The following is a 72089-nucleotide window of genomic DNA, read 5'->3' on the forward strand; positions in this document are numbered from 1 at the left end:
ACAATCTAATAGTAATAGTATATCTCCATTGCCGGTACCCATAAATTTAGATGGGTCAGATGCCAGTTATGATGTTGTCAACATTGATAAGGACATTGGACAGGTGGCGGAGTCTTCAAAGGCGACATGCGAAAACACTGACCATCGTTCTCATCACGCCTCACGTGCCTCTGATAAGACATCAGAAGACGCTTCAAACTTCAAAGGAAACATATCAAAACTGCTGGGCTCCAAATTCATAATAATGTGCTTGCAGGCACATCAATAGCGTTGTTACCCTTCATGAAGCTCTATGAATCCTTGAATGATGCTGTTTGAGACCAAAGTTCTCTATTGGTTACGGCAAATAATAAGCTACTAGCGCTGGAAAAACATAACGAACATTTAGAACACAGACTTGACTACGAAGCAGTTGCTTTACGTCAATGGCAGTCGCGCTTGAACGAGTTAACCAAGCGTGAAGCGCATGATAAAGATGATCTTAGTGATGCAGTTCTTGAATGTATCAAGTGGATAAGACATAATGCACCTGCGCAACCATCTTGTTGCCCTAAGAGAAACACCTGTTCCTGCATTTCTGAGAAAACAGAACTGACAAATGGAGCCCATTTCAACTTATTAAGAAATGCAAATGTCCTCAAGGAGTTTCTGGTAGAAACGAAAATCTTGTGGTCCATGCATCAATTGCACCTGAAAGCGACGGCCCAATGAAGGCAACAAACGCTAAAAAAAAGCGACACATTGATGCGGCCTAGTGCCAGAGTCCGGTGCTGATCCAGCAATTGTTAAATTTGTGGCGGTCATGAATGAACAGCCCATCGTAGCAGACTCATCGCAGAAAAGCCCAATCGTGGTTGCCCAAGAGGAGGCTGGTTTAAAGATAGCAAGTATTCAACCAGTGGACAATATTGTTGCAATATCTAAAGTTTCATTTGGAATCTTTACAGGTGCAGCAACATCAAGTAATCCAGCCACATTAAATGCTGCTGTAGTGTGTGGGAAAAAACTCAAAATGGTGAAAAAGGCCAGGGCAGAGCCTCCGAACAAACGTGCACGTTCCAACGAAGCCAAGAAGTTCATCCGAAACTTGACAACGCCACCACGGCTTGAACCAGCCATCATAAGCAGACCAGATGTCGGGTTTTCTCATCCAAAACCGAAAATTACATCACAAACTGCTGTACACGCTCCCACAGAAAATCTTGCAAAGAGATTGCGAGACGTCGCCGAGATGTCTGATGATTTAAGTGTCCACTCTTCAATAGATCTGTGCAATCTTTCAACTTACTCTATAGAAGATGATGACGCTGTTCTGGCTTTTGAAGGTGTCGTTGAGACTATGAACGATAACCTCCAAGACAAATTCCCTAAGCCCTTCGTTAACAATTCTACAAACCAGAGCGGACAGCAAAACGCCAGAAGAAAAGACACAAAAATTGCAGCCTCGGCTCTAAACGGACGTGAAAACAATCCACAAAAGAAAACACGGCCAAAAATGGACAATATTGTGTTGAAGTTAAACCCGAAACAGACATCTGCCAAAAACACAACCTCATTCATCGTGGACTCGAGGTTGGTAAGTCTTTGCTCAGGTCCACAACCCGCGTATGTGGAAAGTTGAGGTAGAAAACATCTTGGAGGAAAAGAACGAGGTAAACCTGAGCCGTTCTAATGTTATGAATCTGCTGCACACAATATCGGCTCTTCGCAACATCAGATCTGATGATATAGCTGTAGTCGAATATAAATCAGAATCAAGATCCGATTGGGTAGTTTTACACATGAAATCCAAGGCCTTGATAAAACCATTAGTGGATGCCAAAGAAGAGTTATTGTTTTTCGGCTTCGATCTGATTTGGTTTGATGACTGCTCGACTGCTCAGTGTCCGGATGCGTTGAACCACCAGAATGTCTCCACCATTGAGCATAAAAGAGATGCTCTGTGGAAGCACCTAACACAAAATTCAAACGGTCCAGCTGATTTAAAATCGAATTCATCAGGGCTAAACGGTGTCCATGCAAATCTTTGGTTGCAAAGGAGTAAAAACTAGCTCACACCTGAGACAAGCCATTCAAACCAGTTGTTAACATCTTGTAATACAAGAGGCTTTACCCACTTGTTTTAAGAAGCCAGTCCATTGGAGATTACAAACTTGATAATCTGTCTGCAAGAAATATGGTTGCGTGAAACCCCAAGCTGTGATGGCTATTCAGTCCTTATAAATGCAGCAGGAAAGAATGTATTTGGTCGACCTTTTCCAGGATTAATCACGATGATCAAGAACTCTTGTGGTTGGGAGGTGTTAAGTTCAGCAAATCCAAACTTATTTGTTCAAATCTCAACTTTGCAAAGTATCAATCCTGGTTCTGACACTCAAAAACAACTCATGATCATAAATACATACTGGAATCCAGCAATGATCAGTGAAGCGGCTTATTTGACACCGATAACTGCACTCCTTCGAAGAACCATTCATATTGGTATGTGGAGACTTGAACTATTCCTGGTTTGATAATTCAATCGAACGGCCACCGGCCGACGACTTCAAAATTCCTGCCGAATGGGCAGACCGCAGCAAAAAATGGAAATATGAATTAGCTCTACGCCAATGTGTAATGCTAAATGGCCGTACAAAGGGAGATGTACCTGCCACTGACACCTGGCATTGTGGCGACTCAAAAAAGACACTAGATTATAAATGGGTATCAAAAAATTTACACTGCTTCATTACTGGACTAACAACGAGAAAGACGCTAAAAAGCGACCATGATGCTCTAGTGTTATATTGGGATTGGTCGCACACAAAAACTACCTTACGATTTGAAATATCTTTAAACATTAATAGTGGCATGAACATACTTCGGCTAAATGGTAAACAGATTAAGACACAGACTGCCGATTTTTCTCAGCAGGATTTGACGTTCACCCAATCTGAATATGTACCATTGCTTATGCAGTTCACAAATAGTCTGCACAAAAACAAGGTTGTAGCAGTCAACCATAAACATCAGAGCAGCTCTGAAGTACGGGAAGCAAAAAAACTGCTACAAAAAGACCTACGTATTATAAAGAAAAGCAAAGATGTTAATAAAAATGTCCTGTTGAAGAAGCGGCGTCTACACTACCCCAATTGGATCAGATCATTTAACTCAATTCGCGAGCAAAAACAAGCTGAAACGATGTTATGTCTGATCATCCAAAAAGATAGCAGAAACATATGGGAAATTATTAACACTGGCCATATAAAGCAAGTTTTCGCTCTATGAAATGGCGTAAATGCAGCAAACTGGGTGAAACATTTTACAGCTAATTGGAATGTTATCGAAACAACAAATGATATACAAAAAGCGCTACAAGCGTTAAAGAACTCAAGGGCCGCAGACCCCGATGGAATCTCAAACACAATGTTAAAAACCAATAAAGAAGAGTGGGCACCTTTTATTAAAATCTTATTCGAGAGGATAGCGTTTACAAAGGTAACAAAAGTAATTCCCGATTCATGGAAAAGTGCGGTGGTAGTGCCGGTGTACAAAAAAGTAAATTGTGAGGATCTGTCAAACTACAGCCCATTAGCGCTATTGGATACGATGGGCAAAAATGTTGCCACCTTTCTTCAAGAAAAGCTTAGAAGATTGGCAGAGGGTTCGAATTTAATGGACGTAAGGAAAACTGGCTTTACAAAAGGAGTCAGCGTGGAGCTAAACTTAATTCTTCTAAATTTGGCCAAACTCGACGCTTTAAAACATAGGAAATGGTTGTTCCTTGCATTTGTGGATTTAAAACAGGCATTTGACACCATCAACGGCAGCTCCTTTGGACCAAATTGAAAAAATTGAGCTGTCCTGAAGAACTGGTCCAACCATTGATGACCTTGTACTCAAACACCACGATACGTGTACGGCTGAACACTCAAGGCGAGCAAACTGAAGAAATAAAAACATTTAGAGGGGTGAAACAGGACTGCCCGTTGGCAGCCCTGTTGTTCAAACTCTTTATTCCTGATCTTCTGGCAGCTCTACATGAAGCAAAGTTCTTCCCTCCAAAGGTCAACGGTCAGCCCCTAAGTTGGGTCATCTATGCTGATGACGTGGTTTTACTTGATTCCACAGAAATTGGGCTCCAAAGACTATTGACAGCATTACAAAACTACTTGGACGCAAACTTTTTGACAATAAATGTGAAAAAATCTAAAATAATTGCCTTGGGCCCAAAAACTCGACAAAGTAAGAAATCCTTTAAGTGGAAGGTAAACAGCGAGGTAGTATTGCAGACAGATAGCATTCGCTACCTGGGCTTAATATTTAACATCTCAATATGAGAGTGGAGTTGGATGCACGATGTGTCGTCTCGAATGTGGTTGTTTGCGCTCCAAGGTGCCAAACTCCATAGAATGTACGGAAAGTTTACATTGTTGCCGATAAAAACATTCCATCTCCAAAAAGTGATCCCTGCCATATCCTTTGGAAGTGAAGCCGGCTGGAACATCGACACTGGTTTTTGGTGCCAACTTGAGGCGAAGTTTTGGCGTAAGGTGCTCAATCTTCCACAAAACATTCCGGTTGTTGCTCTTCGTTACAAACTCTGTCTGGTCTCCATGTATACCACAGTACTCTGGAAATCGATTTCTGCCTTGCGCAAAATGCGCTTGACCCCCGGAGCAAAGCCTTATTTGATTTTAAACGGAAAGAGCAAAGACTTATCTGCAACCCTTTTAAATAATTGGGGAAAAACACAGCTGTTGATATTAAGTGAGGCTGACGTGACCATGTCACAGGTTATACAAATGCCACAAATTGCTAAAAAAAAGCTCTGCAATGGAGCTGGATTCTGAACATTGAGAATCAAGGGAAGATCGCCACTGCAATTGATCTGGGCATGTCAATGAACAAAATGGACGAACTTCCGAAATATTTGTCCAAATTTCCTTCACGTTATCATCGTGATCAATTTATACGATTTCGTCTAAACCTCTATAGAACAAATGAGGTGCGGATGAGGCAAAAAAGACCCCAACACAAAGTCAAATTATTGTCGATTTTGTTTGAATGCTGTTGAATCCCTAAAGCACTTGGTGACTGAGTGCTCCAAGGTTGTGATATAACGTTCCTTACATCTAGGCCAGTTTGCACCGAAAAACGGCAATATGCCGGAATGGTTGAGTTATCTTTTGTCTGGAACAAACGTTCAATTAACCTGTGCAATTATTAACTATGGATATGATTACATCAAACGAATAACAGCCTTAATTGATAGATGGGTTGTTTTTATCCATTACTGTTGGCTTTGGGTGTCTTCATTTTCCTGTTATTTTTTTCTGAACTTGTACTCTGAATAGGGAATTGAAAGATGAAATAACTGAGCGTATTTGATTGAATCAGGTGATGACAAAAAAGTTTGTTTTCCTTTTCTAAACTATTGTCAATAAAAAACAAAAATAAATTAGCACATTGCAGCCAAAAAATAAGTCATCCCAGAGAGGAAGTGTCTTGTCTTGGAACAAAATCTGAAATTTGCTTGATTGTTTCCTTGTCTGCTTCTGAAAACAGAATGCAGTTTAAAAATTCTGATGGGTCGAGGGGAGGTCAATAACTATTTCTATTTGCTAATGTATTAACCTAACTGATTTCTCATTTTGGTTTTTATGCTGTCGTTTGCAGATTTTTCCTAACACCCTTCATGTATCGCTCACAAAATGTCTATCTTCATTTGAGTCATGGATGTCTTTCCATAACTTACAGTTACATCCTAATAAAACATCCTCAGCTATTATACCATAATGTAGTCTTTAAACAGCCGTTAGTTCTTCAGCACAGAACCCTGGCTTTGTTTTGTGCCTCCTCTGCTTCATATCACAATCATATCCCATCTGTAGCGTTTGTCTGTAAGTATCAATTGCCTAATATTCGTAAAATGCATCATTTGCTGGCCCTTTTCTAATACATTGCTGTTTGGATCACTGGCTCTTTCTCTGGTAAACTGCTATTGTCCTATCTCCTCCTGGCCTTCATAAATCGGATGGTTCTGCCCTCTCAGTCTATTCTGCACACTGCACTTCACATTCTATTGTCTTCAGGCCATTCTGCTCAAGTCTCGTCTTACTTTTCCTGGCTGCTTTGGTTTCCTATTAATCACACGTTGCCGCTTCATTTCTCATTCGTTGTTTTTAAATGTATTTATGGTCATGCACCGTCTTACCTTTCAGGTCCTATTCAATTATATAAACAATACAGACAGCTGTGTTCTTGTAATTGTTGTTTTGCTATTTGCCTATTGTCCACCCTGTGCGCTGTCTCGTTTTTGTCAGTCTCCTTGACTCGCACACTCTCCCGACAGTCCATCACAGCACCCAGCCACTATCCAGATCTCCATGGGTCGCTAGCAGGGACTAGACTTAACCTACCCCTACTTACCTTTGCTCTGGCTAAAATGCACACACGCATTCTAAAATCCTCTTATCAATTTCTCATACCTTGGACTTCCTCCTCAAAGGGCGTCCACAACGCTTTCCTTATAACATAACATTCCAATTAACTATGGAATGACTTACCTTTGGAGGTATGTTCCTGTACTCACCTATTGTGTAAAAAGCTTGCAAGAACATCTTCTGCGGTACATTTCCAAATGTGCTTTACATGTTAATTGCCAACATGTTTGCTGATTCATATGCAAGTGTAATTTGGCATACGTAAGTTATGTCGCTTTGGGGTACAAGTGTGCTATATAGCAAACTAAATAAGTAAATGCTTACATGAACTGGGCCGTTTGCCATGCAGAACCTTGCTTGTCCTTGTTATCATCTTTGGTATAGAGCAGCAAAGATTGCATCCTAAGAACAAGGACGCGGATGCCACAAACCACTGTGGAATCCAAAATGTTTCCTCTGGGTATCATTAAATCAACCTGGCTTTCCCTTAATCAGGCTGCTGCAACATGTGGCTCTCCAAATGTTTTTTTAATAAATCTCCCAACAGCCCTCGCTGGCATAGCGAATGGTGAAGGATCATGTGTGTTGTAATCCCAAACGTCTTTATAGGCACCCCTCATACACACACACACACGCACACACACGCACTTACACACACATCTGCAAAAGCACACAGAACACATGCGCACACACTTGCATCTGCAAAAGTACACAGAACACACTGGATACAAAGTGAGCCGAATCCCAGCCTTGCATGGGACTGCACATACTTGCCAACATGAGTCATTCCATTCAAGAGATGCCAGTTGAGTCCTTGTTTAAACTTTGCATTCTGGGTCTTGTTGTCCTGGGTTTCCCCATTACAAACTTAGAGCTCCATGTCCCACAATGCAGTGATAAAAGCAGGACTGGACTTACATCTCCCGAATGGAATGTGGAATTGTTGGTATATATGCTACAATACATTAGTACCTGGCGAGGGGGGGTATGGCGGCCTCCCAGCCAATGGGAAAGCTCAGAATGTGTGTGTTACCAGACGGTAATCCTCAGGGTTGGCAGCTGCCATATCTCCTCACCGGGTAATGAGGTAAGTCTTCCCCTCCCACAAACCCCATCCACAGAATCCTCGCACTGCCCTCCCATGCCCACTTACCCTCTTTTCTGTCCATTTCAAGAACAGACACGCTGGGAACACTTGTGTCCCCATCACGCGTCTGTTCCTGATCTGCGACAGGCCATCATGGAAAAGAAAAAAGGGTATACATGTAGTCCTTTCTCTCTTTTCCATGGCAGGCATTTTTTTTGTTTACTTTTTTTTATTGGCCGCCACGGAAAGGGAGAAGGGGCTACATGTAGTTCCTTCGCCTGTTTCCATGGTGGCCATTTTTTTATTTACTTTTTTCTATTTTTTTCAATGGTCGCCATGGAAAGTGACAATGGACTTCATTTCGTCATTTTCCCTTCCCTAGCAGCGATTTTTGTAACATTTCTTTTTCTGTTCCAAAGCGCTGGAGCGTTTTGGAACAGCAAAAAAATGCTTTTGGTACTGCGGTCTTATGGGCATAAGGGAAGTGGGGACCTCACCTCGCTTTGGGAATAGTCTGTTATCTCGTAAGGTTAGAGTGGGCAAGCACGGAACCGCTGACAAATGTATGTTTTCACTGAAACTTCTCTATTTAGCAGGAAGCAATAAACTGTCTAGGAAATGACAACCTCAGCAAGCCAATATGTATAGGTTTTCTTTCTATAAATTGCTCACATCACTACGACTATGGTTGTGGTTGAACTGTTTAAGCAAATAAACCTTTTGTTTGTATTTTACTTCACGTCTTATTTTATTTGCAGTTATGTGTTTTGGTCTTACAAATTGGCACCTGCGACATGGGGCCCTTTCAAGGATGAGCCATCGCTTTTTGATGATGAGTGAACAAGCGTTGGGACCACTGAGTATAGGTGACCACTGCAAAAAAAATAATTGCAGCAAAGTTTCTTGCAGCCGCTACTTATGATCCGTGTCGGCCTCTTCGCCCAGTGATTACCCCGACGAGGGTCCCAAACCGTAGCAGCGACTCTGTTTTGCTCTTTTGAAGACCACCAGTCACGGATTTCATTTGATGGGGGATATTTTATTTTGTTGGAATCAGTTGATTCTGCTTCGAGTTGGTTGTACAAAAATATTTTTCTAAATATTTTGCTAGGTGAGATACCGTTTTTGAGTAAGAAATCCCTGGCTTTAGTAAAATGTGCACTTGTTGGGCATCACTTGGTTAGGATATGGTCAGCCTGCCCGACCTGATGGTTCCCCCGCCTATGATACGCATATTAAGGGGCTGATTCATGGAATTATTTGCGCCGGAAAACGGGGATTTGTGCGCCATTCTGCCCGCAAATCCCTGTTTAACAAATGGGGATTTGAAGGCAGAATGGCGCACAAATCCCAGTTTTTCGGCGCAAATAATTCCATGAATCGGCCCCTAAATATGGGTTAGGAGCAGTTTTTTTTAACAGTCTTTCGCATCGTCAGACCAGACATGTACCTGATTTACAGCGGCCCGAAAATGGTTTATTTGAATTAGCAAGAATACAGCATTTGGAGTTAGTTTTATTACAGAAAAAGGCTATGCCTGCCGCTTGTTATGTGGTTCGGAATTGGTGCAAAGAGGGCACCCAAAGCAACAAAAGTAGGGAAAAGCAAGCTTGCAGACATATGACTCAAGAAGAAAAGGCTTTAGTACATGACCAAAAGAAACAGGAAGTGTGTATTAGGGAAGTAGACAGAATCTTTTAGTTGTTCATATGTGAAATATACCCATCCAAAGACTTGAATAAATCTGAAAAATTAATGGACGCCCTATTGAGTGAAAGACGAGAACCACCAACTACACCCCCTCCCTGTGTACCGCCATCACCACCCCGGCCAGTGACACCTGTCCCCGACACCAACTCTAGGCCTGATGCACCTTCCACACCAGAATCACCTAACCCAACAACACCGAAATCCCCTACTGCTTCTAATACTCTCTACTACAATATGTACATTCCCTCAGTAATCGGAGGACGGGGCTTGGCAGCACACTGACAAAGCGAGAGAAAGAGGTTTTAGAATCAACAGCACCAGACTACATACTTTAAGGGACTGAATTGGCTGTCTCCTGCTCCATGAGTGCCTGTAGTCCACAAAAACAAAAATATTTGTAAGGACAAATGGGAAAGATACTTGCCCAAGTTTGGAGTGAATTCACTTATACCATGGTACCCTGAAAGCCACAAGACTTGAACTATGCAGCATGCACCTGCGATACACTAGAGGAGGCCTGCCAGCATGAATCTGACCTGTTCTCTCACAAGCAGGATATGGATGAGTAACATCTAACAAGATTAGCTGCTTTAAGGGTATCTTGCCCCATAATGAATGCAATATATGTTCAAAAGAGTACCCTCCCGACCACTGTACAATCACAGAGGAAATGTGCGTCATCACTAAAGATGCGCTTAGATGGATTTCTAATGCCTCCCTCTCCCCCATCCATGACACTTGTATGCAATACTCCCAATCCATTCAGAAACAGGTATTACAGATAATGGCTGAATACCTGCAAGACGAACATCTTGAAATAAAATTGTGTTGTACAGCAGATATCATGAAAATATATAAGCGCGCCTTCGCCGATGACAATCCACCCACTCCCCTGTCTTTCGATTTAGCTTTACTCCTAAACAACCAATTTAAAAAAAAACACCATCCAGTTGCCCATGAGGGCAATTCACATACCACGTAAAGAAGAACCAGGCGAGAACGCGACCGAACCTGCAGTTATATTAATGTTAAAGGTATTTGTACCGCGCACATCACCAACGGAATTGGTCCCCAGGCACTCAGGTGGATCTGAAAAACAAGAAGGCAGGTGGGGTTAGGCAGGTGAAGAGGGAGTAGGAAAGTGAGAAAGGTCTGTTTGCAGCTTCAGTTCGGTTTTCACTGTGTGCTGAGCTTGGTTGTGAATATTGGATCAATGTGAGTCCTTGTGTGTTGTTGGTGAAACGCATGTGTTGTTTGTTGTTGCAGTGTGGTGAAGTGCGTGCGGTTTGCTGTTCGAGAAGGTGGTTTTGAAGATTATTGTGTGAGTTAAGTATGCAGAAATTTGAGCTTTTGGGTTAGTGGGGTATATGTCTCTTAGTCCTTGCAATTCTTGATCTATGTATTGGGTTGTCCTATAGAATAGGCATATTCTTCCTCTTTTTCTTTCCTGTCCGTCTAATTGTTAGGAGTGATGGCGTGGCAAGTTCCCAGCTGTGTCATTTTTGACCTTTGTGAACCAGGTTGAGGCGTGCATTTTCCTACACTCTGGTATTGGTGCTGTATTTTTACAGTCACATGCTCCCTTCCTATCTATTTTCTGTCGCTGATCCAATGTTGCCTGTGTTTACTTTGTAGGCCAAGGTGTTATTGACATATTATACTTACCCTTCCATCCCGATCTCTCCGTGATGGTCCTTTGTTATGATTCTAGCTTATCTATCTTTCAATTGTTAAGTTCATAAGCCGTAGATTTTTCTTCCCTTACCTCAGTTGTTGGGAGGTGCTTAGGGAGATATGGAGGATCGGTTTCCTCTCTCAGCATTGTTTCAGCTGTGTATGTGCGCCCATGGTAATTTTTTCTAGTTATGGGGTGAAGAGCCAAGATTTGAGGAGTTCTCTGAATAGGAGGTTATCTCTTGTGTTACATATGTTCTTTGGTAGCTCGTTCCAGGTTTTTGGGGCTAGGTGAGAGAAAAAGGATCCTCTGAATGTTCTTTTGTTGTATGGTTTTGGTTCCAAACAGATGTCGTTGCTGGATCTGAGTGGCCTTGTTGGGAGGTGTAAGTTTATGTTTTCTCTTAGGAACTCCGTGCCTTGGCCGTGGATTGCTCTGTGCGTTATGCACATTGATTTGAACTTGATTCATTGTTTATTGGTAGCCAGTGTAGCATTTTCAGCACAGGTTTGATGTGTTCTCTTCGAGGTCATTTTGCGTAGTCTACTCTGGACATGACGAGAGCGATGACACTGAGTGTTTTGTTAGCGAATGACAGGAATAGTAGGATCCTTTCTACTGCTCGCAAGAGAAAGAAGCATTTCTTGATTAGAGCGTTTACTTGTGGCTCTAGAGTAAGTTTGTTGTCCATCAGGCCTCCCAGGATTTTTACAATCGGCAATGGGGCTGGGGTTGTACCAAGTTCTGTTGGACAGGGGATGTGGTGATTGTCTCCTCCGTTTTTTGTGATGATCATTATTTCTGTTTTGCCTGGGTTGAGTTTGAAGTAGTTCGAATTCATCCAGTTGCAGATTTCAGAAAGGCAGCTTTCTTCTTGTGTATCTAGTATTTTGTACACTATTTGTGTTAATACTGAGGAGCGTTATCTTGAGAAATTTGTTTGCATCCAATTTTCCAGGCAGGAGATACATTCCCTTAAACAATCCATCCCTGATAATAGAAAGAACCCAGAGGCTTCTATAAGGAAGTGCAATCAACTTTGCTTTCTTCAATATTTACATTAAAACACATAGAATTGTTGTTTTCTGTTGTGTTACTCCCCATTGGTGTTTGGCAGTCAAGAAGGTTTTTTCAAAAGGAGAGCTCCAGGAAGGAGGGGAAGTAGCAAAAGATATGGGTGTCATCAACAAACAGATGGAACAAGTATCTGAATGAGATTTACAAGTAAGGTGCCGTATTTTTTTATATTTTGTATTTGTATTGAATTTTTATTGAGCTTCATGTCTACGTGCTTACAAAAGGACCATTATGGGACAGGTTAAGTCAAATAACAAAAAACAAACAAATAGATAAAAGATTGGATTTTGGACAAGATTTAAAGAGGCAAAGAAGATATAGAACGTAGAGAAAGAGGGAGAAGATTGTAGTACTTGGAAGCAGGTAATGAGAATGAGCGAAAATGAGAAGAGGCACAGGGAGGGAGAGGAACTGATTAAAGAAACAGAGATTGAGAATGAAGGGCCTTAGGAGGAGAGTGGAATTAAATCAAAGAAGAAAGCTAGGACGGTGATAGACCATGAATACATTTGCATACATGACAAAGAAAATTAAAATGAAGCAGGATTCAAAAGGTAACCAATGTAATGATACAAGGAAACAGAAATGGAATCACGAGGAGGAAGGCCACAAAGAACATGAACCAAGGAGTGATAGAGCGGAGCGGAGTGGAGTGGAGTGAGTTGATAGGCAGAAAGGCCGAGAAGAAGACAAGAGCAATAGAAGAGAGGTGAAAAGACTAAGTAGGAAATGAAAAGTAGAGCCGTCTCGAAGGTAAGAAACAGACGAGCCTTGCGGATATAAAAAAGATGAAAGCGTCAAGAACGAGAAGTAGCTGAAATATGAGAGAAAAATGAAAGAGCACGGTTGAAAATAACACCCAGATTATGAGCTGAAGGAGAACTAGAGATAAGAGAAGGGTAAACCGAAACGTAGGAAGGGGATGGTGGATAGTAGAATCAGGGAAGAAAAGAACCTCAGCCTTGAAACGATTGAGCTGCGCGTAGTGATTAGAGATCCAGGACTGGATGTAGAGCAAACAAGCAGCAAGAGACAATTGAATACAAGCAGAAAAGGGAGGAAAGGAAAGAATCTGGGAATCATCAGTCAATAAGTGATAGCAAACGCCAAAGGAAGAGATGAGAGAAGCCAAAGGGGTGGTGCAAAGAGAGAAAAGAAGAGGGCCCACGGCACAGCTTTGGGGGACTCCATAAGAAAGAGGATGAGTGAGCAATCCAAGACAGGGAAAATGTGATTAGTACAATAAGAGTGAAACCAGTCCAGAACAGAGTCACGAAAGCCAGGATGGTGAAGAGCAGAAAAAGAAGAGAATACAGATTAGAATAGCAGTCAAAAAGAAGAGAATGAGGAACAGCCAAGAGAGCCGTTTCAGTAGAGTGATGTCAGCAGAAAACAGATTGAAAGGGAAGGTGAGTTAGTACAATAACAGTGAAACCAGTCCAGAACAGAGTCGCGAAAGCCAAGATAGTGAAGAGCAGAAAGAAGAATATTGTGGTTGACCATTTCAAAAGGGGCCGATGGCTCAAGCAGAACAAGAAGAGAATACAGTTTAGAATAGCGGGCAGAAAGAGAATCAGAAACAGCCAAGAGAGCCGTTTCAGTAGAGTGATGTGAGTGGAAAACAGATTGAAATGGAGGGTGAGTTAGTACAATAAGAGTGAAACCAGTCCAGAACAGAGTCGCGAAAGCCAAGATGGTGATGAGCACAAAAAGAAGAGAATACACTTTAGAATAGCGGGCAGAAAGAAGAGAATGAGGAACAGCCAAGAGAGCCGTTTCAGGAGAGTGATGTGAGCGGAAAACAGATTGATAGGGAGGGTGAGTTAGAATAAACAAAAGCAGAAACCTGTGAAAAAACAATATCTTCCAATAATCATGCAGTTTTATGATTTATGCAAGCTCTTTCCCTGAGAAGTCTGATGGCATGATGATATTCTAAATAAAAAGCAGGATAGTTTGTGCATCTATCAATACTTATTACTTGCTGAGCCCAATCCGCTTTTACAATAGCAACAGTTGTTTAAGGATAGCCATGAAAAAACACCATGTTCACATTAATAAAATTAGAGAAAAATAAATATGTATTCAACCCTTCGTTCTGCTGGCATACATTATTAGCAGGTTTCTTTTTCTATTTCGAGATGCGCTTCGTTTTTGGAACAAAGAGCCTGCAAGGAATCTGCCTGTCTGATTCGTAGGCAGTTGCAGCAGTTTTTACTTCTGGGGAGTAACTTTATACTTAAAACATGCAGCAAGCATCAAAACATGACGTAGACAAATACATGAGACTTGATGTAACATAGTGCAGGTTTTAAAGTCATTGCAGTGACAAGGGCCAACCAGCCACCATTCACCCAATTCCAGCATCATCACGTTTTGCACCTAACAGCAAGGTACTTATTAACATATAAAAGGACACTGCAAAACATGTGTAGGCAGACTGGGAAAGTCAACCCTAGAAATACATTGATGCACATACTTACTGCGAGTTGTTAGTCTCCTCTTACAATCCAAAGAAAAGCAATGCCATTTATTTTTTTTACTAGTGTTATTGTCAAGGACATGACATATCTCTTTTGCTCTTGCAGGCTTCTGCCATCATGATTCATTGCCCTCTTGCAACCCCTCCATTCCCTGCACCTTGTAATCCGAGCCTTTCATTATTATAATGTTAAATAAATTCAAGGTCAAGGCAATGGAAGAAGAGGCCACTAATGGTGAAAGGATTAGGAGTGGTGATCTCTTTTGTGCTCCAAAGAAAAAGGAGAGGAAGGAAGGGGATGCCTTTATTGGTCACAAGTCTCTTCACACCTCCTCTTCTACAGTCTAGAGGGAAGTGTGGGAAGGTTGAAGAATCAGTGTGGAGTGCTCTTAATGTGGCTATGTTGTGGTGGGTGTCCCATGTTTTAGTCAAAGTCATGACTGCTAGCTGAGGAAGGGAAGAGTGAAGTGTTCAGTAAGAAAAGAGGTATTTTACAGAGGGATGGGAATTCCAAAGGTTGAGGGTGTGTTCAAACGTTGGTAGAGGATGGGTTGGAGGTGTGAGGTTGACAGTATTGGAAAGGCGAGGAGAATAGATCAGGTTACGGAGCCCCGATGCAGGTAAGTTAAGGGGTTGTTAGGAATAATGGAACATTATTAGAAAAGGGTGGGGGACGGAGGGAGGGTGCAAACATGGGCAGACAAATAATGTGATTGATGTGTCATGTTGGCACCCACTGCCTGTGACCACCAGTCTGGAGCTCCTGAAGCCCTCGGCAGTTGTGGATACTGTGGAAGGGCTTATGCTCTTGTACTCTTGTAGGTGACTCACTGGACACAAGGGGATGAAACTGGCAGGTGGAGCGACTTACTTCAGAGCCACAAGGCCTGCCCCATAATTTTGGGGAACAACCTTCCAAATGTGCGAGAGGGTCACAATGAGTTGCAAAATGATTGTATCACTGGCCTGCAGAGTTGAAATGGAAGTGAAGAAGTTGAGGAAGCAGTTAACAAGCTAATTGGTATGAAAGAAGCGTATGCAGATCAGAATACATCAATGCACCAAATGTTGCCCTACATGGTTGCAATTTGTGAACTTAAGCTGCAGAAACACCGCCATAAGCCTATCACATGACAAAAATGCAATGTATCATGCACCACCTGTTCTTACTGTAAGTGGTTCATTTTAATCCACTGCATGAAAAGCACTGCCTGCTAGGAATGGGCCACTTGCATTGTCAATCTTCAGTCATGAATGGAAGAAACGACATGATCAAGACTCGTGGAAAATGCAGGAAGCCATCGCTGAAGTCAAGTTCTGCAATATTACCACAGCGGAATTAAGTTAATGACAAAAAACATAAGACTTTGAAGAGGATTTGGGGTGATATTACACAACGGACTTGTTAAATAGGCTAGTAGGACTGCTTGCACATCATCCTGTATAACGCCTGCAGATTTGAAATCTTGTTGTCTTTGGTAACTGCGGCTGATGGTGTGTTTCCTAAAACAACTTTTACCTGTATGCAAATATGCAAACATGTAAAACATTAGTAAAGCAGCTAATGCCATTAGTAGAAGATTCAAAAGCACCACAGCACATTTTTGCAGTTCAAACTCAAGTCACAAGTTTGCAATTTGTGTGCTGTAACAGGGACTGGAAAATTTTTGAAGCTCTTGTTAAACAGAATATGAACAATATTTACATGAGTACTACTGTGTGTACTGTTGGAGTGTGTCTCTTTGTGCATTACTGTGCTTGTAAAATAGTGAAGCAGGACTGAAAAACATAATCGCTCAAACGATAATGGTATCTATTTCTTGGCAGTCATCCCCACTACAGTCAGTCACTATGGCAACACAGCAGACAATTTTCCGGTTGTGGGAGGTCTGCCTTTTCAGGCATGCCAGTTCTGTGCATGGCAGCACGTCATATTGCACCACAAATATGTGGTACTCAATTTGATTGCAGTCTTTCCCTGGCACAAACTTTTATTGGACATAGTGCAGAAGACACTTACATTCATTTTCATGTAGTATGAAACACCTCAACACTTTGGACTTTCTTGTGGGACAAGAGACACGACAAGCACCTGACACCACTAGCCACAATGACCCCCACAATATCACTACCAAACATGTACCAGCACTGAATTGCGCACTTATCAATGCACGCTTCCTAACTGCCCACACATTGGACATCTCCTCACTACTCATAACCTGGATGCCCTGGCCATCCCTGAAACATGGCTCCACGAGGCCTCCGGCCCAGCCGTATCCTTTGCTGTTCCCCCAGGGTACGCTATATATCGAAAAGAAAGACTTAATGCTAGGGGAGGAGGAGTTGCCGTACTAGCAAAAGACTCCCTATTCATAAGGCCATTTGATACCTCCTAAAGGAGAATGGGGACATCCTATCACTTAAACTGTCCACCTCACCAATCAGCACCATCCCACCCCATATTATATACCACCCACCAGGCCAAATCTTGACCTTCGAAGAAAACCTCTGCCACATCATAGAAGATAGTTTCAAAGCTTCCTCCCAAGTCATCATCCTCGGCAATCTCAATCTAGGCCTTAATGGCCTTTCAGACCTCCCGGCCGCCACCATCTCCAACTCACTGAAAGCACTACATTTCAGGCACCACCTCAGTGCCCTCAACCATGTTAATGACGGCACTCTAGATTAGATCACAGACCTCAATTGCCAAATCACCATCGACTCCAATGCCCCCTGCCCATGGTCAGACCACCACATCATCACCTTCACCATTCAACTCACTCAGAAGACCAGAGCCACCACCCCAGCTCTACCCCCTTCCTTAACCCAATGCACCAGAAAAGTCACCAAAGACAGCATCGTGCCCTACTATCCCTGCAGAACTGGAGCCGCCTCTCGCCAGTGATCCAAATCATCTGGTACATCTCTACACCACACCTTAGCATCTGCAGTAGACACCATAGATCCACTAGCCCAACGGAAAGCCAAACCCGTCAGACACCGTAACGCCTGGCACACCCCTGACTTACGTGAACTTCGAGACAAAAAACGCTCAGCAGAATCCTGCTGGAAAAAAACTCTTTCGGACTCCTTCAAACTGGAATTTACCAAAGTGTCAAGAACATACAAACCAGCCATCATCTCCGCCAAATCCACCACCTTTAACTCCAGAAGAGATAACACAAAATCCGACACAAGAGAAATATTCTCCATCCCCAGAGAGCTTGAATCCCCGACCACACAACTTGAGTACATCACCAAAGATGAAGTGTGGTGTACCAGCGTACAAAATGCAAGGCTCAACACACTCCAAACAAAATTTTGATCCAAATTTGCCTCACGGCAGCCTCAACTATGTGCCATTGCCTCCACCGCCACTCCTAACTGCCCGCAGTTTCAATTCCGTCCAATCTCTGAGCCAGAAGCCCTCTCAATTCTCAAAAGCCTAAAACCATCCAAGTACTGAGGCGATGTTTGGCCAGCCTCCATCGTAAAGGACTGCTCCGATGCCCTAGCACCTCTTATCACCACCTTCATCGGAAATATACCAAAATGTAGCCTCCAGAATTCCACTGCCAAAAATATATGTGGGGAGGCGGTATGGGACATAATACAAGTGTGAGGGGCTGGAGGGGGTGTCCCCCGCATGTCCATGTGGTGTAAAGGGGGTTGAAAAAAGAAAGAAAAAAAGTCGGCCTTTTCGGCCGTCTGACTTCTGGGGGTCGCAGTAATCACGTAGATCCCCTTCATCAATGCCTCCATCACCAACAGTGTTGTGCCATCTAGCATCAAGGAAGCCTGGGCTCGCCCATCTCTAAAAAAACTCTCTAGACCCAGCAATTCCCAACAACTACCGGGCCTTCACAACTGTGCCATTCCGACAAAAAATTGTAGAAAGAACAGCATACCTACAAATCCAACTCTACCTGGAAACTAACCACATCCTAGGAATATGCCAATCCGGTTTCTGCCCAGGCCACGGGACAGAATCAGCACTCTTAGACATAAAAAACTCAAATGGATGAGTTCAGAGACAAAGGGAATCCTAGACGCCACCCTTTCTATGACTCGCCAAGTAAACACAGTCGCCTCCTCCGCTGCCTATTCATTCAAACGAATAAATGCCTCCAGACCCTTCCTATCCACAGGCAGTTGTTATACTATCGCACACGCAGTTATTGGCTCAAGGCTTGACTACTGCAATGGTGTGGTGTGCCGCCAACGACCTCTGCCTTAATGCCAGTAAGACTGAGATTCTACTCATCGGCACTCCCACTCCCTCCTTCCCTGCTGCTCTCTGGCCGGCCTCTCTGGGCCCTCTTCCTACTCCTACCTGCAAGGCAAAAAACCTTGGGGTCATCTTCGACTCCACACTCTCCTTCTCTCCTCACATATCCGACGTATCTAAGAAGTCACACTACCAGCTACACCTCCTCAGAGGTATCCTTCCTTGCCTCTCCTTCCCCCAGAAGCTCACTGTCTCTAGAGCCCTGGTTCTCTCTAAGCTGGACAACTGTAACAGCCTCTATCTTAATCTGCCCGCCTCTACTCTCCGCCCTTTGCAACTCATCCAGAACAGGACTGCAAGACTTGTCCTTGGCCTCAAGTCCAGGGACCGTATCTCTCCAGGACTGAAATCACTACACTGGCTCCCAGTGACTGCGAGGATCAAGTTCAAAACCCTCTGCATTGTCCACAAGGCCGTCTGGGGCCTTGGGCCAAAATACCTTCAACTCTCTCTTCCTAAATATCTTCCTTCTCGAGCTCTTCGCTCATCCGCCTCCAACTCCCTCAGGGTCAGCCGCTTCTCCAAACAACGAGTTGGGGGCAGATCTCTTTCCACTGCAGGGGCCTCCCTCTGGAACAGCCTTCCTACCTCCCTGAAACTTGAGGAGAACCACCTCCGGTTCCGGAAGCACCTCAAAACCTTCCTCTTTGCCTCCGCTTTCTCTCCCCTTCTCCCCTGCTAATACCACTGAAACTGCACTGAATCTGCAACTGGGCCATTCACCGTTCTCGGCCCAGCCACTCTCCCCTGCACTGCCTCCACAGCAACCCCTTCACTACGGGACTGTGTCTGTATCCATACAGCCCCCCTTCCCAGCACTTGTCTGCACTTACCTCGCACTTGCCACCAGCTGGCCCTTGTTATTTATCCTGTATGCTGTATGCTTATGACCCTGTACTGCACTTTCCCCTCTCCCTTTCCCCCATGCACTTTTCCCTTCCCCTCTACCTTTGCACTTGCGCGATCTGAATGACACCTGGCCTAGTAAGATCGTTGTCTGTCTCCCCTTGTTCCCCCCCCTGCCTCGTCGCGCCTTGAAACACTTGTGTATAGGCGCGTTACAAATGCCTTATCATATCATATCATATCATATCTTGTTTGCCAGCACGTTAGCCCAAAACATAGAATAACTCAAAATCATTCAAAATAATGCGCTCCGAAAAGCAATTAACATTCCAAAAGGAGAACACATCTCACCCGCCAGGAGAGAGGTACATTGGCTACCGATCCGTGTACGGATCATCTTCAAAACACTCTCCATCACTCACAGGTGCCTCTCAAACACAGCGGCCCCATACCTATCCCAGGAATTCACCACAGCTCACTCGGCCAGACCAACCAGGCCCCCATATGCACACCGCCTCCGCCAGCCCAAACTCAGCCGGACTAAAGCAGGAGACCTAAGCTTCCCATGTATTGATACCAAACAGTGGAACGCTCTTCCTCCCACCCTGAGAGCTGAACCGTGATACCGGGTATTCTGGAAAGCCCTAAAAACCAGGTTGTTTGCCTTCCCAGACACCCCTCCCATCCCCCATCGGCACTGTTATTATCTGTCTGACTTATCTGTGTAACAGTGTTAACTCTCCACTGTAGGTTGACTCACCTTTGTGTGTGTGATTTTGTCTGCAAGTAACTAGTCCCTGCAACAGCGCGTCGATGCCTAAGGGTTGTTGCGCGCTTGACAAATGGATAGATAGATAAATAAATGCCACTACACGCTCTTTTGAATACGAACGTGCTCATCATGGGGACAGAGTTGTTGAAGTCGCGTCACATGTTGATGCTGTGCATTTCTGATCTAACAGGCTGTGCATGAAGGGCGCTGTGCAATGGTGGAAGAGTAGGTTTGCCTTTCCCGCCAATAGACTAACTATGGCATTATCCTCGACCTTCTGCTTCTCTGTATCTCAAGTTTCCCATATCATGTATTGTGGGGGCGCCAAACCATGAGTCACCAGCATTCTCTTGGTAATCTTTTTCATCACCATTATCATCAGTGCATGGTTTAGGCAACTGATGATATACGCACACACCAATAAATCACTCTGAAATTGTTGTCTTTTTTGTTTGTTTCACTTTTATTGAATTCCTGTGTGATCGCTGCTCTGCATCACTTATTTTCCTCTCCTCGCTTATACTCTAGTGTTGTCATCTTGTACACATTGATGGATTGAAATGCCCCAACACCTGTTTCACTGTTGCCACAGCTTCTACAGGGGGGGATTTCTTATACTTTATACATTTTTGCAAATTTGAACTAGTAGCTATGCCCTCAATTACCTATTTCATTTAGCGCTTTGTTTGAAATTGGTTATTTGATCATTTTTCCTTAAGAAAAGAGTATACAAATGTCCTTCCTGCCATTCGGTGAACATCATGTCTCTGCACCAAAGATAGTATTTTTGGGCGGAAACACAATATAGACCTCACACTAACATGATATATCACGTGCATTTATGCCATGCAAGGTGGTAATGTGGATGTGAGTCAACTCGTAGTCTTGACCAAAAGATGGCTACTCCCTCAGACAAATCCGATTTCAGTTTTCAGCTTTCCACCCAGCTAACTCCTATTTTACATTTCCATCTGCCCCTCAACTGAAGTTTATTTTGATTGTCTACCTCTCCCTCGACTCAATCGTATTCATTTTCCAACTCGCCCTCAAATAAAGCATATTCCCCCAACTGATCTAGCAACCTCTCGCATATTCCCCCAACTGACCAAGCAACCTCCCTCATATTCCCCCAACTGACTGAGCAACCTCCCGCATATTCCCCCAACTGATCTAGCAACCTGCCACACATTCCCGCAACTGACCAAGCAACCTCCTGCATATTCCCCCAACTGACCGAGCAACCTCCCACATATTCCCCCAACTAATCTAGCAACCTCCCGCATATTCCCCCAACTGATCTAGCCACCTCCTGCATATTCCCCCAACTGATCAAGCAACCTCCCCCATATTCCCCCAACTGACCGAGCAACCTCCCGCATATTCCCCCAAATGACCGAGCAACCTCCCGCATATTCCCCCAAATGACCGAGTAACCTCAGAAGACTGATCCTGAAATCAAGCTCTGCAGGCACTATTCATTCCTTTTCAGCCCCAAACACGTGCACCAATTTGCCCGACACGCCGACAATGTAGAACCAACTCATCCACCAAAAAAGCAGCATTCGAACAGTTCTGATTGGGTCTGAATAGTTTTGCTAGCATTGCACATCATTTTGCATAACTATTGTTAATCCTATGTGTTGTTTAAATTGCTGCGGCAGCACGGCAGCCTACACAACCTCTCTTTTATAATGAATGAAAGCCTGTGTAGACAGTGCTGTGACTAAGTGGTATTGCCACCAAAAAACAAAACAACAAGGCTGAAAATAAGCAGTTTTTAAAGTCGAATCTTTGTGGGATTCTGGTACTCTTTTTAAATAAATAGATAGTGGGTGGGGTAAGGGTATACATTAAGGTGGGGGGTGGGGTGGGGGTGCTGTGGGGAGTCTCCCCCAGCAATAAAAAAACTAAACTCTACGCAATTTGACTAGAAAAACTCATTCTTTTCTAACTCATTATTTTATTTTTGATATTTGAACGTAAAACCGACAAAGGAACACAACACATAAAAGGTAACAGGATCTATCTAAATTTGGAAATATTAGGAATTTGAAATAGTGAGACCAAAATCAGTGCTGCTGGTGAACACATTCCGCAGAACAATAAGAGTAATAATGGTGTTCAAGGGCAAAGGTTTGGAAACAGTTGCTGAGAGGTTTTAAGTCTAGTGCAGGAGGGAAGGCGGCGTAATGTAAAAGACGGGGCTGTACAATGATAGCTAATGGTAGCTGTGGCGTGCAGGGGTGGAGGCATAGCAGAGTTCTGCTTTGCTGTTTTGATTTGAGCTAGAGCGGTGGAAGGCCGAAGAAGTAGCGGAATGAAGAGGTGTGGGCCATAGGGGCAATGGCAGCCGTACCATCTGAGACAGCAGACTATGGGCCTCATTACGGGTTTGGAGGTAGTTCCATGGCTGCCTCCAAACCGTGTTCCATTACCGGGTTCCTGCAATGGGGACTTACCGGGTCATTCCGACATAGGAGGATCCGGTAAGTCCTCCTTGCAGGGACCATTCCCCATTCCCATTTGAGCCCCCATAGGGCTCAAATGGGAATGGGGAGGGAGGTAACAACGGGCACATTACAAGTGTCCCGTTGTTACCTCCCTCTTCCCCTTGCGGGACCCGGAAAAGACGTCTGGTTTTACCAGACATCTGATCCGGGTCCCGCAAAGGGAACCTCATAATAGGCGCTCCCGTAATGAAGGGAGCCGGTCCCGTACCGGCCCCCTTCATTACGGGAGCGCAAGCCTCGTAATGAGGTCTTATGTCCGCAGACTCCAGAGTTTCATTTATGGAGGACACCTCTCATGCCATCACCTTTGTGGTGTAGTGCGGGGGTGAGAGGTACCATGCAGGCCCTGCACTCGGAAGAATAACTGAGACACACACGTAGGTCTTACTGTCTCAGAGCAGTGCCCTTCACGGGCTTTCTCACTCCCTTTTATTATCTCCACCACGTGGTATCCCGTAGCCATGTCCCCCATGGTCACCATCACATCCCTCTTCAACTTGGATAACAAACATGAACATTTGGAATATTTCGAAAGTTGCCTTATGCTACTGTCCTGAGGCAGTTTTTTTAATTGGCTTTAAGCTTTAGAGCCTTACAGTTTGTGGCTGTGCTTCTCCCCGGTTCCTGTCCTCTGGTATATGCCGTTCAGGATGAATCCATGCAGTTGCGTGGATGGTTATGGTCGTCGGCGGAGCGAGTATCGTTCCCCGTCTTTCCTCGTCGGGGTGGCAGGCCTGGTGGTATCCGTGAGGGTTTCCTCTGGTCGCAGGCTTTCTTCTGGCATTGCTCCCATCGGCTCCCCTTGACCCTCTACTCTGGGCGCTTGCTCCAGTGTCCTGAGGTCAGCTCTCAGGTGGGCTTCTCCTTCGTGAGAGTCCTGCCAGGTGGTGCTTGGTATCCGCCTGAAGTGGGACACATTTCGTGTGACTGTCTCGAGCCTCGGGATGCAGTCACCAACCCGTGGTCTTGGTGAAAGACTGTCCAGGGTATTGACTCGAATGGGAGTATTATCTTTCTTGGAGTGGCTCGGTTCCTGACCAGCACCATGTATCCCACCTGTAGGTCACTTGGTGTTGCCCTCCTCGTTCGATCTTCTCCCGCGTTGTGTTCTTGTCTTCTCTGTTCTATTCGATCTAGGTCTGCATGGGGTGGCATCAAGAGTGGTATATGGGAAGTCCTGCCTTGATGGACACCCCAAACATGAGGACTGCTGTGCTCACTTGTGTAGTAGAATGAGGCGTTTGTCGGTACAACCAGAGGAACCGGTACAGTTATGGTTGCCATGGTCACCCTCAGTCTTTGGCGATTTGTACGCATTTGTTAATGGAAGCCATGAATCTCTCAGCATATGGCGTGATGTGGTGGTGTCAAACTTCTATGTTGTCAAGGAATCGCTGAAACTCCTTTCTTCGGAACGGTGGGCCATTGCCGTTTTTGTGCGATGACAGAATGCCATGGACGGCAAACATTTTCACCAGTGCTGTCATTACGGAGGCTGCATCAGTGGATTTGACTGGTTCCACCTCCGGGTACCATGTCTATTCGTCCACCGCCACCGGGAGGTATGCCTCATTGGCAATCATGCAGACATCCACACTCACTGCGTCCAACCTGCGCTTGCTTCTGGGCGTGCAGGCCATGGGCTCTGGCAGACCCAGCCGGCGGGTGGCTTGGCATGATGCACACGTTTCCACTAGGGACATGACCTTTTGTTGAATCTGTGGCATCCATACCCGTGATTTGAGGAACGCCTGAGTTGGAGTTCCCAGTCTTGCAGGCTGGAGGGTACCACAATGCGATGTCCCTTGAGGATCAGCCCCTATGGCGAGGTTGACAGCTTGTGTCTGATTCTAAATAGTGTTTTCATCAGGTCTTGTGTTTGTGGCGTTCGATGGGTGACTGCCGTGAGGAAGGTTTTCAATTTGCCTGTTAGTATGGCTTCTTTGGCCATTTGAAGGCAGGTGTTTTTATTTGTTTCGGATATCATCTCATCTAGCCTCATTGCTTTGGGACTGGCGCACTAGATAATGTGGTACACATGTTCATCTGTTTCCTTGGCTGCCTCGCATTCTGTTGTCGTGGCGAGCCCTGGTGTCATGACAGGAAGTCTGCCAGGGTGTCCACTCCTGCTCGGAACTGTACTTCCAGGTCGAACTGTTGCAATTGGAGCATCCAGGCTCTATCCTAGCCGGGGGCGGGGGGCTGACCCTTTGAATATTGGGACTAGGGGTTTGTGGTCCATTAGTACTTTCAGCGGGTGTCCTACAATATATACGTGAAAGTGTCGACATCCCCATATAATGGCAAGCGCTTCCTTCTCAATGTGCAAGTAGTTTCTTTCTGTTTGGTTGAGTGCGCAGTTCGAAAATGCAATGGGGACTACTGTTCCATCTCAGTCGGTCTGTGTCAGTACTGCTCCTAGGCCAACCGGACTGGCATCGACCAGCAGTTCGAACTTTCATGATGTGTCAAAAAACACCATGGTGGCATCACTAGACAGGGAGTCCTTTATCTTCTGGAATGTCTCTTCTTGTGTCTCATCCCACTCCCATGTTGACTTGGTCTTGGTGAGGTCTCGTAGTGGGGTGGCTATGGTGGCCAGGTCCAGTATGAATCGTCCGCAGTATGTTGCCTTCCCTAGGAATGTGTGGACATCTGTCGGATTTGTGGGAGCTCAGGCGTTTTTGATTTCAGCGACTTTGCCGGGATGCAGAGACACCCCTTTTTTTGTTAAATACGTATCCGAAGAAGTTTAGAGTTCACTGCCCAAACTCACACTTTTCTTCATGGAGAGTCAGTCCGGATTCTTCCAGTCTCTGGAGTGTTGCTGCAAGCAGTCTGTTGTGCTCTTCTTCCATCTTGCCGTATACTAGTATTTCATCACTGACATTTCTGACTCCAGGTAGGTCCTGTAGCACCTTCCTTATTGCATGCTGAAACACTTCTGCCGCGGAGGATATGCCAACATTTAGCCGACGGTTTCTTCTCAGCCACAGGTGTGACAAGAAGGTTGTGATGTACCTCGACTCCTTTGCTAGACGGATCTGGTGATACCTGACCTGAGGTCTAGCTTGCTGAACATGGTGGCACCTGTCAGGTGTACTATCAGTTCATCCACCGTCGGGGTGATATGATGTGATATGACATTTATAACGCGCCTATACACAAGTGATTCAAGGCACGATGAGGCAAGGGAGGGGGAACAGAGGGAAGACAGACAACGATCTTACTAGGCCAGGTATCATACAGATCGCGAAAGTGCAAGGGAAGGGGGAAAAGAAAAGTGCGGGGTCGGGAGGGAGGGGAAAGTGCAGTACATGGGATAATAAATAATCACATACAATAAATAAAGAACGGCCGGCTGGTGGCAAGTGCAGGGTGAGTGCAGGCATTAATGCTGGTTTGGGGACTGTAGCAACACAGAAAACAGTCCCCAGGTGCAGGGGTTGCCAGGGAGGCAGCGCAAGCGTGCAGCTGGCAGAGCTAGGGCCCGAGTTCAGATGGGTGGCCAGGTAACCCGTGCAGTCTCATTGTCAGCCGCCAGGACTTCACCAGGGGAGAGGGGGGGAGAAAGCAGAAGCAAAGAGGAAGGTTTTTAGGTGCTTCCGGAAACGAAGATCGTTCTCCTCAAGTTTTAGGGGATTGGGGAGGCTGTTCCAGAGGGAGGCCCCAGCCGAAGAGAGAGATATACCACCAACTCGTTGTTTGGAGAAGCGACTGACCCTGAGGGAGTTGGAGGCGTATGAGCGAAGAGCTTGAGAGGGAAAATATTTAGGAAGAGAGAGTTGAAGGTATTGAGTTCCCAGGCCCCAGAAGGCCTTGTGGACGATGCAGAGGGTTTTGAACTTAATCCTCACAGCCACAGGGTGCCAATGCAGAGATTTCAGTCCTGGAGAGATACGATCCCTGGGCTTGAGGTCAAGGACAAGTCTCATAGTCCTGTTCTGGATGAGTTGCAGAGGGCGTAGAGTAGAAGCAGGCAGATTTAGAAAGAGGCTGTTGCAGTAGTCCAGCCTGGAGAGAACCAGAGCTCTGGAGACAGTGAGCTTCTGGGGGAAAGAGAGGAAAGGAAGAATACCTCTGAGGAGGTGCAGCTGCTAGTGTGACTTCTTAGAGATGTCAGAGATGTGAGGGGAGAAAGAGAGTGTGGAGTCGAAGATGACCCCCGGGTTCTTAGCCTTGCTGGTGGGAGCAGGAAGAGGGCCAAGAGAGGCTTGTTGTATAAATGACTCGTGTTTCATGCTTTGCTTTGCCATGTTCATTCCAGAATGGACATGCGACATGATGTTCTAATTGGAACACTGAATCTTGGAGAGTTTGTTGTTGCTTGAGTTATAACAGTTGAACCTGAGATCTTGGATGTGTTGGGGGTCTCAAGATACTGTGCTTCACTTTACCTAATAAAAGCACCTAGTTAACACAATTGGCGTGTCTGCTTTTATAAGAATGGCGACGAAGGTGGGATTAATGTTCCGGTGAAGCCTGCCCTGTTTTATTTTTTATAACGCTAATCCCCATCGAGACCCCCAACACCAGCTGGCGGAAAGCGACGACGCTCACTGCGTGTGAAGCTGCGGAGAGGACTTGCATGTCCCAGTGTTGTCCTGCCAGCCGCGCACTCAATTCTGCAGAGGAGCAGATTGGCGCCGACGTGAGAAGCTGTGCCGACCCGACAAGCGAAGAGAGGTGAGAGACGAATTGAAAAGTCTCATCTGGACTTGTGGCGACGCCGCCTCTGCGACGTTTTGGAGCTGTAACACTTCTGTGTACATCTCCCTGTAGGAGCCCCGCCCCTCTCTGTTGGCAGTCCGCTTGAAATTTCAAGCTAGGCGGCAGCACAGTGCGCGTCCAAGCGTACGCTTGTCACGTGATCCACCACGTATCCAGAGATCAGGCAGTTGTCGTGGAAGGAACCACGTATTTGTCCTTCATTGGATTGCTGTCCTAAACAAGTGAGTCACGTGTCCGGATGTCAGGCAAATTCCGTGGTGGAAACTCTGCTTTCGAAATAGAGGTCTAGTTCCGCAGGGTGAAGTGTGTTTTGTGTTGAACCCGCCTAGGGCCCTCCGGGGAAGGCGGTCTGGGATTGCTGCTGACAATAGGAACAGGTGAGATATTTCCAGCAGTCTAGTGCTCTGATTCGAAAAACCCCAGTTTCGGCTAACAGGTGTCTACCCAGTGAAAGGGGAGAGATTGTCTGAGTTGGCTGCTCTGGTCCTGGACGAGCGACATCAGACGCATATATATGATACACAGTGCTGCCGATTAAAGTCGTAATATGGCACTGTCTGGAGTACCTGGTCCCCAAGGGTTCATGCCCACTCCAGGCCCGCTCAAGATTAAATTGGCGCCTTGGAAAAAGGGGTTTTTACATTACGTTAAAGCTACCTGTGGTAATGGGATGTCGATGGAGAGAAAAGTGGCAATGCTGATGCACTTTTTGGGATATGAAGGTCAGAGAATATATGACACTCTCCCAGACATTTCTCAACTGGATTTGGAAGAGGAATCTAACGATTTTGATGTGGCTTTGTTAAAGTTGGACAAACATTTTGAAGCTAAAACGAGTACTGTCTTGGAAAGATATCATTTTGGCATGAGGTTCCAAAGTGAAGGAGAATCCGTTGAAGATTACATCACGGCTCTAAGACACTTGTCGCTTAATTGTAAATTTGGTGGTAGTCTAGATGAACATATAAGGGACCAGTTTATGTTACATTGTGCTAATGATAAAATTTGCGAGGAAATTTGGTTGAAAGATGACCCTAATCTAGAGGAGGTAATAGGCATTGCAAAAAGGATTAAGCACACCTTACAGTGCGTAGCTAAATTGGGGGTTAAGGAAAATAAGTCAATGTCAACTGTTGAGGTTCTGAAGGTGAATGATAAGACGGGAGCCTACGTGAAAGAAAAGAAAAAACAAAAATTCAAACCTGATAGACGATATGAGCCTACCCAAAACAAAGATGGGGGTAGTGAACAGGTAAATAGACGTGTCCAGAAAGATAGTCCCCAGGGTCACATAAAAAGGGAAGACAGACTGTGTTTCAGATGTGGTAGTGCTCGTCATTTGTCCACGTCTCCCATATGTCCTGGAAGGCGTGTGAATTGCAGCAATTGTAAGAAATTGAGTCATTTTGAGAGCTGTTGCAAAAATTATCGGGTTGGGAGTGGAAAAGGAACTCTTCTCATTGAAGAATATGATGGTGCAACATCTGAGGAAGGTGATATTTCTGAGAAGGAAATTGTTACAGTTCACATGGTAAAGTGCTCGGAGTCTGATGAATGTGAACATCCCTCAGCTTGGATAAAAGTGAATGGACACTTAGTTAGGATGTTGGCTGACTCTTGTTCAAAGATCACGTTAATGTCCAAAGTGGTGTTCGAGAATGTAGTTGGTGGTTCGATTGAGCAATTACTACCCTCTGATATAATGCCGGGTGGGTATAATGGTGATAAGATAGAAATTTTGGGATGTTGTAATGCCAAGTTCAAGTTTAAGGGCAGAGTGACTCGCGGAAAAATTTATGTCACAAAAAGGGGAGAAACATTGCTGGGTTGGAAGGAGCAAAGAGGATTATGCATTAAGTTAGACCCTAATAGTGATGAACAAGTACTTAATGTGGCCAATATACATGGATCGTGTAGAAATAATTCTGGAAGACATGAGTTGTTATTTAAGTATCCAGAAGTATTCAAGAGTAAGGTAGGATGCTTAAAAGGCATTGTTCACAAAATTGTTGTAAAAGAGGGAAGCAACCAGTTGCATCTAAACTTAGGCCGTTACCTTTGTCGATGCGAAAAGCTCTACCTGATGAACTGATGAAATTAGAAAAAGAAGGCATTATTGAGCCGGCCAAAGCGGTAGAGTGGATTTCTCCTGTGGTAGTTGTGAAGAAAAGTAGTGGAGATTTTGAGAGTGTGCATCGATCTAAGGGAACTTAATCGGTGTGTTGTGGCAGATCGGCACCCTCTTCCAAACATGGGAGAGTTGTTGAGTAGAATTGCAATTTTTTGCCAAACTTGATATGGCAAGTGCCTACCATCAAATCAAGTTAGATGCTGAATCTCGCAAATTAACTGCTTTCATTACTTATGAGGGAATATATCAATTTCGGCGCATGCCTTTTGGTTTAATATCGGCATCTTCGGTATTCCAAAAGGTTATGGACAAGTTGTTAAAAGATGTTGAAGGTGTCTGGTGCTTTCAGGATGATGTTCTCGTATGTGGTAAGAATGAGGAACAATTGAAGGTGAGACTTGATGAGGTTCTCAATATTTTTAAGGAGAGAGGTATAACTTTGCGAAGTGAAAAATGTGTTTTTATGACACAGGTTGTTGAATATCTAGGCCATGAAATATCAGATCATGGGCTCAAATCAAAAAAGAATCTGGTGGATTCCATTCTTAAGGCAAAATCTCCCAGCAATAAAGTTGAATTGAGGTCATTTTTAGGTACTATTGAATTTTAACATAGGTTCGTTGAGAAATTTGCTGACTGTATAACCTCTTTAAGGGCATTGTTAAGGAAAGGAGTTGAATCGTTTGGAGTAGGGAATGTGAGAGAGAGTTCGAAGAGATGAAAAGAAAAATAGATATGGCCAAACCCTTATCGATGTTTGATACAAGGAAAAGCACTATTTTGTCAGTTGATGCCAGTGATACTGGTATAGGAGTAGTGATGTTGCAACCAGATGTGGATGGCTCAGAGGTGGTTGTAATGCATGCATCACGAATGTTGAGAGGGGCAGAACTTAAATTTTCTGTGCTGGAAAAGGAAGCCTTGGCGTGCTATTGGGGCATTGAGAAAATGAAGAATTTTGTGTGGGGTCAGGATTTTACTTTAAGAACGGATCATAAGCCTCTTAAGGCAATTTTTGAAAATAAAGGTCTTGACAAGCTATCAAGAAGAGTTGCCGGTTGGGTCACAAGATTACAATGCCACAAGTTCAATATAGAAGTGGTTGCAGGGAAAGAAAACGTACGAGCAGACCATGCCTCTAGGGTGAAACTGGAGGATGGGGCAAATGAGGGCAGCAATAATGTGTGTGGTGAGAGTGAAATGGTTTTTGTAACTGCAGAGGGTATCATACAAAAGCAAGAATGGATTTGGGTATTAGAATCAGATGAAATGTGGAGACGCATAGTGATGTTTGTAGAAAATGAGTGGCCGGAGAAGAGATTACTTTCCGGGGAGCAAAGGTTGTTATGGGAAGTAAGATTTGAATTGTCAGTGAAAGGGGGGCTATTGTTCCGATGGGACAAGTTGGTAGTTCCTGGGTGCCTGAGGGAAAAGCTGATAAAATCTGCTCATCAAGGGCATATAGGGGTATGTAAAAAGAAAGAAGTGATAAAAGCAGATTACTGGTGGCCTGGTATTGACAGCGAAATTGAAAAAGTGGTTGGTGCATGCACAGATTGTATTAGATCTGGAAAAAATGTGATGGCTGTTTCTCAGCCCATGGGAAAGACAAGCATACCTGAGGGAGTGTGGCAAGATTTAGCAATGGATGTTTTGTGTCCAGTTGACATGGGGATGAGAAGAGGAAAGTTCATTCTTGTCTCAGTTGACACATTCTCAAGATGGACGGAGTTCAAGATCATGAGAGAAGTTACATGTCAACGCGTTATAGAATTTCTTGAAAATATATTTGAAAGGGAGGGTCTACCTAGACGTCTCCTCACAGACAATGGTCCCCAATTTACTGGAAAGTTCCTCAGAGATTATCTGGTTAAATGTGGGATTGGGCACAAAAGGACGCCTTTGTATTGTCCACAAGGAAATGGTATGGTCAAAAGGGTCAATAGGTGTGTTATGGAAGCTATCCGTGGAGCGAATGCATGTGGTTTAGATAAGAGAGTAGCTGTGAGGGAAAGGTTGTATGTGTTGCAGATGGCTCCTGGTTCTGAGACAGGTGTGAGCCCTTTTGAACTCATGAGGGGCCGGAAAGCTAATACATTGGTGGCCCCAGCTTGGCTGGGCAAGGGAAGAGAGACGGATGTAGTTGTGGAAGATGTAAAAAAAAGAATGGATGTACGCAAAGGAAAATGGGTGGAAAAAGTCAATGAGAGAAATCCTAAAAAGAGAACGGTGGTTAAAGTTGGGGACTGGGTTCGGATAAGAAAGGCTGTGCTCTCGAAGAAAGGAGAGCCTCTATATACGGACCCTGTTAGAGTTGTGCAGGTTTTTAGGAATGCTGTGGGGTTGGAAAGTGGGCAAATTTGGAACATGTCCAGAGTTGCAAAAATTAAGAGATAACTTGTTTCTTGCTCATTCAAAGTGATAAATTTGTAAATATGTGTGCTCATGAAATATAATTTTTTTTGTAAAATAGGGGAGGGGGATGTGTTGTATAAATGACTCTTGTTTCATGCTTTGCTTTGCCATGTTCATTCCGGAATGGACATGCGACACGATGTTCTAATTGGAACACTGAATCTTGGAGAGTTTGTTGTTGCTTGAGTTATAACAGTTGAACCTGAGATCTTGGATGTGTTGGGGGTCTCAAGATAATGTGCTTCACTTTACCTAATAAAAGCACCTAGTTAACACAATTGGCATGTCTGCTTTTATAAGAAGGCCGGCCAGAGAGCTACAGGAAAGGAGGGAGAGGGTGTGCCGATGAGGAGAATCTCAGTCTTATTGGCATTAAGGCAGACGTCATTGGCGGCACACCACTCCTGGATAGCAGACAGACAGTCAGAGATGAGGGAGAGGGAAGAGGTGGCTGAAGGTAGCTTGAAAATGAGCTGAGTGTCATCCGCATACCACTGAAAGTTGGGGCAGAGAGTGGCAATGTGGTGGGCAAGGAGTGCCGGGTATTAGTTGAACTGCCAGGTTGAGAGGTTAGACCCCTGGGGGACACCACAGGTAGAGGAAAAGATGGCAGAGAGGAAGGACCCAAGTTGGACCTGGGAGAGTCGGTTAAAGAGGACATGCCTTTGCTGCCCAATAGCAATGCTGGATGGGCGCATGTCAATGCAAATTCGTACATTTTGTGGTTGTTTAGGTTATGCTGTTACGACAATGGGAGACACCCATGGGGTGGGGCCCGGGGTCTTTTCAATTATCTTGAAGTCTTCCAGCTTGTTGAGTTCTGCCTCTACTGCTGCTCGCATGTGGAACGGGACCCGTCAGTTGTGTACTGCTCGTGGTTCCACGTTGGGGTATATGTGGTGTTTCACTGTTCTCCCTCGCAGGCACCCGATACCTTGAAACAGCTTCTTGTGTTTGAACAGTAGATGGTCAATTTCTTTTGTGTGTATCGCAAATGTGAACTGGATCGGCTGGAGTTTTTCAGCAGTGGGGCAGATGATTAGTGTTTTGATTCAGGCGTCCATAACATAGCTGTGTGTATTGCAGCTCCATTCATCGTAGGTGAGGAATGTTTTGAAGTATCCCAAGACGTGCAGGGGCTTCTTACACCCGTAGGCGAATAGCTGAACGGGTTTGTGCCTTAGAGTTGGTCTGGGGTGGAGCCTGTTGAATTTCGTTGTTGGCATGACATTTACGGTGGTGCCGGTGTCAGTCATCATCTTCACTGGTATGTTCCGCACTGTTACTACATACGTGCAGTGTGATTTGGTGTTGTGCGATTGATGTCTGTTGGCTGGCTTGACTTCCGATATCATGTGCGCTTTCTCTTTCTCGTCCATCGTTACTGGGCTGTATGGTCCGGGGAGTGCTCCCTGCTGGATTGGTCACCATCCTCGCTGCGGCTGTCGGCATCGTCTCCTTCGACTGCACGGGCTTGGCCTCTGTGCCTGTTACGGACTATGGTGGGCTGTCTCTGTGGGTGTTGGTCTGGTTGTCGAGGGTGGAACGGTTGCATGTTCCTGGGCATTGACCCAATTTTCCATTCTCGTGATCTCTCCGGAGGTGGTAGTTCTCTCGTGCTCCTGGAGCTGAGGCATACAGATGCGTAGTGATTTATTCTCCCACATTTGTAGCATGTGGTGCCGTACGCTGGCCACAATTCTTCTCTTGCTGTCGGCTGCCACACCATAGGCAGTCTTTGGGCCTGTTCGGTGATGCGGGCATGTGTTGAGATTTGCTGTGGTGCACTGCATTAATGGTTGTCATGCTGTTGTACGGGGTTTCGGTGTTGAGTGTTAGGCAGCTGATCATCTGCTCCATTTCTGCCATGTGCTCATCTGTTCTCTCGCACTGTCGCACCATGGTGAGGATGGTCTCCAATGGGAAGTTGGTTTCTGATAGTATAGTCCTCCGAAGTTTTTCAGAGGAGAGGCCATGTATGACTTGTTGTCTGACAGTAAACTTTTCATTAGGAAAGTCACAGCCAATGGCCATTTATCGCAGTCGACCATGGAAATCGTCAGTCTTCTCTTGAGGCCGCTGCTGTGCTGGCTCATTTTAAAGCATTTAGAATCTGGGCTTAGCTGGGGTTTGAATTTCTTGGTTAGGACTGTCTTTGACGTATTGTAGTCATCCTCAGTGCCTCTGTTTAGAGGACGTTGAAGAGTCTCAGTGCCATGGTGCCAAGATTGAGCATTAGCAGTGTTCTTTTTTCTTCATCGAATGTGATTTTCCATGACTTTAGGCTTAGTTCAAACTGTTGCACTCATAACTCCCAGCAGAGCGCTGCTCTGGGGCCAAACGAATCGAAGGGTTTCATAAACGTGCTCTGCATCGTGTCCAGCCATGTGCTGGAGCTTGGGTTTTGGGCTGGTGTCCTGGCTGGTGATGTGACGGGGTCAGCTGCCATTCTGAAGGTTTATTCAGGACTTGACAGTGCTCTGGACAGCTGGGTTCCTGCGGTGGTGCTAACCGTGGGATTCTAGTGGCTGGAGGATTCTCCCTCCTTGGGTGTACTTTTCTGGTGCACTGGAGGGTGTACTCAAACTAGGCCCTGGCTTTATGGTTGGCGCGAGGGCTCTAGTGACCCCCTGGTGAGTGATTGTGTTTCTCACAGGCTTCTCCGTGTAACCTGAGTGACGTAAGTAATGATGGGTCCCTTGTGAGGCAGGCGTATGTGCCGTGACTCCTGTGGCCACTTGAGGCAACTGCAGGCTGCAGGATGCAGCGCAGGCCGTGAGTTTGGAGTAACTCCTTTGTACGGGAGTTGCTGGCATTAAAAGTGGTGGGGCGGGACAGCGCTAGCACCTCACGTTAAGTGTAGCTGGAGTTACCGATCCCGGCGATGGAAAAATCATGTGAGCATGTGAGACTCTGTGAGTTTGCGGTCCCGTTGTGTGCCTGGGGTGTTCCTGGGGCATGGCACAGCGTTGCCTGATGGGGTTGCAGTATGGGCTGCGATGGGGACGGTTCGCCGTGTCGCCAATGTGGTGTATGGGTGTGGCGAGCGGCACCATGCAGGCCCCGCACTCGGTAGAATAACTGAGACACACACGTAGGTCTTGATGTCTCAGAGCAGTGCCCTTCCTGGGCTTTCTCAATCCCTTTTATTATCTCCCCCACATGGTATCCCGTAGCCACGTCCTCCGTGGTCACAAGACCATCACAACCCTGTTGGAACCGCCTTCTGAAGCGGCCTTTCAAAGTTGCCGCCTTGTGTACGTCCACTCACGTCGGTTGGACTGTGTCAATGTCAGGCTCCTGTGAGTCTACTTGTCAGCAAGGTAGGTGCGCTGTGCATCCTTCCCTTTCTCCCCCACATTTCAGGGGCTCTTTGCACCCACTCTGCTGCTGTAACTGGTAAACCGACTATGATTCATTGTACTGTACCGCGGTGTGCGAAGCAGTCACACAGCAATGACTTCATGCAGTCGATCTTTGTGGTAGGGCATCCTCTACGAGGCATATTTCAAACTGGCCTTCTCTTTAAGCCTTTTGTGCCCTGACTGTTCTAAGCGCACAATGTACAGATCCAAATATTTCATTCCATGTAACCCCGGCAAGCTGCACCTGAAGTCCACCACAGCACGGCCTCCTTACTTTACAAATCAAATGGACTGCAATGAATACCCAGGTGAAGAAGTAGGGGCAAAAGCTACCAACAGGTCTAAGGGTTTGCTTACCCTTGGCCCATTCCTCAGAAGACCAGGGACAGGGGGTGAGGTTTGAGGCGCAAGGAGCATTCCTGCATAGCAGACGGGAATCAGGAGGCCCTATGATGAAAAACAGCAGGGCCTGCTTAGGGGTAGCACCTGCTAGCCCGAGCTACTCTTAATTCACTCGACTGGTTACCCCCTATTTTCCTGAAGAGGAATGGGGAAGGCCCATGCATACATCCAATCCAATGTAGGTCTTTTCAAGGCGCTAGACTTGGACTCCTTGATTCGATAGGAAGGTTTTAAGCTGTGACCTGAACAATGGCAGTAAATCAATAATACCCAAGGGAAGGTGGGAAGAATTCCAGACTTTGGATGCCTGGATGGAAAAACGTCCACCACCCCTGGAACTTAATTGAAAGAAAGGAATACATTAAACTAATTGTTTCGCACTTCGAAGATCTGCCTTCGGGCTGCTGTGTGCTATATAAATGCTGATAAATAAATAAATCTTTTGCTGGCACATAAGGGGAAGTTCTAGAAACGAGAGTGAGTGAATACATTAGAGTGCTACACCTATTGCAGATGTCCTGCCAGTGCAGCGAGGGTCTGCCAGCTGAGGCATGATCTTATAAATCAAACCCCCGTGTAGGAGGAATGGCATAATTTCATACCCTTTGATAGGAGCCTGGGAAAGACCAGCATGAAGAGCAATGCAATAATCCAGCCTGGCATTGATTAAGGAGCCAACCACACTTTCCCCATTTAACAACAGAAGAAAGGGTAACAAGTTCCTTTATTTCCTTACTTGGAATAAACAGCTGCTGATTACGGGAATCATTTAGGAAGAAAGTGGAATGTGCTCGTCAAACCGTAAAAGACATAGGGGGTCATTACGAGGTAGGTGGTAAGGGATTACCGGCACCGGTAAAGACACCGGTGCCGGTAACCCCTTACCACCCTATTCCGAGGTCCCTTCGCGGGTCCCTTCCTTAACGCCTGGTTTTACCAGGCGTTATGGAAGGGACCCGTTAAGGGACTTCAGAGCTAATAACGGTAGCGCAAATTGCGGTACCGTTATTAGCTCCATCCCCATTCCCATTGAGCCGTATGGGGGCTCGAATGGGAATGGGGAATGGTTCCCGGAATGGGGACTTACCGGGTCCTCCAAGGTTGGAATGACCTGGTAAGCCCCTATTTCGGGAACCCGGACCGGGAATGCGGTAAGGGGGTAGCCATGGTGCTAGCAGCACCATGGCTACCGCCAACCTCGTAATGACCCCCATATTCTGGGGCAGACTGGGAGGCCACCAGCAGCCCTGGCATTAGGGCACTCCTGTCCATTCGAAACATCTCCAACTATTCCTCTGCACGCTCAGCATTAAGCAGACTTCTATGCTCATGCCCTGCCTGGACTAGAACACGTTCTCTGCAGAGCAACCACTGATCTCAGCAACATGCAACTAACGCAGTGAGCTATCTATCGGTCCTGCATGAAAAGTGTTTACATCAGGACATAAGGAAGGCGGTGCTCTGCAGTGTCTCCCAAGCCCTTTACCTATACTAATGTCAGCTTTTTAATTGCCTTGTCTCGGTATCCGGTCATTCCATCGGAACCCAAACCATTGAATGTCAAACCATCAAATTCTTTCCATCGAAATACCATTCCATTGAATGGCCATTTCGTTGAAAAAAATGTGATGGTTACATCGACATGTAATGGTAAGTATTAGGGTTGGGGTTGGGGCTTGGGTTAGTTTAAGGGTTAAATCAGGGTTAGGGCTGGGGCTACGGTTAGGGTTCGGGTTGGGGCTTGGGTTAGTTTAACGGTTACATTAGGGTTAGGGTTGGGGCCAGGGTTAGGGTTATGGTTGGAGCTTGGGTTAGGGTTGGGGGTAGGCGTGGGGGTTGGAGGTTTGGGGGGGAACCCCCCAATATAAAAAACAAAAATTAAAATGTTACAAGGGGCTGGCCAGTGCTGAAATTTCAGCACTGGACAGAGCAATGTAACGTTTTAAAATGCATGGAAATGCTACTTTTTACATGTAAAAGTGCATTTCCATTGAAACCAGTCCATGTATATCCTCTATGGACTGGTTTAGATGGAGTTGCACTTTTATATATAAAATATAGGTTGTCGATGCTTTGGCATTCAACTGTTTGTATTTGTTGCTTTAGCATGTCGACCGTTTTCTTTAGAGGGAATCACTATATACCCTTGTCTCTGTTGATGTGGCCCATGGCTTGAGAGGAAAGGGGGAGGGCGCTGATCACACACAGGGAGGCAGACCTATACCAACAGTAGAGCGGCCCTGGTGCCTTTCATACTGGGCTAGTGGGTGGATGCCCGAACTGATCAATGCCCAGCACGCCCCTCCCCGTATTCTTCACTTTGTGACTTAAAGGTAAATACGTACAGAAGTGGTGGGACAGCTAGCATGTAAACCATAAACGAAAGACCCCCTTCACTAGGATGGATGAGCAACTACCTCTGTAACATTCCCCAGTCACTGGAAATGCTCCCATAAATCATTCTTTTAACAAAGGGCGTATATCTCTCATGTCCTTGAAAATTAGTTGTATCCAGTGACAATAGCAATCGGAAGCAGTTTATTGTGTGTGCAGCACTCTACAAGGCACCATAAAAATAAAAAAAACATGAACTGGATTCAAGATGGCAGCATTGATGGAGCCTATGCCTGAGTTCAAAGACCCTTTCCTACATGGCCTTCTTTACATCTCTGCATCACAACAAATAAACATAGTTTACTTACATTCACCTAGTGAGTGTCAGAAGGTGTGGAGCCCACTCGTGCGCAATCTGCAGATTTGGCCGGGCAATGCCCAGGAAGTAACCCACCCCTGTCTCCTTCACTTTGGGACATCCTTGGAATGGATTTACTTCCCCTTTCCCAAATGGTTCCACCATGGGCCTTTGGGCACTGCCAGGCCTCAGCTGCAAGTGTTCATGGGTGTAGTAAACTGCGCCAGTACTGACCTCAGTGCCTCCTATGCTCCTCTTTTTCTTCCCACAGGGCGCCATCCATCTAACTTCATTGCTACATTATCAATCTCTCAGGTGCAGTGACCACCTTTCCAAAGCTGGGATCACCATGCTAAGCAATCCCCACTCCACATAGAAAGAAGATTGAGTCTTAAGAAGGAAGCCATACTGAGAATGGCATAAACTCCACTGGCCTCGTGGAAAATCAGGCAGCCATATTGGAAAGGTCTTAGTGATTTTCAATGACAAAGCTTCATAGGCCTTCCTGATTCTAATACTGAGACACCCTTTTTGAGAACGACCTCTTGTTCTACGTATTCTTAGCTCTATACTCCCACCTCTCACTGAAATGCGAACCAGACGGCACACAACTAGACACAATCTACAACACTCTATGTTCGTATACTGTATGGGACACACTTTACATACAATATTGTGAGCAATCAGGTATATGAACATTTTAGCTCACTCTCCACATCTCTTGCCTACTTTCCACAGATTCACCATTCCCCGTGCATAATATCAGATCAGACCTCACCAATATACTGGTTTCACGATGGCTGGAATAATGTGATCCACCCCTCCCTGGGTTGTTCATTTTGGTCCCACACCTTTTCAAATCAAGAGACTCACTCCTGAAGCTAAATAAAAAACCTTATCTTTTGACGAGTCTACTATTATTGCTCTACACAGCAACAACCTACATACACATCAACTACCACTCGACCCATAACATAAAATATGCTTCAATCAATGCCAGATTCAACGTTTCCACACCTGTGACATCTACAACTTAATCACCAGTTACAAACTGGATTTCCTTTATATTACCAACACCTGGTTCAATGAGACCCCCCCAAAGCAATGCTACATCATCTGGTTTCACCCATGTCCTCCATCCCCTCACAGCTAGATACGTGGCCATAATGCACAAATACACCCTGGGCCTCTCACACGCTCCCTCACTACTCAAAGAAAGATTTACATATGTACACCCCAACCCATTCTAACATTACCAGCATCATTGTCCAGTGTGCCCCTGGATAGATGATGTACTTTTCTCAGCATCTTCTCCGCTCTGCTTGCCTCACTATTCCTCTCATTCAGCGACTTCACCAAAGTCTGTGACTTTAACCTCTGGATAGATGAGCCTGCTCCTCCTTGCACCAAATAATGAATTGCCCTATCAGACTACCTTGACTTTCATATCCTTAGCAAAACCCTGATCAAAGGCCACTGATGTGACATAACCAGCAGCCATGGCGCTCAGCTTTCCAACCCAACTATTCCCCTTCTCTTATGGAATAACCACTTTCTCAAATCATTCAATGTCATCCTTTCCAGAGTGACCAACTTCAAAGCTCGAGCGCACACCAGCATCACATGCCCCTCGAAAGAAAAGCTTTTCTCGTTGGAATGCAAGTCTGCTTTAAAATTCTTATCCTGGATCTACCTAAAGACCTAATGGTACCACAGTCTCTAATTTAATAACTAGCCTAAACACGGATTCCTTGCCCATCATTGACTCTATGGCATCCCTCAAAGCCACCAAGACCAGAGACCCTTGTGCCAACTGCTTTGACCAAGAGCAAGCCTCCAGGCCATGTACCAACCCAGACGAGCCTTAAGATCTAGCACCGACCTCCAAATAGAAACTAGACACTAAGAGAAAAGTACATTTTGAGCAACCTCCTCCTCCATTCTCATAGCCAAACTCGATACCGATGGACATCAGGGCGATGGAAGACCCCATAACCTTCAGGAAATAGCTAACAACGTGGTTAGATATGTGGCTGAGATAAGAAATTGACCAACAACATTACACAAAGATCTTCACAAGTAGGCCACTACAACCTCAAACCTCATCCACTAAGCCACTGAAATCCTAACCCTGACTAATGAAACCACCAGATGATTGCCCTACAAAAAGAAATAATAGCATAGCTGCACAATATACAGCGATCAACCAAAAACGGACTAACCATTTTCCTTTTCTCTACACACTACCCCACCACCCAATCCCCACACATGCCCTGACGGGATAGCGAACCACCCTGCTAAAATACCCAAACCACACATCACTTTCAAACCAAGTCACAAACCCAGTAGCCTCCTATACCAAACAACACAAACACTGGACGCTGCCAATCCGGAAACAATATGCCCCCAGTGTACAAAAGAAAGCACACCCAGAAAGCTCACACGCACAGACTCCAGTTACTCCTGGTTCTACATGCATTAGCATCTGTCTATCCCTCTCTTCTCCCTAACCAACCCACCCCACTTTACCGTACGGAGCAACGAGAGCACCTAGAGACCATGGAAATGGCGGCGGGGCACAGCATAAATCAACTTAACCTAACATGCGAGAAAACGAACATCCAAGGGTGGCAAAACCCACCCGCTCAAAACACCCATGACTAAAAGTTAGCCAGGAAACTATATTTTACTGGCGTATTTAATGAAAAATCCCTTTGCCTGCAAAATCCTTGACTCCGTTAACAAACCGAAGGAACTCTTTTGCTTTTCAATAACCTCACATCTCCAGGCTGTGCCCAATACACAATGCATCACTCTGAGGAACTATGGAACAACTTGAGCATTATTTTCATCTCAAAAGTGGTGCAGATTTTCAAGACTGCCTCGATCTCTGGCACCACCATCATTATCCCTTCACCCGCCACACCACAGATGCTGAGACCTCCCGGTTCCTTCAACGTGGTACTGCCCGAAGAAGCCCTGTCTCCAATATACAATCTCAGATAGGCAAGGGAAGCTAATGAGATGTTCCCTGCAGCCCCTGTTGCTGACTGTGCTGATGTACTAACAGACCCTGTCACAAGATTCATTAACCCTTTCCCGATCTCAGCACTGTGTCCCAAACACTCTGAAGGAATCCTCCATCGCCCCTCTTCTTAAAAAGCCCACATTAGACCCACACATTCTAGCGAGCTACCCCTTCAACAGAAGGCCTATCCTGGATTACTAAATTATCCAAAACCTTGCCTCTAGGCAATTATACTTCCATTTAGAGAGGAATGGCCACTGCACCCTTCCTAATCAGGCTCCTCAGCCCTACGCACAGCAATGAGTCTGCATTAGTTGACACCTGGGATCAAGTGTCAAGTGTCAGTGGTCGAAGTATGCAGGAGCGGTTGGGTGGTAGTGCTCCTCTACTTTTTGTAATTAAGTTTTACTGTTCATATACATTTATTTTAAAAAGAAACCATTCCAAAATGGTTTCATTTTTAAATGAAAAACTCGGAAGAAGTTGAAACTTGCACTTGCAGTGCACTGCACTCTACGTTCCCTTAAACAGTGGGTGCATGTGTTTGGGGGTTTGTATTGTACGTGGAAGGGGCCATGGTGATGGGGTGTGTGGGGAGCTGGGCCAGGCCAGTAGGGAACATAGTTCCACTACTTCTTTTCGTACACTTGGACCACTGCCTGGGATGACATCCTCTCATCAGCTGGCAAAGTTGTTCCCGCCATGCTTATCCTGCTTGACCTCTTGGCAGCATTCGACACCGTTAGTCCCCCACCACCCCTTGAAAGTTTAGAGCAAGTAACTGGTGTGCCTGGTCAAACATTTTGAGCCTCATCACAAGTTTGGTGGTGTGGTAAGAAATGGCAGTAATTCCATTACAGGCACATTTGTCGGTGGTAACAGAATTACTGCCAGTTTCCCACATCAGCTAAATTACATGTTTGTCCTTGAGGATTTATCTTCAGTATACTGATGGAGGTAAATACTTCACTTTAAGGGCAAAAAGTGGCAGATTCTGCTGTGGGAAGTGTTGCTACCCATGGGAAATCTGCCAAATCCCCAATGAAGTACTACACACTCGAAAAATGGGGATCAGCACTGCCATGCCGCCTCTCAAAATCTGGCATTAATTCAGCCCGATCGAGTCACAGTATTAGCAACACAATTTGGCAGTAGTTCCACAGAATTCTGCTAGGAATATCTCCACACTTGAAATGAGGCCCAATCGACATGAGCTTCAAATCTGTATGAGTTCTCCATGACTCACCTCTATCACCGATGTGATTCAATAGCTTCATGAAGCCAATAGTGGCCGTACTTCACACTGAACGCACCGAATAAGACTCTTACGCGGCTGATACTCAGATGTACCCCACCAGTCATTCCAACACCTACCATGAATTGTCGAGTGGGATAGCTGCACTTGAAAATGTGATACATGCAGACCACCTGAAGCTGAATGACCACAAAACAAGGATATTTCTTAATAGCCCCAAACACCTGCTAAATAACTGCCTCAGCGTACTCTCTTCAGTACTCTCGTTGCCACATTCAACAAAGCAAAAGTCCTGTGTCAGATCTGGGAGGCTGATTTAAGCATAAACTCTCAAATTGGAACTTTAATCTCTTGAGAACATCATCCTCTTCATCCCTCTGACAAGTGACGCCACAGTTCTCATCTCTCCAGTGAACTCATGTCAGGGACTATGCCTGTGTATGACACCCAAATGCCTCCACAGATCCACTCATACCAATCTCAAAGACAGCATACATTCATACAATGCCACAAAAGCCTCTGCTCCTTCGATCAATGCCTCCAGGCAGTCCTGACCGCCATGTGGAGACGACAGAAGATTTACATGTGTGGTCCAAGCTCATTGGAGCAGACTTCCGGCTCACATCCACCCATTGAACTCATTGCTGCAGTTCAGAAAGCTTTTCAAGGCCTGGCTTTTGAACCTAGCCTTGGGCATGGCGCCCTCTACTTCCTTCCTTCCTACCCCCCTTACCTCCACCATTTTCCCTCCTCTCGCCTCTGGATCTTTTGAGCAACTTGCAGCCATTAAGATTTCAGCATGACTACACAAGCAACTGAATATATAAATACTGACTACAAAAATAAAGACCAGAAAGGTACAGAGGTACACATATTTAAATACAAAAATGCACATTGAATAGAAATTTAAGGTGAATTGTGGTAAATGGCAGGGTTTAATGGTTGGTCAGTGGTAGACGATGGGAACATGTTATCTCCTGCAGGGTTTGGGGTAGTAAAAGGCTTAAAATGCTTTTTGGTGATTGGGATTGGGATTGGGATTCATTAGAGAGGGCGTAGATAGTTTTAACACATATTTTTACGGATTATGCTTTTAGAGGCATAGAATAAAATTACTACATTGTTCTTCATTTTCAAAATAAAAAAAATGTTTGCGAATATTTTACAAGCATAATTTCTGTCGATTTTTATTTTTGTAATCTACTCCTATGTGTGCAGTGCTGCAATACGTATAGGTGTATCCCAGTGTGAAGAAGATATGGAGTGTTAGGCAAGATTGTATGCAGTACCCTTTGGGTGCACTACAACAACCCTGACATCCTGGCAATAGGGACCCAACCTTTGGTATAAGTCTGAACTACACAGGTTGGTAGTGTGGCTGAGCAGCCAGGCTTATCTCAAGAGGGGTCAATGTGAGCAGTAATGTTGTGACACATAGTTTCACAGTAACAGTTAGTCAAATAAACGTTTACACTCAAGGTTTCTTGATAAAACAATTATTAATTTATTTCACAGTCAGTTGTATAAGCCTTCTTCAGAAGGGAGCAATATATGTAACACTTATAATACACTTCAAAACACACTCTGTTTCTCTAAATCAGATGATACCCATTGGGGATGGCACACAGACACTTCCTACACCCTCAGGTGACTTAAATAGCTAGGACACTGTGGACATTGATTTAACACTGGCACATTTAGAGCAATAGTGAGTTTGGTGTAAAAGATAGAAGAGAGGAATAAAACAAAGGTTAACAAATAATTCACAAGTGGATGAGCCAGATGCAACCTACACAGGTCTTCATGTTCAGAGACTGGTCCAGCGCCGCTCCCAAACCATATAAACATTTATAATTATAATTACGCTCCCAAGCTGTAAAACCTCACACCCATTAACTTTGGACTCACACCCACTCTTGTGCAATTTGAAAAGAGCTCAAGACACTCCTCTGCAAGGAGTGCATGCTTCATGCACCATAGACATCTTGAATGTCACCTAAGGGCCGGCCTCAATTCACCCCCAATTACTGCCTCTATTGCTTACATTATAATGTATTAGTGCCCTGCTGTAACCTGTAACCCCCTACCTGTATCCATAGTAACTTGCTATTACAATGCTCCTCACTGATTTTCAAAGCTTGGTCTGTGATTGATAAATTCCCAAAATAAAATAAATAAATAAAATTGAGAGCGGGCTCCACGTCCTGTTTGATAATGTTTCATTTGTACCATCTGGACTCTTCCAGCAGGGTGAAGTAATTGCATCTAGACTGCCAAATATGTTTTGACGTTATACTGACCAGAATGGTTGATCGTGAGCAACCTTTTAAATTCTTAAAAAGTGGTACCTTACCACTTAGAGGGTTTTCAGATATTTCAAATGTTGCCAGTAGGCGCTTTACAAATTCCATATAAAATGACATAACATCACATATTGGGAAGCCATTGTTCTCTCATCTATGAGTGTTTAAGCCTGATTTTGGTGGGGGTTCTATTTTTAGGTTCATCTATGCAACTAACCAGACCTCCTTCTGACTAAAGGTCGAGGTACAGAACGATGCTGTGTTGTAAGCACACACGGGAGTTTTGCCTGTGCATTAACAGTTCTCTTTTTGATGGAGGAGTTTGCCCCTAACCTGTCTGTTTCAATGCACCTTGGTAGTATATCTGGCATGGGAAGACCTATCAGAGGATTTCGTGGCCTTCATTGGCCAGAAACCTGGGACTGTAGGCGTGGTCTACAAGCCTCATCTTCTGTCTCTTAGTGATTTGTTATACACCCGCTGCGAGACCGATTGCCCCCATCAGTACATATAGTGCCAGGCCCAGTGTTGTTAACTTTGCCTCTGGCTGATATATCAACTTTTATCATGCTCAGTCCTCTGGAAAACCCTCATTGGTGATGGGAACTACATATGTGACCCTACGAGGTCTTAAACTTTGTAACATTAAGGTGCCCAACATTCACCTGATCTCTTTGCATGTGTCATGGTACAGATGGCTGCATGGGCTCCACTGGGTGCTGACAACTTTTTTGAAGTACAGTGGGACACAGCATGCTATATCCTGGGGGGCGGGGTTGGGGTTTGTACCAGAAAATCTTGTGGTAATTCAGTGCTGATTCCAACAGCCTAATGCTGTGTCCTGCGATAGTGAGTGGGATGCAGATGTTGTCACACATGGTTCCGGCACAACCCTGCCTCAAAGTGAGGGCACCAGTTGCCAGAACCCGATATGACCAGATGACCAGATGAGCGAATGGTGTCTTTCTTAAACTTTGAATCCACATCTGAGCGAAAGTCCTGAAGGAATCCTGGCAGAGTTTGAATGTGGAGGCACCATTGGCTGTGTGGCCTTCAAATGTTAGGCGTGAAGCAGCCCTGTGATTTACCAGAGTGCCGTCACCCATACATGGTCAAAATATGTGAATTGCCAATCCAGTCGGCAAGTGTCGAAGAATGACAAAGACCCATTTACAGAGGAATGTAGGAACGTTATTTGGGGGTAGCCCTGGCTGCAGCTTCTACCACTGCCTCACCCTTTGGTACACCTAGACCTGTCCTTGCTAACCCTAGGCCACTGTACAAATGGGCAGTGCCAAGAGCAGATATCTGTGTTTCACCTGAAAAAGGTGGTTGTAAATGCTGCTAAATGTGCCATCGCTTTTTTCACCTGAAATCTCGATCTCGTTAGCTGTAGAAATAACAGGGATGCAGGAAAAACCATGAAGCCGCCATCGCTAACAGGTTGGCAGACCATTAGTGAAGGATGCCTGAATGGTTGGGTTCAGAGGCGGGGCTGTCTGTGCAGCTCATACCCAGTACTGTAGCAACAGGAAGGGCATGGGGGCTAGGTCTAGCTAGCTGGGAATGGGTAAGAGCAGCCTGCAGTACTCAGTGACAACACAGCATGAACTCAAATCTCATCTGTGTTTCTCGTTGTCTGCTTTGCACATCCAGTGAGCCACTGGGCCTGTGATGAGAGCGGTGTGCACCAGTCTGCCACCAATCCTGCCTGGACACTATGTAACCTGGCCCAGAAGGGGAAAGACCATGTGCAAATCATGCTTGGTCCCACCCCAAAAGGGGCAGTCCAGCCCAAACTGCTAGGTCATATCCCTTCTGGATGAGAATACAAGCATCCTGACACATGTTCCAGCCTCAATGGGTGTCATGAGTGAGGCGTATCCTAGGTCTCTAGGCCCAGCAGGCTTTTCTAGGGGTGATGTCCTGGAGCTGCTGCTTACATTTTACCTGCAATTACTGTAACCTACAACACATCCTCCAACACATTGCCTGTGTCTCCCGTCTATAAAAAATAAATGTGGGTCATTTACCAAATAAGCAAAACAGAAAGGTGATAGCTGGAAGGTTTCTGTCTGTTTATAGTTTATCCCGAGTGATGTACAATAGTCCAGGTTTTTGTGTTGGACGTCTGCTTACATTCACAGTAATTTGGTAATATGGGCCTATTCACACTTATATTAATGATACATATGGTGATCCATTCTTGTATGAAATGTTTATCATATTACAGTGATATAGTAACCATATTTTTCTTAGTGTACTGAGGAACAATGCTATGTGGTGCCACTTCCTGTTTTGTCAGGGGTGAAAGATTGTGGGCCATCATTTCCTGTGATGTCACTTGGGGGTGGGGTCAAAGGGCATCACTTGATGTGATGTCATCAGAGGTCAAGGGTCGTGTGATATCACTTCCTCTAACCCTGGCCTTTTGGTGAAATGGCCTCTGTGGAGGAATGCAGACGCTCTAATGGACTGTGACCTTACAAGACCTCTATTGATGGTGGCCAAAGGTTTTTGCTAGCCCATAGCACCTGTGCTCACCAGCAGCCTTGCTGCTCATCCCTGTGTGGACTTGTCACGAAGAGGCAAAAGCCCAAAGGCAGAAGCGCCACTAACCAGCAGATCCTATGCACAGGGTTTATGTTTAATATAATTTTTATGTATAAAGCTTTATTCAGCTAACATATAAATATCCATAAAATGTGTAGCAGCATCACCACAATGTACATTATTAATCCAACATTATAAGACAGTTTAAAAACAAAAGAAACTGCATAGAAAAATAAAATAGATACATTTTAAATGGTCAAATTCCTGCACCTTTTCCATAAATGCCATGTACAACCCAGAAACACAGACACTGAAGGGATTCTCTAAAACAAAAACACATGCATCTGTTGAACACAACATCTTATTTTTGGCAGTATGAGACATACAAAACTTCATCCAGTATTCAGTGTCGATGGGGATAAATAATACAAAATGCTTTGATGTCCCTCCGGCCTTAACGCACACGGCCCCAGGTCGTACTGACACAATAGGGAGTGGACACCAGAGTGTAGGGAAATGTGACTTCATTCACTGGCTTCCCTTTCCGGCCACTCCCTCCACCCCCACCCCGTGCCCATGACATCACTTGTGATGCGGGAGGAGGCTTCACATAGGATACTAAGACCCTCCCTTTCTTAACAAACTGTTATACTTCGGTCCATTTCTTCTATGAGTCTCTGTGGTCTAATCCTCGCCGGTTGAGGTCTTCCCGTCATCCTCATCTGACGTGAATCATGATCCATCCTCATGAGTGAAATGGCCTGCTCTTCACTGGAGTCCTCTCCATCTCCTGCCTAAGGAGCATCCCACTCCTGTGGATCAGGGTCCTCCTTCTGTGTTCAGGTCAGGATGATTAGAGGCTTCCTCTTGAGGTGTGAGGAATTTCGAGACACGTTCCTCCTTTCCCCTTCCGCAGGGATAAGAGAGCCTTTCACCTGGGTGACAGTCAGTGGTTCACTGGCAAAAGCAGTGGAGTGTTTGTGGGTCTGGGGTTGATGCACTATCACCACATCCCCAACCTCCAGGTCGTTATCGCAAGCTTTCCTGTCCCCATCAGCTCGCACCTTCATGCTCTCTTTGGCACACATGTCTTGTTTCCACATCTCAGGGTCTCTTTCATAGCCTTCACCCGGGCCCACAATGTGTGGAATCCTTGTGCCAATGTTCCTCCCAAACATCATTTCTTATGGTGCTTGCCCATTGATGCTATGAGGGGTGTTTCTATAGTCTCTTAGTAGTTGATACAGTATCTTTTCATAGGTTCCCATGTCAGGCATGCAATCTGAACGTTTCTTTGAATGTTGCTCTTGAATCTTTCCATGATTCCGTTAGCCTGCGGCCACAAAGGCGTGACTCGTCTGTGCGAGAACCCTATGTATTCTGCAAAAGGTTTGAAGTCTTGCCCCGTGAATGGGGGTTGGGGGGTACATTGTCTGACTTGACTACCCTTGGTATTCCATATGTAGCGAAGATTCTGTCCAGTGCCGTTATGTTGTGGTATGCAACCGTGGAGTGTACCAGCTGCAGATCTGGGAACCGAGAATATTCATCCATCGCCACAAGTATGTAATCTCCTCCATCGATGGGTCCAACGAAGTCAATTTCTATCTCATCCCTGACTTTCTCTGGTAATTCCGTCATGTGCAAAGGTTCAGATCATGTACGGGGCCCGCCAATCACACATCTGGAACACTGCTTGTACAGCTGCGGAAACCATACCTTCTGCCAAAGCATTCTCTTAGTGAATAAGATTCCATGGTGCCCTTCATTCGCAAGCTCTAAAATTGTCCTTTGATATGTCTGAGGAATGACGATCTTGGTTCCCTTGAATAGAAGCCTCTCCTCTGACCGGACCAGCTCTTCCCTCACTGCCATCAGACTTCCGATGTCTTGTTGTGTGTCTAGATTGGTGCATTCTCCCATCTGCTTGGCTTGCTTCCATCACCCTGATTCGATGCATTTGAAGATGATCTGGGTGGCTTGATCAGTTTCGGTTTCTTGTGCAAAGTGTGCTAGCTCAACTCCTTTTGGTGTGGCTGCTTGTGTGATGTGGTGTATATATTGATCTGCTATCGATGGTGTTGAAGAGTAGTTCTGTTGTGGATTTTGAGACAGGAAATCAGCTGGATTGTCCTCTTTCCCAAGGTGATCAAATGATGCGGAAGCTGTAGTCATGGAGACTCAGACCCCAACGTGCAATTACTCATGTAAGGAAGCCAGTGTGTATTAGCAACCACAGAAAGTCCCCATCAACATTTCTATATTCCTTCAGGATACAATTAAAGTGCTGCTTTCTTTTATCATTCAGTGAAGGGCATTCTACTGAAATGTGTTTCAAGGTCTCTCTTTGTGTGACTGATTGACAGAACCTGCCTCTATTATCAGAATGTTTAATCATTTTCCCTTTCGCTAGTACTTCTTGCGTTGGACACATACAATCTATTTCCATTGTACGCCTTTAGTTTCAGAACCCTTTTATGGTAGTGTAAACCTTCGTTAGTGTTTAAGAGGAACAAAGAAAAGTGGTTTTAACAAAGCTCTACATATTGAATGAGTTGTGAAACAAGCTCTAAATGTTAGGGAACTGCAGTGCTCCCTCAGGGAGACCTAGCGAACCTTTCTGGTTTTGGCTAGCATAAGAAGACGCTGCCCCTTATGCCCCCAGATTTCAGCTCCATAATGCACTCCTGAGCGAGCTTGAGCAATATATATACCTCCACTGCCTCCACCATGACTTTGCCACCACATTTCCCTATAAGGACACATGTGGCAGCTGCAAACTGCCTTAGCTCGCAGCCACTTCTTTCCACTTGACTAGAACAGGTGCCATTGGCTGACAGTCCAAGGTGCAAAACAGCAAATTCCTCAAAGGTAAATTCGTTTTTTAAAAATCTATGGCATATCATAAATACCGTTTTGTCAGGCTGACCTTTTCAGCCCAATTCTCGCAATAAATCTCTAATGCTTTAAGTGGCCTAGAGTTATTAAAGGAAAAGTGAAACCAAATTGTTTATCTCAAATATTGTGCAGAAGCCCTTGTAGCCTCAGTCACTGCGCTGACCCTGGTGATGAAGAGGTGAGTCACCCAGTAAGTGTCTGTGTATGCACGGAATATTCAGGGTTAATACTGTGAGCACTCCGGGACTGAGATCCTCACCTCTACTGCATTTCCCCTCCAGGGTCCTCAGCAAGTCACCTGGCCCGATGGAGAAAAGTAGGCTTGCGATTAATGTGCTAAAGACACTCCAAGTTTGTCTGACCATCCCATAACTTGGCCTGTAGCTCTGCCAACTCATCGTGCAGTAATAGATGAAGTACTGACTTTCATAATGGTAGACGGTGTGCTGGGGAAAGCTTACCAGAACCCACTGTGACAGATGAGTGCACCCGCTCACACCCTGAACATATGGCAATGAGAATGTGTCCTTACACCCATCCTGGAGAGGAAACACTTCCCAGGTAAGTGGACAGCTTGCTGTTGAAGCCTTGCGCAGTAGTCACATGTTCAACCATCTTCCTGCGTTGGTTGGAAGGCTACAGATACCCTAACCTACACCTGCCTAAATGAATAATGTAATGTAATGCTTCACCTAAATTCATAATGTATTGTATTGTTCCTGTACCTAAGTGTAACTACAAGTAACAGCGCCGTGATGCCTAGGGGCTGCCTTGTGCGCTCTACAAATGTAAAAATAAATAAATAAATACAGAGTCAGCACACAAGGCTCTTTCGATCTCCCTGTGTCACTGCATGATTTTAAATCATTAAATAACAACCTATAACAAAGTCTGTTCCACTCCACAATCTCGTTGTATACAGCCGTAACTTGAGCCACGTTGTCATGCCCAAAATGCCTGACTACACTTGACACATGAGAACTGAACTTGCCAGTTGCTGACAATGGCCCTCATTACGACCCTGGCGGAAAGGGTTTTACGCCAGCGTAATGCATGGCGTACCTTTCCGCCAGACTACGAGTTCCCGTAGCGCCATGGCGATTTTTTCGCCTGGTTTTTCCGGGCGGAAAAATCCATGGCGCTACGGGACCTGTTGTTAATTACGCCACCGTAATTTACGGTGGCGTAATTAACGCCTTCCCCACTCCCATTATACCCTATGGGGCAAAAATGGGAATGGGGAAGGGTAAATGGGGATTGGGGACTTACCGCCCCGCCAAGGTCGGAATGGGGCGGTAAGTCCGCCAACCCCCATGGCGGAGTTGGCAGCTCTGCGCCATGGTCCTCCGCCAGGGTCGTAATGAGGGCCAATACCCGTACTCACCTCTCGTCACTTTCACTACTGATGCTGGCTGGCCTCCTCGCCAACGTCACCGACCTTGTCTCTTCCACCCCACCTGCCGTGCATGGGGCACTGATCACCACATCAATTGCGCTGCTGGTTTCTCTCGTTGGACACTCTGATTTTATTGATTTAGCTATTTATTTGAATGTATAAAGCGCTTCAACCAAAACACTGTTCAGATAATTAAAAGTGGAAAGAAAACTAACAGCAAGGACACGAACACTAATACTAGTGGTGGGAAGAAAGGCGCGAGTTAAGGGAGCCTGGCGAAATAGCAAGTGTGGGCATTGGGTGTAAAGGAAACTGGAGGGCATGCCAATGTTGGGTGGCCCATAGAGAAAATGAGTATAAAGAGGATTAGGCCAGTTTCCCTGGCTCGACACACGGGGGTGATAGCCATTAAAAAGGGAGCCTTCTTCCTGACCATCCAAGGCAAACCCTCCAATGGTAATCGATCCTTTTTCAACACACCGAGATGTTAGTTTGCATTGCTCAAAGTCCTGTTTATAAATGTCATCAAGGAAATAGCTTCTAATTTGGATATCCAGTTCCAGTTTGTAATTTAAATTATGCAGAATACTGTCCATGGGCAAAGCAGCTCTACTGCAGCTGGACAATGCGCTTCATAACCAAACCAGAGCGGCCGGTATTCCTTCCTGATCACCGGAAGCCCACTTCGGTCTTGGGAGTGATCCCTGGCAATCTGTTGAGTATGACATGACATCACTTTGTGACCACCTTGCTTCAAAACATAGAGGCAGCGACTGATGGATGTGATCTTCTCTTAGCGCGTTACCAAGCACGAAATGCTTAATAATTTGTGTCATCAATAGCCAATTTAATGTTAATGGCACTGGATTGATTTATAACGGAAGGCTGATGGCCAGAGTCAAATTTGGGAACTGCAGGCTGCCCCATGGCACGGGTGACCGCTTAACTAAGAAGCTATCCACCGCAGTCGACAAGTGGCCCCACGTATACCTACAGTAGCCCGCACTTCCAATCTTCAAGTAATATCAGATCCTTGTTTGCCTGAAAAAAAACTTCAAATTGGACGCTCTCAGTAAACCAAAATAGGAAGCAAACCCCTTTCAGCCCAAGGCTGCACCCCCTGCACTTACCTCCCCAAGGCCATGAAAGATGAGCAGAATCAGAGGAAATTCAGACCATTTCTTGAAGGAGAAACTCTTTATTGATTAAGCAAATGCCCAGTTCTACCACCAGCAGGGTCACTCCTAGCTACGATCAAACCAAACTAATGACCAATAAAAACATTTCATACAATTCCCAGGAAGGTGCTGATTGCGCTGTGAATAATAATAATTCTATCCAATGTTTCCTTTAATTCTCTAACTGTGCATATTGTTTTTCAATTCCCCCACATCCCTCTTGCTCTATCTTTTTCTTCTTTGCCCTTTTTTTTCCTACCTCCGAAGAGCCCAGGAGTTTTTAGTGTGGGGCGCCTGTACAAATCAAATAAATAAATATACTAAAGAGACCTGATGATAGTGGCGACCATTTTGGAGCCCGACTTTTTTGGGAGGTTTAGAGAAGACCTGATTGAGCTAAACATGAAATGAGACATTTCGATTGAAAGATGTTGGTCAAGTTTGTATTTGTATTAATGGATTTTTTTTCATTACGGTTTGTACATTTTTGAGAAAATGTAAATAAAGAATAAAAAAAAGTGAGTACCTTTGCCCCACACTCATACTGTGCTGGCGGAATATGGGGATGGTGTACGCTGCAGATTGGTTAATTAGGAGTGGAGTAAAGCTGGCAGCTTGTTGAAATGAAGGCATTTTAAGGGTTCCTGCATTAGGTCTAACAGAGTGGATTCAGTTTCTCTAGCTGTGAAACATGGTATTTTCCTCACTGTACCGCTGGAATTGGTGGGCCATGCCCTCTTGTAATATACAGGTTTCCAATAATACGGGTAAGACGGGGCAATAACTGCGTGAGCCTTTGATAGCTGTGCTTGTTTCTTTTGTAAAGGACTGATTTTTTGGGGGGATTTCATGCCCAAATTTGAGATGTTTGCTACAGCTGGTGCAATGATCTTTACTATTTCCTTAATAAATTCATTTTTTAAATGACTCATGTTTATTTTGACAAGGAAGACTGCTTCTGAAGTGAAGTTGGAGCAGGTGAGGAGAACCTTTGTGAGGTTTGCGGCATTGTCGATGGACAACACCTTCATATTTTACTTGGTATGTAGTCAATTTGGAGAAGCTGGTGAATGGTTTTCGGCTTTTGCCAATCAGGTCCTCTCATATTAGGGGCCACTGCCCGGACGTGGTTCTTGCCAGGGATTTCAAACCTTTTTCTAAGTAGCATTGTCCCTGCCCAGTGGTTAGACCACTAGCTGACTTGTGCCAGGCTGCTTCCTGGCCACTTCACTCGAAGAAGAGAATTGTTCTTTCATGGAGCAAAAAAAAAATTCTCTCCATATCTAATGATGCCCAGCAAGCTTGCAAACTACATTTTTCACAAGTTAATTCTTGCTCAGAATATTGTAATATTCTGTCAATCTACCTTTTGGCAGTTTGCAAATCCTAATTTGCACCCTAATTGCAAACAGAAAGCAAAAAGAAACATCCTTAACATGGCTTCAAAAAGATTACTGTAAGAAAGTAAAAATGTGTCAGTGATGTGCTAACTCTAAACCCAGGGACAGTGCAAGCTGGCCCTCAGGATCTATCAGCAAACCATTTTTTCACACCAAAAGAAGGTGTACCTCGTCTCAAATTGACTCTTCGAATTATGTTAATATATGTGTGATTTAACGTACAAGTGAGTTTCATCTATGCTTTATCGTGGAAAGATGTGATTGTGTCTAGAAGGTGCCTTATTCTTATGCTAAATAGCACCAATTCCCAGGGATGAACTACTTAAGCAGTGTTTTCATCACTTAGGAAAGAGTGTTGCATGTGTACTTAGACAAAATACGTGCACAAATAACCACCATGGTCCAATACCAGAGTGACTGCATGAGGCCATATAATTATGTATCCCTCTCTCACAGGGCAGACTGCCTCCCATGCCTGCAGGGCTGCACATATCTGGACTTCCGGATACTATCCCGCACACATCGCCCCGCTCCCTTCTTCTGCCAGCCCTTGTGCGATGCACATCGTGCCAGCGCCCACACTTACACACTGAGGGGGAGAAGTCAGCACCATCTGCCACAACTCTGCACTAGGTGTGCAGCTGCCCCAGTGAACTGTGTGTTTAATTCCACATAACCTAGCTGGTATGTGTGCCACTCAGCAATGTAAACAATGGCAGAGTTGCCACACAAAGTGCAGAGGTCCCATCAGCACCGCTGGGCTGGTGGAACATCTGGGCTCAACACAGGTTCAAGAACACCATCTGAATTGGGGGAGGAGAAAATACTTGTACGTAGACAGTGGTAGAAATTCATGCAGGCTACTAAGACTACACTCTGTCAACACAACGCAAGAGAAATCGAATTGGAAAGGACACACAAAGATCCTTCAAGGGAATGCCATGACAGCACTGGCTGAGAGCTGCTGACATGCACAATTTTTGTGACATGTTTGCTTATCATGACATCTATGAAATTCACTTAACAGGGTTTAGAGGGACCAGAGATGTCTGTTTAATATTCAGTTCTAGTAAAAAGCAGATAAGATTCTGAAATTGCAAATAACATTAAGAATCTTGGAGATGCCAGCCTCAGTTTGAAGTGAAATTGATCTCTCGGAACATAGTTACAATGCCTTGAGTGATTTTTGTAGCTGAAAGTCTGGCACAGTAAGCTCTTCCACCAAGACATCAGAATAGTGGAAGAAGTGTCAGTCATCGAGTTCATCTGTTCAGGCTGATACACCACTGAAGCAAGCGGTCTCTGCAACCAGTAATACCAGAACACAATGATTATGAGGGGACCAGTCAGCCGTCCAGAGCATCAACTATGCGCTTCGCATATATGTTGATGGAGCACAAAATGGTGCCCGCCACTTGAGCCGAGGGGACGGTACGCCATTTTGCACTCCAGCAACAGGGTGCAGCTTCCCTTTTGATTGTGAGTTAGTGAGGAACGAAAACTACAGATGCACTGTGTGCAATTACATTGTATTCCTTTGTTAGAAAAAAATATTGCATTACTGACTCATGGCCATTGTGGGGCACGATTACCACATATATGTTTGAGGTCATATGCCCTGAGGTGGCGGGCCCGCCCTGTATCTAACAGCCCACCACCCAAGTTAAGGGCCTAAATGCAGCGAGAGTCCCTTAAGGAGGGTGGCGGGCCGTTACCTACAGGGTGAGCCTGCCACAGAGGGGCGTATCGCCATTAGCACCCGTGTAGTTGTCTACACATGTGCTAATGGTGTATATTGAAAATAAAAAGTAAACTTACCTTAGAAGCGTGGCCAATAATGTCTGGTTCAGGGCCACAGCGTCTATTTGGGACTGTGTTTGGCTCGGCTCTTGTGGTGGTGCTGGTTGGGGTAGTTCAGTCCGTTCAAATTGGTCCATTTTGGCCTGTTTTTTTGGATTAACCGTGGTAGGGTGGTCGTCGGGTTGGTCTGCTCAAGGGAGTCGTTGCTTGTGCCATGAGTCGCACTGCATGGTGAGTGATCAATATGATAATGTTATCTGTGCATAGTGTGCTGGGAGGACTGTGTTGCTACTATCCTGCCAGGGCCGGGTCGTGAGGCCCATGTCTTCTCTGTTTGATTTTTAGAATGGTAAGTTATCCTCAATTCCCGGGTCCACTTCCTGGCAGTATGCGCCTCCTCTTGCATGCACAGGGCCGCTAGTCGATACTTGCTAGCTGGTGCAGGGATGGTCCACCAGTTACAGGGTCCTGAACGGGTGTGACCCTGTACCACTTATATTGCGTCTGGGCTGAGTGTTATGGTCCATAACCCCTCCCCGGTGCCCTGTGTATATGATTGAGTGTGGGGAGGGACTAGTCCAATGACATGCGTGTATTGCCTGTCCCCGAGCCCGTTACCTTATCCGTATCACGTTTTGTGTCCAGGAGGGATCGGCTAGACTCGCTCAGGCTGTGTATTGGTTGTATGCTGCGGCTCACATCATGTTGCGCCGCATATTCGTTGTCAGTTATTGGCTCACCATCGCCTCTGAAGCCGGGTTCTAGGGCAACCCTCTTAATCAGGATGAGGAGGGCCACACCGGTTTTCAAAGTTGGGTCCCCTCTGTGTGTAAGAGAGGGCCGTGGGGTTAAGTTATATTCACGGAGGGGTAGAGGAGGTCTTCAAAGTCCTTCTGCAGTGGTTGTCTGGTATCAACGGCTTGTCCCCGTTGTCGTGTGTTCTACGGTGGGGGGAGTGTGCTGCAGTCACACCAATCACTTACCGTCCTGTTGGGCGGAGCGCCGGCCTTCGCTCCCTGATTCTTCCTTTCCCCCTCCTAGGCAAATCCAATCCAGCCGGGTCTGACACAGGTGTAGGGGCTGCCTCTTATTTATTGTGATGGCCAGCGTTGTACTTGCAGGGTCCTTATCGTGGCCCCGCCACTGCTCTTGTTGCACAGTGTCATTGCTGGGACCATGAGGCTGCAGCAGCACCCAGCGCTCCCGACTCTGAGTGAGTCACTTAAGCCTCCTGTAGGCCGGGGATACTGGGTCACCGCAGGGGTTGTCAGGTGCAGCCATGACCCACTGACTCGACACTTCACCCGCACTCCGTCCTAGGGAGCTGGGCTGCTGTTGTCTCAGCAAGGTGTCTTTTTCTGCCCGTCAACCTCTCATACGAGTCTGCCAGTTGCTTCAACAGATGCCCCAGTGTTTCATGCTGCTATATATTGATTCCTGGGGGATCGGGGACAAGAAGCAGAGGATTTTACCAAGGATAAATGTGCCGGCACCAAAGCTTCTCAGGCTGCGGCCATTTTGTAAGCCGCGCAACAGCACCCCCATGCTCTGCAATTATTAAACAGCGCTCCATCATGCACTGTATTCTGTGCTGTCACACTTGAATATCCCGCTCTTCTCCATATGTCATCAGCGCTTTCCCCAAGAATAGCTGCCAGGAGACCTTTTATGTCCCCTATGGCCAACATGTTTCCTCCTGTCAATTATTCTAATTCGTGTATCCATTTCCCAGCACCCGAAGTCAAACTCATTAGCTTATACCTTAAATTAACCTTGTCAATCCGCAGCCATGGAATATACTGTAGTGTTATGCCTCATTTTTCTAAAAAGGGAAACGTGCTCACATATGGCGGCAACTCTCCCTTTTCACTGTGCGATCATCCTCGTGGACAATCAGGATATGCTATGGTATCTGGCGTCCTATCCTTAGGTTGTTCCAGATCAGACCATCTCACTTCTTTATCCATTTGCAGGCTTCCTTTAGGGGCACACACGCTCCCTTCTCCTACCCTGAAACCAGACACTCTTTCCTCATCTGACATGTCTTGTCCACAACTAATGTGACTATCATCCCCTTCACCCTTATCCAGATTCAGTCTACTTAAAGAAAATGCTCGACGTTCATCACTGAACAGGCTTCCGTCCTCTCTCCGTGATTGAGGAACCGGGGATCGATCATCATTCCCTCAAGTTTCATACTCGCTATTTCACCTTAACTGTTGATAGACCTTGTCGATCCTTTCTCCAATGCTTTCTGCATCAAATCTTTCTTCGTCTAACGCAACTCTAGATGTTGCTTCCTTCATCGTGAGGAACTCTTCTATTGTGTCCCATCGTATTTCTGGGCTTGGCCCTACTGGTTCCTTATGAGTGAGACTGGTATCAAGACCTTGTTGTCTCCTTTTTCATTTTTTTTTTTCGTCTACTTCTCTTTGCTTTCTCGCATCCCTTCTAATTCTTTCTTCCTCGTGCCTTTGTTCTTCCCCTCTCCTTATTCCTTTCCTTTTTTCCTCTTCTTCCCTTCATCTCTGTAATCTTTTGCCCCTTTCTCTTTGCGCTTCCTCTTTTCTTTCTTCCTTTCCTGTCTATCTCTTTCTTCCATCACTCTCTGTCTATTGTCATACTTTCTTTGTTCTTATGCCTGTTCTTCTTTTCTTTCTTGCTCCTCTTGATATATCTGTTCTCGTTGTGATCTGCTCTTCCTTTTCTGCTTGTGTTCTCTGATTCTCTTCTCTCGTTCTTTATCCTTTCTTTCTTATTCATCTTTGTCCTCTCTTTGCCTAACTTCCTTGTATGATCTTATAGATCTCTTCTTTTCTTTAGTCTCCTCTGGACTATCATCACTATTGTAAACTGGGGTTTGTATATTGGATTACCATGCCCCGTTGCCGCTTTCAACTCCTTTAAAGGCTAAAACCCTATTTCTTCCGTACTATCGTCTTTAACTTTGGGCAAGGTAAGGGGAGCTGGAGGCTCAACATCTTCCTCCTTTTGCTGAATAAGCATCCACTCCGCAGGTGGCGGGTCTTCCCTTTCTTCTTGGTACGTCTTCCAGAGCTCTAAAATCACTAATCTCTTCTCTAAATTTCTTCCCTGTGTATGCTGCATGTAAGAATGTGGTCATGTATTACAATACCGCTTTTGACAATGATCCCTCTTGTGGCCATGGCATGAACATTTTATCTGCCATGCCTTTCACCCATTCCGCACTGTACTCTTTGTGCTTGGGCATGTACTTTGGTAATGTTTTGCATCAGGGGAGTGTCTCCCATAATGCCAAGTCTCAATTGACTGTCAATACTTATGAGACTTATTAAATAACCTTTATACTTTTGCTTAAATCACCACTTTTCAGCATCTTTAAAACAACAAATATGAGCATGTACCATCAATCGCTGCTCAAGACTCTATTTTCAATACCCTGTCTATACCTTTAATCAATATATCTATTCTTTCGGTAGTCTATATCTATTTTCTTGATTTGCGGCATTCACTTCGCTACACTGGATCACTGTTGCTCCTCAATTGAAAAATATTTTTCACAACTTCTATCGCTCTTCGATATTTTTACTCAACAAACAACATTCAGACTGGTCAACATTATACATTTATAAACACTATGATCACCTTTTTCTCTCTCACCTTTACTTTGAACCCTATACAGGGTTTGAGACTTAACCTTACCAAATCCTAATTGTGTGTTATATGTTTCTGCCTTACCCCTGTTGAGATTTGAGATGTCTCCTTCTGAAATTCCCTTGAGTCAGGACTCCTAGGCGCTACAGTTTCTTCTCACAATATTTCCCGTTACTTGAAAATTATCCCAATCCCATCCCCTTCATTTACCATTCAACTTAGTCTACTCACCATTCGTTAATCGATTTGAGGCTTTCGGTATTGACTCCTCCTTCAATACGACCACTTCACCTTCTGCCCACAGAGTGCCTGTGGAAACCGGTCAGGGATCAAAGGGGGACCTGCCCACCATCTCAGTTCTTTTTGCAAGTTTATTACTATTGGCCGCTCTCCCCAGGAAACCCTGCGATATTCCGGCTAACGGTGGAGGATGCATGATCGTCCGAAACACTGGAGACAAACTAGTTTGGATCTTTTCCAACCACCCTCTGCTACCAGGTGAACTTCTTCTTCTTCTTCTTAATTATCAGATGCGTGGGCGGACCCACGCAGGCGCTTCCCCATCCTAGAGGATGATGTGCACCAGACCCACCAATCAGAACTTAGCTCACATAAACTCACAACTCCTCCCACCTCCCAGTCTGCCTCACAAAATCCAACATCACACTGTTCCTTCTCCTGCCTCGCACCCCGTCACCTCCCAGCAAAGCCTTCCCACTCAGCTCAGCCACACCCAGTGCAGACAACTGAACCCTCATCAATTCTCTCTCCTCAACATGTCTCTCACACCTAAGCAGAAAATGTCCCACAGTCTCAGGCACCCCACACATGTGAACTTATGGTTCTTTAGTAACGTGCATGCAATGGATGGGGTTGCAGAATAACTGAGTAAAATAGTCAAACCAACTCAGGAAGGTGGCATAGAGGTCTGTTTTATTAACAATGATCTAAAACAGAGATGTTGCACCTGACATCAACAGACGTTCACTCAGTTCTTGACAATGTTCTCATTAAACATAGACTTTATACAAAAAATACATCAGAGGTGATGTCATACTATGTGGCAAATGAGAAAAACCTACAGGATTGTGATTGGCTGCCCTACTTACAGGTGGACAATTTATGCCTACCTCTGAAACATGTAGTCTCCTACACTATTTAGTACACGGTTTATCATGGGTCTTCAAACTATAAGGCCCTTCATCATACGGCCCTCTACAATTGGCTGGCACGCTCGTGCCATGTCTGGAACATTCGGTTCACTTAGCAGCACGTACGCTCAGACCCAGGTGCCAGGAGGTAGACTTGACTTTACCTCCCCACCCAATTAGCCCAACATCTCTCATCACCCATGCCTTCTGCCATGAAGATTGTCTTTGAACTTGGCCTTGCAAGGTATCCTTGTCTGTGGGGATATAGGGGAGTACAGGCACTCACTAACAATGTTCTAGGACTCCAAGCTCAACTCTATTTTGATCTTTGGCTCACCTGACAGGAGACCATGATTTGGTCCATTTTGCAGCATTTAAATGTCTTCAATTAATAAAACTTAGCACTCTCTGTGTTCTTTCTTTGCACCTTAATAAGGGATGATTCATCCTACGCACATTCACTGCTTTCAAGAATAGATAACTGACCTTGGCTGCTTCAGTTTTGATACCAGGGCAGACAGCCTCGCCAATTGCTTCCACCATTTCAGCTTATTCTTGCTGCAACACAATTCTCTGCCTTTCCCCTTCATGGGTGCGTGCTTACTAAATTCATGACACCGATGTCCAGCTCCTATACAATGGTGGCTTCACCTGCAGTCTGTTCACTACTTATAGCCAGCTTCTATGATGACTTGCCCTACTTGCGTTTCAGCGTCTGTACAATTATTGAACAGTTAATTTTCTGTAGCACTTGACAAACGTGCAATCTTTTTTCTGCATATGAAAGTTTACTTGATTTTTATCTTGATCATTAGTTTCTGTAAGATCCATGCATTCTCTTCAGCCAGTATTCTCAGGGCATCAAACTCGTCTCTTGTGACGTCACTAGCTTCTCTCTATTCCTTCAGGGAGATCCTCCCTCAGATTGTCGTCCCTTCGGTGGTACATTCAATAGGGTTTTCTCAATGTATACCTTTTTTAGAATATTCGCTGCAGTATTGGACCAACTACTGGTGTCAAACATGGCACGATCTCAGGCCTCCAGCATATAGGAGGTAGGGGGCGGGATTTCCTGCACATGCATGCAACTGCTTCTGTACAATCTAGTTTGAGTAGTATTAGAAAAATGATAGCTATGGCCAGGGCCCAGTGGGCGAGTCTTCAGTAAGATAAATGTGGTGTAACATGCACAACTGGGAGACAAATCTTCCAACAATGGTTTTTATCTGCGGATCAAGTGTGATGGTGTTGTCTATTGCAGTTCCAAGATTCCGTACAGTTGTAGATAGGATTGGGTAAGGGCCCATCTCCTCAGGCCAAGGGATTGTGGTGGAGGTAGGATTGCAGATCATCAGAGATGAGAATATTTATGCTTTTGGAACTTTGCAGATAAGTGTGTGAGGCTGGGAACTGTAGGGGCCCAAGAGTGTGGTGTTCTACGTGCAAGGCAAGAGGTCATCCAGTGTAGAGCTGTTTCTCTAATACCAATATCTTCCAGTCTTTTTAGGAGGATCTCATGACTGTTGGTGTCAAAAGCGGCTGAGATGTCCAGCAGGATGAGTGCACTCGCTGAGTTTTCATCCGCATTGCTTTTTTAAGTGTATCCCAGATGGAGACCAGAGGCAAATCTGCACTCATGGTAGGTCTAAATTCATGCTGTGCCTCATCTTGGGGAGACAAGAGCTCAGAGTTGTACTCATGTGGGGTGGCCCAAAACTCTGTGTCTCTTTTTCTTTTCAGTTATAAGCACTCTAGTCCACTTCTCTCTTGATGGTGGCTTATATTACCCACCTGCATGAGGCTATTATTGGGCCTACTGTATTGAAAGTCCAGTGCTTATTTTTGCCATCAACATTTGGGGGGCATGGGGGCAGCTGGAATACCTTCTGTTCGGCACTGGCCACCAGCCCAAACAGCTGCACTATGAAGGAAGTTTCATCAGCCCTCTGTCCCTCTTCCTAGAATTCTCCTGCCCTCTTGCTCAGTGCAATTCTTTTGCTCAAATTATGTTCTTTTTACGTTTATGGACATGTGTCGTATTGTTTACTTATTATTCATAGTAGCTCTTATGTTGGACAAATAAATTGATTGATTGAATGAATGAGCACCAGCAGTAATAATAAGAACCAGTGATAGAAGTGTACCAAACAAACAACGTAGTGGAACTGTGGTCTCGGCAGGGGAGAAGGTAGGCGGAACCATAGTGTAACATGTGACAAGGTGTTGCAATAGTCTAAGTGACTAGTAACTAAGGCTCCTATTACAACTGTACACTTGCACAAGGACATGAATGGACAAATCCTCTATATAGAATGCTGAATATGGTCGTAAAAAGTAGAGGAATGTTAAACAGAAAAAAATAAAAGTAGTGGAACATCGCTCCCGACCGTTCCTGCTCACTTCGATCACTGAGTAGAACTCTGAAGCAATCAAAGAACAATGCTTTCTGCATGCTGTTGTGCATCAACGATTGAGGATTTCTACAGCTTTTTCATATTAGAAATACCACCTATAAGAATGAGAGATGGGGCAAATAAAACCAATGTCAGCTCTTGGCTGCTTTTCATACAACCAAAGAGTTTTTGTCAACATAAGAATGTATAAAGATATTTACATTTGACAAATATATCTGCAATAAAAAGGCTTTGTGCTTCAATCACTAAGTACATTATACACAATGGGGATGGTGTTCATTTATTATTACCAGCACTCACCCTAACATTAAAAAGTTTGTAACCATCAACTATATATAGACATTCAAACAGCATAATGATTTGCATGTGCCACATCTGTTGCTCCATTAGTGTCCTGGGGGTCACTTGCTGTTTTCTATTGGCAGACTACACATATCAAGCTGAACGAATTCATTGCAATGCAAGAAATGTATATTCTTTAGGTCTGATGCTGCTGTGACATCTATGCCCTTTCTCTTGATATTGTGTGGGAAAGAAACAAGTGATTATGGTGTGTAGCTCTTGATGTTTTTAGAGCCCTGGAGTTCTCTGAGTTGTGAAGGAGTAGCACATAGTAACACATAGAGTCTCATTAGGAGAATGGCCGCATTTCCTCTAGAAATACCTCAAAACTGGGTTACCGTTGCCACTGCTCATTTTGGCAGTAGATCCACCAAGGTATGATTAGCTGGTTGGCGGTGTTAGTCCTCATGTTGGAGTCCCAGAGGACTCCATTGGGAATTTGGAGAATTTTAGCATGGGGAGTAATTGATCTACTGACCTCCCTCCTATGGCCCACACTCTGAGTACAAACGTGTAGACTGCGTCATCCTGACTATTGCAATGTGACTCTGAGTGAACCTTGCCACATTACACCTCAAATAGATGGTTAAGGGTCCCACTCACATAGCCAGAGACACTCTGGTATTTTCGATAACGAAAATATAATCACCGGCTGCTCCCCAGTTCACCCCACCTGGGGAGTTCAAGAATCTATCCCTTTCACAATATTCAATGAGACACCAGGCCTCGCAGGACCTTTAAAAGAACCATCGACCATTCAAAATACACATCAACAGACTAGAAAGACTAGACGCAACCAAGTCTACCGCCCCCACAGACGGACAAACAGATGCTCTGGAGGCCAAACTCCACAACATTCACAACTGAAGTATTTCCACATTGAATTTGATTGACCCTAAGAAACCTTTTTAAAGACTCTCAGAGAATGAAACAAGGTACATGGTTCACCCCCAGACTAAACGACTTAAAAAAGGAAAATTGCAAACTGGAGAAAAAACAATCTAGACACTAGCATTTTCACCTGCCATCAACAGTTCAGCATTTACAGGACTGAAGATGTCAAAGAAAAGAAAGCACACTACTACAAACGCTTTGATTCAGCACATCACAGTGGAAGGGAAATGTGTAAGGTCGTCCAAGCATTCCAAATCCCGACAACCTGCATTGCAACACCTACCGCTACACAAGAGCTCTCATAATAACAATAATGTATTTATTATATAGCGATACACACCATAGGTCTCTGAGCGCTGAAATAACAGAAGACATTATTATCCCACAGAGTGGTACCCAGTTAATTGACGTCGGAAGGATGAATAGCTGAGTCGACCCTGCCAGGATTCGAATCTGCCACAGCAGGATGCACACAGATATCAGGGGGGAGCGCTTAGCTCACAGTGCTATCTGACCAGATTGCTGCACACTTCAAGCATCCTTGCCATCTGTAGTCACCTTGGCAATAAAGGACGTTCCCACCCACACGTCATGAGTGAGACTCCACCAAAACCTACCACTACCTCCTCCCTTCTGTCCGTAGGCCTTCTGTCTGCAGAGAACCTACAAGCTACCATTGACGCGTGCAACCCATCAGAATCTTCTGATGATCTAGGCACCCCAACCTTCACAAATTCATCATGAAAGCTCCAGACTTCATGCCCATTTTCCTGTCCCCCCTCAACGACTCCATCAGCACCAGAAGAGTCCCGGCTCAGTATAAATCTGAATAAATAAGACCTCTCCTTATAAATCCTAGAGCAAACCCATATAACCCAGCAAGTCTTCTCAATGCCTAAGGGCTGCCGACACACTCTGTGAATGAAAATAAATACATAAATAAGTTATCTAGCTATCTCATACACCCCTTTCATCATACATGGTGTAGATTTCACCTCAATGATTTTGCAGAAAAGGTAGGAGTCCCAAGTCTCTACCTATACCCATCCGACAGGTCACCCCATCACAGCTCACCACAGTTGCAACACATTAATCCAGGCGGCATTCAGGAAGGGTGAGTCGAGAGCAAGTACAGGTGAAGTCACTATATAAAAACATCAGGAATGCTCACGGGGGAGGTGAAGACTGCTTTATAGATGCTGATCAGGTGCAAGTTCGTATAAGGAGCTTGCAACCTCACATCAGGTGGTAGGGGTGTTTTACTTTCATTTTCTGGGTACGTGGTGGTCTCAGATGGTAGCCCCTTCATGCAGTCAGATTATTTTAACTGCTTGGCACTAGTGTGAAAAAGGTCACACCCGACCAGTCAGTCCAATGGGGCTCAAGAAGCCGGTTGCAGGTATAGTACAGAAGAAGCCTGCCTTTTCCTGACTCTTCCAGGTGACATCAGTTACAGGGTACAGGTAAGTACCATGATACACAAGGTCCCTCGCATTCACTGTGTATCAGGTCAATGTTGTAACTTCCGCACTCCCACGTGGTCCTACCTCCCCACCTTCTGTGTGACATCACACCCTCTAGGTGGGCCTACTATGCAACAGCAACTCTCAGTTAAAGAAGCCAAATTGTGACTGGACCTCTGTGATTGTGGTGCACAGGTCCGCCCCTATCTCAAGTACATGAAGGTGGGGCACAGGTGATGACAACCCTGCACTTACGTGGCCTTCCTCCATCAAGACTCCAGATCCCTTTCAACAGGAACAGATGCAGGGTACACTCCCAAGTCAGACGGTCAGAGGTCCAGCGCAATTACTAAACTGGATATGCTTAAAGGTTTCGAAATGTAACCCTGTCTAAATTGAGAACAACTGCCTGTGTTGGATCTGCAGAAGTGTAGAACTGTAGGACGTGATCAGGCCCACCGGCCTGGGCTTTGGAAATTATTCATATTCGTGCATTGCCCAGGACACTGGCCGAAGTTCAGCATGAGGTAGCCCACCCTCTGACGTTCTTCAGCAGGAGCAATTCCATTGTTCACACCCTTTCTTTGCACAGGATCTTAGTGGTCAACACATTATATTTCATGATTTTCTGCACCATCACTGTGGTCCTGATTACAGGTTTGGCTGTCATTCTGTTACTATTAGCGCCACTCAGCCTTGCAGATTTACAGTGGGATTACGAGTGGTGGTAAAGCGGGGTTAACACCCATTCCAGTCGGAAGCACTCCACTGGCATTTCGTCAAATTTACCATGAGCTGCAATTCTGATGCTGAAAATCCAACAACTTTTGGACAGTAAATAGAAGACATTCCTCCAGCTATCAGAACTGCAGAGAGAACATGGCCTGAATTCCAGAAATTGGAGACTGAAAAGGGAATGAGGTTGAGGGCGGGAAGATAGCTCAGGTGTAAAGTGCTTGGGTTGGAAACAAAACGACAGGAAGCAACACAGGTTCGATCCACAGGTCTGCACCTAAACACCTCTGGGTATTGAGCGCGTTTTAAATAACCTATCATATCAGCAGGCCTTCCTGTATATCTTTCCTTATACCATGCGCTATGCAGTAAGGAAAGAAGAGTTAAGGATAACGATCAACGTTTTGCAAACCTCCATGCAGTGCACGAGGCAAACAATATATTAGACAATTACCTGATATTATGCAGATTATTTAACAAAGGCCAATCACGATAAACACATAACATCCGTCCCAAGACCTGCTTTGCATACAAATCTGCATTGCTTATAATTAGAAAATGCCCCCAGAGATTTGTACAATTAAAAGCTCGGAAATAGGAAGGCACATTCTCCTCCACTGTCATCCCTGGTGAGCCATTAGCTGCTTATAGGACTAATAACAATGTCCTCATTAGAAATAAAACATGATTATAGCATATTTCCTCTTTTATGATGCTGAGGTGCATTGTGTTATTGCTTACATTATAGATGTGACAGAAATATACATGCTACGGGAACACTGTGAATAACATTACAAGCCCGAAACTAGGCATTTATTAGATACGAATATAAAATATGCACAAGTACAAAAAAGTACAACAATGATCTTTCCTTCTTGTTGGGAGTGAAGAGCGCGTCTGTTCTACCCACAGGCCATTACTCCAAGCTTCAAACTTGTTCCAGAGGTGGTGTGCCACTCTGAAATCTACACGTGGCACGGGCATGTCTGCATCCGCACAGGAGATGGGCAGTTCCATTCGTTAAAGACCACAATCCCACCAGCCTTATGAGTAGTGGGAGCACACAGGCCGACGTGACACATTCCATTTAGGAAATACTGTCCTGGTCCTGGTTTTAGAGTTTGTAGTCACTGATTTCCCCATTATAAAACTAGGACTATAAGTCCCAGAATGCAAAGTTAAGGCGGAACTGGAGTAGCATCTCCTAACCAGAATGGGGCATGGTGGGAGTGCTGCAACAAAAGTGAAGGACCACTTCACTTCCGCCGTTAATGTAAAGATTCTGATTACCAAGTCATCTCAGTCACAGCATTCACTATATGGGGTGATTCCTCACCCCCTGTGATGGGGGGCCGTTAAGCAGTGGGACCAGGCCGGGCCGGTAACGCGGGGCACGCAGCAGGCACGGACACGTTAGTTCTCTCGCTAGAGCAGGGAATGCCCTTTGCAGGCTTTCTCTGTCACCTTTATTTGCTTGCCCACCTGATCCCTGTCACATGGACATCACATCCCTCCCCAACTTGGACAAACAGACAATCAAACAAAACAAACAAGCATGTGAACTTTTCAAACATTGTGGTAGTCCCTCATGGTGCTTTTCGGGGCGCCCTTCCTGGGCGTTCTGACTCACGCCCATCTATAGATGCCGTTCAGGATGTTTTCTTGAAGTCTAGTGGAGAGTACCAGTCACCACCAGAATTAGTATCGTTCTCCTTGTTCCCTTTGTGGGGTGGGTGATCCAGGCCGGCCCCTGCCATGGTCTACGGGTGCAGGAGTCTTCTAAGTCAGCATTTCTTTCTGTGCTCTCGCTGGTGGTGTATGCTCAGTCAACGGGGAGCTGGCCCTTGTGGGGGTCCTCTCTTCTTGGGATTCCTCCCACAGGGTGTGTGGCATCCGCTTGAAATGGGACACATTCCGGGTAACTGTTTCAGGTCCTCTCATGGCCGTGGCTAACCCATACTCTCGTGGGTGATGGTCCAGGGGAGAGACTCATAGGGGAGGGCCATCTTCCCTCTCGGCATCCAGTTTCTCACTAATGCTGTATCTCCTACCTGGAGGTCGATAGGTGTGGCTCTTCTTGACCTGTCTTCCCTTGCATTGTGCTCCTGTCTCCTGTGCTCCATTTGTTCCACGTCTACTTGTGGCAGCTTCCACGAGTGGTGGAGTGGCAACACCGCCTGGATGGGTACCCCAAACATCAAGGCTGTGGGGCTGCCTGGGTGGCCGAGTAAGGGGTTTGTCGATAGGATCGTAGGAACCGGTATAATTCAGGTACCTACGGTCGTTTTTCATCCTTCGTGATCCTCCCAGACTTGTTGATAGATGCCATAAATATTTCGGCATCACCGTTGGCCTGGTGCCAGCACGGTGTGATGTGGTGGTGGCGGATTCCCATGTCATTGATGAAGCGTTTGAACTCTTTGCTTGTCAACGCCGGGCCGTTGTTGCTCTTTATTGATGAGGGTATGCCATGGACCGAAATATTTTCTCTAGTGCTGTGGTGACCAATCCTGCATCCGTTGAGTTGACTGGTTCGACTTCCGTGTATCTAGTATACTCATCTATGGCTACCAGGAGGTAGGCCTTGTTGGCGATCATGCAGAAGTAGATGCTTACTGTGTCCCAGCGGCACTCGCTTCTGGGGGACAGGCCATGGGCTCTGGTGGTCCGTGCCTGCGGGTCGCTAGGCATGCTGTGCAGATTTCAACAAGTTTGATGACCTTCTTCTGTATCTGTGCCATCCATACTTGCGATTTGAGGAAGGCTTGTGTCTTCACGATCCCCTGGTGGCTCTCGTGTGCGAGTTAAGAGTGCTCTCTCATGGAGGTTGGTGGGCATTACTATGCGATGTCCCTTGAGAATGAGGCCTTCGAGAGACAAGGACAGTTCATGGCGTATCCCAAATAAAGCAATTTTTTCACAGATGTTTTTTAAAATTATTTACACAACTTTTGATAAGCACGAAAGTGACAACAGACAGATATGATTATATACAACAGAAATACAGGTGAGTATCAACCTCTGAGATATTGAGGTAAAATTTCCACACAAAGACAAGGTGGTACCCGGGACAGTAATTGGTCCAGGGCGTAATTAACAAACAGTGTACACAACACTATCTACAAAAACATACAAAGGGGTTTATACAGTTGTGTCACAGGTGATCGACACTGGAGTGTTTCGGCCATGGAGGGCTGGTTTCAGGCCCGTCATAGTAGTGTCCTTCATCAGGATGACGCAAGAGTTGGGTCTGTCTGTCTTATCTGTGGGTGAGAGTGGAGCTGTAAGGATCTCAAGGTATTGAGTGAATTTACTTAGGAATTATTCAATAATGGCTGAGTGATGCCACAAATATACATCAAGAGGTGTAACAATATACAGATTACCTTCTGCTGGTATTGCAGTGGTGATGCTGTGTATTTACAGTCCTTAATCAAATACTGGACTGTTTGGTGCGCGATGCACTCAGAAGTCGCGTGGGTTCCTGATTGAGAGACTCGCGTCAGGATCCCGAGGGCTGGAGGAGGGCCAAGATAGGGCCTAGTTCTAGAACAGGGAAGACCACAACGTATTAGTCTATCCCGGATTGAGTGCTAGTAGCCGCAATGGTAAGTGCTCATGTGGCCTGGTGACCGGCATCGAGTGTGTCTAGGCCAAAGGAGGCAGTGAGTAAGGGTCCACTTCATTGGTTTATCCGAGCGTGGCTGCAAGTAGCCCCAATGGATAGTGCGTGTGCGGGCTGGTGACAGTTAGCATGTGGTTCTAATCCAAGCAACGGGAGGTGGATGAGACCACACTGTGTAGTCTCACCCAGCCACGGTGCTTTGAGCTGCAATGGATGGTGCTTGTGTGTCTTCGTCCAACCGGGAGGTAGTGGATGACAGGGTCTCATACGTGACTGGTGGTGGTGTCCAGGACACTGATTCGCATTGGCTGGGCTCACGTGTGTTGGAGCGAGCTCTGGCGATTAGTGAAAAACGAGTCAGGACCGATGTGTGTCAAGTGTGTCTCCCTAGGGAGATAGGTCGAAAAAACAAGCCGTGCAGGGTGCTGAGTGTGCCGCATGGAGAACAATACAGGCATAATGAACTCCTGCTGGAGTCGCATGGTGAAAGGCGTCTCAGCCGGCAACCTGCTTTTCAGGTGAAAAAACGGTTGCCAAATAGCTCGGTGTGATGGTGTCCCAAGGGGTGAGCGTCCAAGTATTAAAACACTAAATACAGAACGCTGCAAGTTCTTACCATTTACTTGAAGGTCCGCACCTCATCGAAGCTCCCGCTGCATGTTAATGGCAGGTAAATAATACATACTTATCAGGTGTTGGGAAGTGGGAGCATTGACTAATGTTGCAATAGGTGGCACAGCCACATGGGCGAAATGATTTAACCAATGGACAGAATTTCAGAAGTCGTTCTATTTGGTTTGATTTGGAAAAGGGTTTTTTCATGGGGTGTATTCGAATTCTGTTTTTTGAAAAGTGAGGAGATGGCTTGGATTTGTACAGGCGTGATACTGGTAGGTTTCATTTTCATGGGGTGCTTGACTTTACAATAAAGAAAGACTGGCATGTGTTTGTAAAAATTATTTCAACAGTAATGAATGGCACAAGGCCTAGTAAGATCCTTGTCCTCCCTCTGACTTCCCTCCCTTGTCTTGTCACGCCTAATAACACTTGTGTACAGGCACGTTATAAATGACTTATCATATCATATCATAATGCAATCACCGCCTAGCCCAATCCAAACCTTATGGGCAGACAGATCTAAACCCCACGGCCACTACTGCAGGATGGCCTCCTTCTCGGCATCTATAACAAACAATACATACATGCTGAAAGCACACTTGCACCGAATCCTAGCGGGTCAAATACGTCACTGCGGCACCACGAACACCTTGCGCGAGACACCCAGCGAAGGTGCAGTCACCTAAAAGGCAGGCGGAACACGTGGAATGGGGAACAACAAGCGTAAATGTGGGAAGTACTGCAGCAAAATACTCGCAATGCCCATACGCGCGCTACCAACACATATTC

Source organism: Ambystoma mexicanum, chromosome 4q (assembly GCF_040938575.1).
Source record: "Ambystoma mexicanum isolate Mex_15411 chromosome 4q, UKY_AmexF1_1, whole genome shotgun sequence".
In the NCBI taxonomy this organism is placed as follows: Eukaryota; Metazoa; Chordata; class Amphibia; order Caudata; family Ambystomatidae; genus Ambystoma; species Ambystoma mexicanum.